Raw genomic sequence first — 72,089 nt, 5'->3', positions numbered from 1 at the left:
GCAAACTTGTGGCAGGCAGGACGCTGTTAAGTATTCATGAAACTAATTTGTGCCTCGAGATACCGAACTCAACAGTCATGCATTTATCATAGCTAATTGAACTCATTAAAAAAATAAGAGCAATCGTCACAGTATCATGTCTTGGGCGATTATTGATTTAATGTCGAGACACGGATTTTGCAACTATATGTTGCATGGCAAGGAGACTCAGAATGCAACTCTAGACAAATGCGTCTTTAGGTAATGTACTGCGATTCCACAAAGCACTTCCACCGCCAAGATGAAACGGACGCATCGGAAACCTCATTCCCCAAGCTAAGCAGCTTTCCGCTCCTTCTTCGTCGGAAACAAAACTGCCGTGACCATAGCCACGATCCTAGAAATAATGTAGAGAGGCGCGCAAAAGGACCTCATGGTGAACTGTGACTAATTAGCAACAAGAAATAGTTAATTGTGCGCACGGGCAGAATCAGTGCCTCTTTGAGGCACTGTCAGGCTGCATATAGAGTGTACTGAACTAGAATACTTCTAGTTGACTATATTGTCAAGCGAACATGCGTCTTGGACCTGTTCTCAGAGCTTTCGCAGGCCTTCTTTCAGGCTGCGTTTTCCCGCAACAATGTGTAGCGGGAAAAATGCCAAGAGACTGCTCTACAATACTCCAATAGACTCCACTGCGTCTTGCGAGGAATGATTCCTTGAGCATAATAACGCGGCTGAAGGCTCAAACATTCCGCAAAAAGGGGAAGCAAACTACTGCGTGAATTACGCGGCGAAAGAAAAACATACCCGCTTTTTTTAAATCAGAATTATAGGTGCAGAGGTATTTTTAGTTAGTTTTCTAACTGACGGCAAGTCCGATATGTCCTAGTTGACGTTTTTATTTATCAGCGTTAAGACACATATTAACACCAAATTATAGTGGGCAGCCAAACATCGCTTCCGCGTCTTTCCTCTGACAAGGAACTCGCCTTATATAGGTACTGCATGCAGTACTTTACTGTACACATGGCATAAGGACTCCGCCTGGCGATGCTTGCCATAGCAAGGGTTGTTCAACTGCAAGAGCAGGGAGTAATCCGTGCTGACAGTATGTCGCTCCAAACAGCCAAACACATACAGGCTCAGCTCCACAACCATGGCTAAGATTACTGCTATGATGCAGGGCGAGCGACGAGATAGCACGATCATGCGACTCACCGGGGTCATGTTGAACAGCTCGGTAGTTTCACGAACGCCGCTCGAGTGAGTCCAGCATATGGCGTGATACCTCCGGTGAAGCCGTGTCTGCCCAGAGCTCTAACATAGTCCACACGGACATACTTCGATTCACTCCACTGCACACACTGGACGTGGCAGTCAACTCAACGTGCACAAGGACTAATCCCATGCACACGCCGCACAACATACACAACACATTCGAACGCACGTGCACTCAAACACTGCTATGCTAAGTGCTAACATGACGTTGTGAGCAGAGTCATGTTAGTCTAACCCGCCTAGTAACGCTATTGAATATAACGGTACCCTCGTGCATCTCTTGCCATGATGATGATGATGATAATCTATCACGACGTACTCGCCATCTTCCGAATATCTCTGTCTTTTCTCAGTATTGGTCGTCTTTTGGAGTTAATACCACAGGTATTATTTTCTCACCATTTTAACCTTGCAGCACTACTACAACAGTAACTGCAATGATTATAATGTTGTACTACTACAACCTTTTTTCCACAATTAACTGTCGCTTCAACTAACGCCATATGTGGAAAAGGAAAAGATAATGCACGGACCTGCTACTGGGTTTGTACCTGAGCCACCTCCGCTGCCTAATAATAATAATTGGTTCACAGGAAAGGAAAGCCGCAATATCTGTCACATTTGGTTCTGCGCACACCTGTACCGCGCCGTAAGGGAAGGGGTGAAGGTGGGAGTTAAGGTGGAAAGAGAGAAAGGAGCTAGTATTGGAGAGCTACGGAGAAATTTCGACCTCCAGGGGATCTTTAACGTGCGCTGACATCGCACAGCACACGGACGCCTCCTCTTTTCGCCTCCACAGAAACGCAGCCGCCGCTGTCGGGTTCTACCCCGGGTACTCCGGCACAGTAGTCGGGCGTCTTACCACTGCACCACCCCGCGCGGACAGAAAGAAAATAGAGAAGAAACTAAAAAGAAGAGCACAGCACATGGATGCCTCCTCTTTTCGCCTCCACAGAAACGCAGCCGCCGCTGTCGGGTTCGACCCCGGGTACTCCGGCACAGTAGTCGGGCGTCTTACCACTGCACCACCCCGCGCGGACAGAAAGAAAATAGAGAAGAAACTAAAAAGAAGAGCACAGCACGCGGATGCCTCCTCTTTTCGCCTCCACAGAAACGCAGCCGCCGCTGTCGGGTTCTACCCCGGGTACTCCGGCACAGTAGTCGGGCGTCTTACCACTGCACCACCCCGCGCGGACAGAAAGAAAATAGAGAAGAAACTAAAAAGAAGAGCACAGCACACGGATGCCTCCTCTTTTCGCCTCCACAGAAACGCAGCCGCCGCTGTCGGGTTCGACCCTGGGTACTCCGGCACAGTAGTCGGGCGTCTTACCACTGCACCACCCCGCGCGGACAGAAAGAAAATAGAGAAGAAACTAAAAAGAAGAGCACAGCACACGGATGCCTCCTCTTTTCGCCTCCACAGAAACGCAGCCGCCGCTGTCGGGTTCGACCCCGGGTACTCCGGCACAGTAGTCGGGCGTCTTACCACTGCACCACCCCGCGCGGACAGAAAGAAAATAGAGAAGAAACTAAAAGAAGAGCACAGCACACGGATGCCTCCTCTTTTCGCCTCCACTGAAACGCAGCCGCCGCTGTCGGGTTCGACCCCGGGTACTCCGGCACAGTAGTCGGGCGTCTTACCACTGCACCACCCTGCGCGGACAGAAAGAAAATAGAGAAGAAACTAAAATGAAGAGCACAACACACGGATGCCTCCTCTTTTCGCCTCCACAGAAACGCAGCCGCCGCTGTCGGGTTCGACCCCGGGTACTCCGGCACAGTAGTCGGGCGTCTTACCAGTGCACCACCCCGTGCGGACAGAAAGAAAATAGAGAAGAAACTAAAAAGAAGGAGAGAAAGACACGGTGCAATGACGGCCTACAACAGTTAAAATTCGATGGCAGGCTAGCCCCCGCCGCAAGCGGCGTTGCCCTACCAGTCCCAGCCCTATAAGGTCGGCAACCGCCACCCATGCCTCTCAGAAAGGGAGATAAAAAAAAACTGATTAAACTGATTGATTTATAGGAAGGGAAAGGCGCGGTAACTGTCTCACTTGTTTTCTGTGGACACCTCAACCGCACCTTAAGGGAAGGGAGGAAGGTGGGAGTGAAAGTGCAAAGAGATCAAGAGGAGCCGTAGTGGAGGGCTACGGAGCAATTTCGACCACCTGGGGATCTTTAACCGGCGCTGACATCTCACAGCAGTTGAACAAGGGAGAGCAAGGTGATGGTAACAACTTTTATTGCCACGAAATGGAAGGAATTATTTCGGGCTGGGGCGAGTCTAGGGTGGCCTCCAGTCGGGAGCGACCTCTTGAGCTCGCGTGACGAGGGCCAGTTGCGTAGTTTTTCTCGGGCTGGCCAACAGCTTGTCCCATTCCTCCGCTGAGGGAGCTGGCAAGAGTGTCTTTGGAGGGGGATTGCTGGCGCATTCCCACAGTATATGGTCTTGAGTGGCCTGCGGCCCGTCACCGCAGTGCCGGCATGCAGGGTTGAATTCTCCGTTCGTAATTAATGATAGTTGGTAGGGGCTAAGAATGGCCTTTGTTTGTAGGCGTCTGAGTTTCGTGGCTTGCGCCTGGTCGAGGTCGGGGTGAGGGGCGGGGTACGTGCATCTTAGCTCGCGATAAAAGTTTGTTACCTCAAAAAAAAAATGATTTGTTTATAGGGAGGGAAAGGCACGGTAACTGTCTCACTTGTTTTCTGTGGACACCTCAACCACACCGTAAGGGAAGAGAGGAAGGTGGGAGTGATGTGGAAACAGAGAAAGAGGAGCCATAGTGGAGGGCTACGGAGTAATGCCGACCACCTGGGGATCTTTAACGTGCGCTGACATCGCACAGCACACGGACGCCTCTTCGTTTCGCCTCCATCGAAACGCAGCCCACAATAGTCGGGCGTCTTACCACTGCACCACCCCGGCGGGGCCGAAGGGAGAGACTGATTTATTTATAGGAAGGGAAAGGCGCGGTAACTGTCTCACTTCCCTATTGCAAAAACCAGCGTCTCCAGTGCGAAACCAGTAAGATTTTCGCGCTGGTTTTGCACTGGATCTGCTGGGCACGCTGGAGGTCTGCGATATTCACTGGAGCAGTAACGGGAAGACACTGGCTGCACTGGTGCGATGGGAGAAAAGCGCTGGGATTAGACTTTTGACGCTGGGTGTGTCGCTGGCATCCGCGATGCACTGGGAGAAGCGCTGTATGTGCGTTGGGCCGCACTGGTCCCAGTGCCCCAGTATAGACGGTGCGGCGTGCGGCGTCAGCCGGAGTAGCATCCCTCAGGGGCCAACAGGGCAACAGCGTACTTTCAATCGACCATCGGGGGGCATATGAAAAATATGGTTCAAGCAAGCGCTTTTTGCTGCGAAGTCGTTGCGCATTTGTAAGAAAACAAAGGCAGTATCTTTTTTCTAGAGTTTCCATGTTTCGATAGGTCGTTTCGAGCGTTTCGAGAGCGACAACGATCGCCGCGCCTCGATCTCATGACAGACTGACTACTAACGCACTACTAAAGCTGGAATTGAATAATGTGGGCTACCATGCATAACCAACTTCACAGCTGATCTTAAGGGCACTCTAACACAATGATTACTGCCAAAATGTTCAATGCGGGCTCTCAATCGCAGGCGAGCGTAGCCTGCACCACGGCCCAGTATAAACAGCAGAAAGAAAAACTAAAACGAGGAAGAGAGTAGTTTACCGAGCGATGGGTCCATGAGAGAAAAAGCAACAACATACAGCGCTTGTAATACATAATATTTGGCGTGTTTCTCAAGCTTTTGCGCTCCTTCTTACTCTGCGTATCAAGCAGCCGAGCCCTCGGTCATCGCAACGCTTCCCGCAGTGTTTACATACAAATAAGGTTTAGTTACACGCAATTAGGGTCATCGCTGCGGCGCTTGCCGGTATTAAAGCTTGGTCGCACGTTTTTCCTTGAAGGCTTCTGCTAAAGCTCCGTGTTCAGCGAAAATTACGCCCACGGTAGCAGAGCACCACCCAAGAGCCGGCGTTGGTAAATTTGCCAGCGATGTCCAACTACACATGTTAAAAATGATTCCAGTGCACAAAATAGCGCGCATAGGCACCCAGAACATTAGTTGCAAGTCGTGAGAGCAGACAGCAAGCTAAAATGGTCAAGAAGTTGCAATTGTTAGAACGGTAGCAATGGCCTGTAGACTGCAAAACATGAAGTCCCAACCTTATAAATGCGAGTCATGACATAAAATGCAAAAATGTTTAAAGGAACTCCAGTTCTCGGCGTGGCCGAGTGCTTAGCGTGCTGAGCTAGTAATTGGTATGTGCCGAGGGACTTAGTTCGAGGCACGCTTGGTGCACTAATTTTTTTTTCTTTTTTTTTACTTCTTTTTAGGTTTTTTTTATGTACCTAACTTGTTTCGTTACTTTTTACGTTTTAATTTTTATCCCACGCCTTTTTTTTCCGGGCGAACACTGCCGCCAGCGCGGAGCGTCCCAGTATGCCGCGTCCCAGTATGCCGCGTCCCAGTGCGCCCAGTTTCCAGCGTCATACTGGGACCATAATCAGGTATGGCGCTGGGGCGCTGGCTCCCAGTGGCACTGGTTTTTGCAATAGGGTTGTTTTCTGTGGACACCGCAACCGCGCCGTAAGGAAAGGAAGGAAGGAAGGCGGGAGTGAAAGTGGAAGGAGAGAAAGAGGAGCCGTAGTGGAAGGTTGCGGAGTAATTTCGACCACCTGCGGATCTTTGACGTGCGCTGACATCGCACAGCACACGGACGCCTCTTCGTTTCGCCTCCATCGAAACGCAGCCGCCGAGGTCGGGTTCGAACCCGGGTACTCCGGCACAGTAGTCGGGCGTCACCCCGGCTGGGCAACCATGTTCATGGCAGTATAGTTAAGAAGGAGGAGGAGGAATAGGAGAAAGGGGCTGTGTCGAGTGAGTGGAAACCAGCGTTCGTAAACCAACGGTGTTCGCTGACCGGCACTCCCACATTGGTGGTTTTAGCATAGATCGATGAAAAGGAAGAACGAAGAACGCTGTCGCGTTCCACTCTAAAAAAGCTTAAGCTTTCTACAGGGGTGTGTCGAGCGAGAGAGAGATAAATGGAGAGCAACCATGCCCATGACTATAGTGAACCTAATATTGTTCTAGTGGCGCGAACGGATAGGCGCAGGCGTGCTCTTTGGCGTATAAACCACGAGATAGCGCCACTGCAACTTCTAGCGGAGGCATTGCTGCTGCTTCAGACATTTGTGCGTGTTTCTCTGTGTTGTTGCCCCATTGTGGTGCATTTATGCTTCTTTAGTAAATGATCCTGCATACCGCTGGCTTTTGCTAGCTTGAGTGTAATTATCTAAGCATTTTGTTTCTTACCTCGGCTTTCTGAGTAGTTCAGCAGTGGTGAAAAATATCGTCGTTCTGTGTTGTCTGCTACCATCAAGGGGCGGTGCGAAATGCTTGATTTGTTGCTAAATGTCAGTTATCTACATGCACCTCTCAGGCTTAATTTGTTTATCTGCGGACCATTGGCTAGAACCCGTAGAAAATTCTGGAGAGCTCTGGCATATTCCAGACTGATGAATCACCGTCATCGCCGGGTGATGAGAAAGAGGGTGACGGCGACGCGGAAGGAGGCTTTTATCGAACTTTGTGAAAGCTTCCATGCGGCGCCGCGCGGGCTTGATAAAAAAATGTGCGCCAGAATAATTGTCACCCGTTAATAATTAGAAGGGATTATTAACGATGCGCCCTTAACGGAGCGTACACTCCCAGACACCCTTAGAGTGAGTGGGGGTAGCTGTTCCGGTCGCAAAGGAGATGCCATCGACCTGCGTGGCAAGCACAGCCGGAATTCTACTACCTTTTAGTGACAGAAGGGGGGTGGTCGTTTGGTGCCCAGCTGTCTCCAGTTCAAGCCAGAGTAAAGGTCGGAGTCAGAAGTAACAAACAAAACAAACTTTATACACAGCAAGAGACGATACAAAGGAACACACAAGAACACTAAAAATTTACAGACGAGAGGTTCACAGAAAAACAAACGCTAAGCCTACAACTACAGAGAGGCTAATAACACCGATGCTTTACAACACAGATCAAACACGAGAGAGTCACATAAACAATATATCTGGCGGGTACGGCGCGCGTCTGGTTTGAGACGCATGAAGACGACATCACATCCTGGGATATGTGCGAGGAGAAGCTTCGCGATCTATTCGGCAAGCCGATCGGACGCAAGCTCGGCGCACAAAAAGACATCGCATCCCGAGCTCAGTCTTCGACGGAATCATATTTGTCTTATATTCAAGATATTATAGCCTTATGCCTAAAAGTGGACAGTGCCATGTCCGAGTCAAAGTGGGCCACATATCAAAGGGAATTGCAAACGATGTTTACAATCTGCTGCTTTGCAAAGACTGTCCGATGGTCGACTCAGTCATCCATGTTTGTCGGCAGTTTGAGCAAGCAAAACACCGTCGCATCATCTCCCCACTTCTCTGGCTCTCTTCCGGAAAACTAACCAATGCAGCTCCTGGAGGTGATGCTACTTTGATGACCCGGGCCGAAAATCCTCTGCTGACCCTCGCTCATCGTCGCAACCTTCTAGACATCTGTGTTGTTGATGCCCCTGTTACTGCCCTCATTGACACTGGTGCCCAAAGTTCAGTCCTCAGCTCATCCTTTCGCCGCAGTCTCGAAAAGGTTGTCACACCCGCCGCTTCATCCGCAGTTCGTGTCGCCGATGGAAGCGTCGCTGCCGTCATGCGACTGTGCACTGCGCGCGTATTTCCGGTCGCACTACCCTTGTCCTCTTCGCTGTTATCTACCGCTGCCCTCACTACGTCATCCTCGGCATCGACTTTTTAACGGCCCATTCTGCCCTGATTGGTTGCTCAAGTGGCCTTCTTCGCTTAGACCTGCCCTACTGCTCCGGAAACACCAATGTCAAGCCCCGCCTCCGATCCGCCGAATTTGTTCGTTTACCGCTCGAAGCTGCTATGTATGTTCCACTGGCCCCGTTCCCCGCAGTTCCTGACGGCACATACGTCACTTCCCCAATTACCGATGTTGTTCTCCGTCGCAGCATCATACGCCCTCATACCGTTGTGACTGTCACTGATAACCGCACCTATCTTCCCGTCCTTATCTTCAACCGCTGTACCCAAGATTTACCTCATGGCATCGCACTCGCTGATCTGTTTCCTTTGGCGGACTGCGAAGTTGCTGCTCTACCGCCTCAGCATCTTTCGGAGCACCACATATCAGCTTCTTCCCATTCGAACCTCTTTTCAAGCATGATATCTGCGGATCTGCCAGATGACCAAGCCAGAGCTCTCTCCGACCTTTTGCTGTCGCACACTGATATATTTTATTTCAGGGACCGACCATTGGGCCAAAGATCCGTTGTGACCCATCGAATCAATACGGGTGACGCCAGCCCCATCCACAGACGGCCTTACCGTGTTTCCCTTACTGAGCGGCGTGATATACAGAACGAAGTTGAAAAGACGCTGGCGCAAAACATTATTGAGCGTTCCTGCAGTCCATGGGCTTCCCTTGTCGTATTGGTCAAAAAGAAAGACCGAAGTTGGAGATTTTGTGTCGACTATCGCCACCTTAATCAAATAACAAAGAAAGATGTTTACCCTCTTCCGCGAGTTGACTACGCGCTTGACTGCTTGCATGGTGCCAGCTATTTGTCTTCCATCGACATGTGTTCAGGCTACAGGCAAATTGCTGTCGACGAACGGGATCAAGAGAAAACCGCATTTGTCCTTCCGACGGACTCTATCATTTCAAGGTGATGCCATTTGGACTCTGTAGCGCTCCTGCGACATTCGAGCGCATGATGGACTCACTCCTCCGTGGCTTCAAGTGGACAACATGTTTATGCTACTTAGATGACGTCTTCATTTTCTCTTCCACGTTCGCAACCCACGTTGATCGACTTTCTACAGTCCTGGCCGTTTTTCGCCGCGCGAGTATTCAACTGAACGTCACAAAATGCAGCTTCGGTCGGCGCCAAATCATAGTCCTGGGTAATTTGGTTTATGCAAATGGTGTGCAGCCTGACCCTGACAAAGTTCGAGCCGTGCGCGAGTTCCCTACCCCGCGTAGCTCTAGTGACGTGCGAAGCTTGCTTGGCCTTTGCTTCTACTTCCGCCGCTTCATTCGGAACTTCGCAGACATCGCTCGCCGCTTACCTCTCTTCTGAAAAAAAACGTACCTTTTACATGGAGTTGTGACCAAGCCTATGCCTTCACGACGCTTATTTCCACCCTCACTACACCACCTGTTCTGGCGCACTTCGATCCTTCTGCCCCTACCGAACTGCGCACCGACGCTAGCGGCCATGGTATTGGTTCTATCCTTGCCCTGTCCCAGCATGGGTCCTCCCGCGTCATTGCTTGTGCCAGCCGCCTGCTTTGTCCTCTGAGCGCAATTATTCAATTACAGAGCGGGAATGCCTTGTACTTGTTTGGGCGCTGACCAAATTCCGCCCTTATTTGTTTGGGCGGTCCTTCTGTGTAGTGACAGACCATTATGCTTTTGTGTTGGCTGTCCTCACTTAAGGACCCCACTGGCTGTTTAGGTCGCTCGGCCCTGTGAATACAATAGTACGATTTTACTATAGTATATAAGTCCGGCCACTTACACCAAGACGCTGACTACTTGTCCCGCCATCCCGTAGATCCTCCCTATTTGTCCGACCATACTGCTGACGACTACAATTTCCCCATCTTGGACTTCATAAATATCGCCTCCAAACAGTGTCATGATTGTGCCCTGCAACCAATTATAGACCAGCTGCGCAACAACCCCGATTTTTCTGCCATCGTGTTTGTGCTCCATAACGAGACATTATACAGACGCAATATGTGTCCAGATGGCGCGGACCTTTTACAGCTTGTTCTGGCTCAACTGCGATCTACTGTCCTCGCCCAACTTCACGACGCCCATACAGCAGGACACTTGGGAGTATCACGCACGTATGGCCGTGTGCAACGCTGATTTTTCTGGCCTGGACTCTACCGCTCTGTCCATCGTTAGGTCGCCGCTTGTGAGCTATGTCAGCGCCGTAAGACACCCTTGCTTCAACCTAGTGGGCCCCTGCAACCAATCTCAGTGGCGACCCCAAGCAGCACGCCATCAATGGACCGCCAATGGTCCAATATTGGGATATATTGGTCCCAATATTGGTCAATATTGGCGTCTGATTGGGGCGCACAAAGAGCCAAGATATATGCCAACCAGTTTGATCGGCTCACCTATCAAAACCAGTATTGGCATACTACCTTGTTTACTGGCATTCAACGGCACTCAATGGCTACTCAATATCTTCCACCCAAGCTCACTCACTGGTTGTTATATCACGGCCATCCCGCCAAGCTCACTGGCCATCCAATATCTTGTATCCATGCTTATTCACTGGATATTCACAACTGGCATCCAGCCAGATTTATGGGCTACCCAATATTTCCAATCCAATCTTGCCCAGTGGTTTTGCATTATTGGCATCCAGCCAGAGCAATTGGCAATCCGGCTAGTTGCTTTTTCGTGCTATGACTAATAGCACCAGCAAAGCCATCCCCTACTTATGCAGTGCAGATATTTTTCATGCAGCTTTTTATTTAAATAAAGCATGCTGAGGATATCCATGCACAGAAAATAATACAGCTGAAAGGTTCACTGCATGGTGATTTATTAGGTGCGCACGTGTTACAGGGCATGGAAACATTTAGGCAGAACTCTTAGACTTCAGTGCTCCTCCTGTCTTTGCGTCCCTTGGCAAGGTGTTCTCAGATCCCAGGTTGGAGGAAGGCGCTGCGTTCATCGCAGCTTCTTTTGTGGTCGGTTGTACGGGCAGCAGCTCCATGCAGCCTTTAAAGATATGGACTTGAGCAGCGTGCATAACAATGTATTTCCTTTCGCAGATGGCACCTGGAAATAAAAGCAACATTCATAAATCCCATTAAGACAGAAAACATTTGGAAAGTGGAAGTGCAGCTAGACCGTGGAGTAAAATTGCAAAATAAAGCACTACCTGTTGGCCCTCAGGCAACTTTCTTGTCTGATTTACTCAGGTTGAAATAAGCTGCATGCTCAGTGACGCCGGCCATATTACATTGGTTACATTGGTTGCGACATCTGGCAGTGCACGGCTTCCCATGTGGATGTGTTGTTGACGCTGGAAACATAAAACAAAATGATATTTGCCGTTATCTATTCGTTAAACGGTAGTCAGTGCTTGCCCCCTTATACTTGTAGTGCCTTTGTGATCGAACACCTGTAGAAGAAAGACGTCGTCATAACTAGAAGCTTCAAATCAATAGCTTTCCTTTGAATAGATTGCCGCAAGAACTAAAAAGAAACTACAAAGGAAAAAACACATAAAATATGGCAGTCGCACTCCGACCGCGGCTGCTAAATTTAGTGTGCACCGCATCATTACTGCAAACAGAACGTTTTAAAAGTTGTCAAAGCTGCAGCCAAAACAACGTACGACACAGATGCTTTGGGGATTGTATGATACACTCGAACTGAAAAAATAACGAAATCCGTAACTTAGCATCACGTTTGTTGTGGGAACAAGTTTGTACGTGTGGTAAAGTATAAGAACTATGGTAGCAACTGTAAATAACCTATTTAGGGCGGCTATTTTATGACACTTTTACTACTCAGAATTAGCGCAAGAGAAACATCAAACACGTGAATAAGCTACGCGTCGTTTAGACCATTCCAATAGCGCATTCATAACGGCAAATTACAATATTAAATATTCGCTCGCAACTAAAAATCATGTCCCAGAAAGCTAGACTTAACTCTGAGTTTTGAATATAGTTTGTAAAAGAAACTGACCACTTCAGACACACAACACACGCGCGATGAAGTTGTAACCTAAAAATCACACAAAACACGCGTCATGTTTTACAGGACCACGTTTTTCTTTTGCAATGCAAATTGGCCACCTCTGCGCCGTAAATTTTGTCATTATGACCAGAGTTTATGCATACAAAATAGTGCGCTGAAAATACAGTTCAGAACTGACGGGCGTGGTGCGGTCGAAATAAATGACTTTCCGTTCTCGCAAGCATATCGGTTATTGACATGATGATCAAGGCTGACAACAGACTGCACCAAATAATGCAAAAAAAAAGTATCTTACCATACGGCTAGCGCAGATTTGCAGACCTCAGTTGCAACAATCCAAAATGAATGCTGCCACGCAAAGTACATCCCAGGGATGTGATGCTTTATACACCTGGTAAGAAAAAGTAGCGATCTTACAAGGAGACAAAGCAAGAAATAATCTCAGAGAGCTCAGTTATGAACAAACAACTTAAAATGCTGGTGGTACTCACAAATATCATCTTTCAGGCATGGCCATTAAAACGAATCGGAACTTTCACAAGGCTTGGTTTTCCGGTTCTGCTGTCCAAAGCTGAGGGAGCTCGAGCAGCTCGAGCGGGTGGGGATTGTGTGGCCGACCAGACGCCTCTGAATCAGCGGCTTGTGTCGAGTTTTGAGGAACGGTTGGAAGGGGGCAGAAGGTTGGTTGTGTTTTCTCTCCCTCTTTTTTTTTTTTTGCATGAGATCTGTCGAAAGAGTAGGCATAAAGCTCGAAAGGGGGTGAGAGAAATGAAAGAGGTCCCGCAGGACCACGTGAGCCCAGAAGGCTGCCGGCTAGGAAAGTTGGCGGGAAGGAAGGGAAGAGTGAGGGGGAGTAGAGTGGGGGGCATTGTGAGCAACGTCTGCCTAGCCGGGAGGAAAGAGAGGGCAGTGAAGGTCGCTGCCCCTCCGCGAAAGGCTACAAGACGGGAATTTGAAAGCGGTTTGGAGAATTGCTTTAGTCAGGGCCCTCGGGCGGAGAGGACACAAAAGGACGAGAGAATGGAAACCATATGTTCTTTGCGCCAAGCGTGTGAGGAGGAATGCGCAGAGTTTTGCCCTTGGCTTCGCTAAAACAACGAGGAGTGCGTTCGGAGCTCTTTGGTCGCCTCGACTGTTGGCTCGGTAACATTTTCAGTGGAATGATAATTTCGCTATATTTTTTTTTGTTAATGCAAAATACGTTTTACCTCATAGTTTCAAATAATAATCACATACGTAAAACAATCTTCAGTTTTCACGGAATCATCCTCGGTTCGAACAAATGTACATAATATTTTACTAAAGATGGCACACAGGTTCATGACGGAGTGCTCTTGAAACGTCATCACGCGCAACTGAGCGATGCAACAGCCCGTATACTTGCTGTATTCCTATTAAGGAAAAGAAAAGCGAAAACGACCATAACTACGAGTATTTCAAGGTTAAAAATTCCCATGTTATTCATTTTTATTTTTTTTCCAAACCAGGTGGACATTTAGAGCAAGAAAAAATCCGCGTAGAACTAAGCGTGGGCATATCAAGAAATACAAAATACTCGACGAGCTAAGATCTGAAGAACTAAATTTGCAGTAAAGAAAAAATAAAAAGAAAGCAAGGGTCAACATTGAAATTATATCTACGAACTTGAGACAAGGTTGTCCTCAGAAAGAAGCGCGGTATAATCATCTTTCAGCCCGCGGAAGCAGCGCTTGTGAAAGCAGCAGAATATTTCACAAAGGAACCCTAATTCTCAATCATGTGTTAAATTCTTCGAGAGTGGTGTTCTCTAAAAATGCCTCAAAATGCTATAGTAATGCACTCGCATTACTTTTAACATATATGAATTGCAATTAGCTGCCTGGTTGACATGATGGGATAGAATTATTTAGTTCTCTGAAGGGAAACGCCTTCGGTGCGGTGATTATATGGTTGGATAATAAGGCAATGAATGTTTGAAGAATAGTTTCTGAGCAATGCTTAGGAGAGCGCTGTCGAACGCTGTGGTCAAATGCATCATTATGAGCCATATATTACAGCTTTCGAACAAAAATAACTTCCGTAAAGAACATCGTTATTATGCAATTTCAATTTTGTTACCATATATGCTGGCGACACATGTGCGCGCATTCATTACACTGTAGGTAATTGTCTTAAATATTTTTTTTTTTCGTTTGCCTTGCCCCATGCAGTGCTGTTAATTTTTTTTATTATCTTTTACATGTACACTACTTTTTGGCAGTGTGCGATTTACGTCGCATTAGAATACGAACCATTCCAGGACAGTTCAGATTTGTTTTCTTGTCAAGTGAATTAGCTAGACATAACGTAGAATATATGTTGCTTGTATTTTTTCTTTGAGCTGAAATATTTTATGCGCTGCTGCACCGATGGCCAAAGTCGTTCAGTCTTTGTCTGTTGCTGAAGCCCACAGCAGAGCGCAAAAGAGTACAGTACAAATTTGTGTTTAGTAGATATTAGAACTCGAAGGCCCTGAAAGCAGCCCAACATATCTGTCTATAAGAACAGCTAGTACTGAGGCGTGGTATAGTCGGTGCTTATGCTGAATTCCGGAAACAGCTAGGGTAATGGCGAATCATGCAGTGCGTGTTTGATTGGCTAGCGCGATCGATCTCTCCCACCTCTGCTTAGCTTGAACATGTTGGGTTTCTTTCTATCACGTAAAAAAAAGGCGGAAATAATGATGCTACGCGTACGTGTTTCCAATCATGGACAAACGTTTACAGGATGTGGATTCACCGGATATAATTCGATCGTTTCTGCGTTTACTATCCAAACGTAACCCCTGGTGTTTGTTCAAGCGACACACGTTCTGTTGCGTTCTTTGCATTTGAGTACCTTGCGTTTCTTGACTGCGCGGGATTTTTTTCGCGGACACGCATCTATTAAACATTTGCTTGTCAGATCAGATGTGTGCTCGAGCGTGCGCGTATGCTTGTACTCGTATGCTTATAAATAGGCCCATGGAACGAAATCTCGTGCGCGAGAGTTGTGCGCGAGATATGTTCGAGATCTGTGCATGGATATATCTGTGCATCGGATCTGTGCATTGATGTGTCAATCACTTTCAATCATCCTGATTTGACGAGATCAGAAAAACAAATCGTCTCCACCGGGAATCGAATTCCTAGCCTAGTTAACGCTTTAACCAATTGCGCTAAACCCTGGATCGCGAAACTAGCACCATACGTAATTCTCATTGTCTACTGTGAGGATAGCGACGAGAATGACGCTGCAATGAGTGATGACAATGATGACAGAATCAATGGTAATGACGCTGAGTTGATAACGATAATGATACGTAATGCACCGTATGCAGTAGCATTAATCTCGCCTTCGCTAATTTCTGCAGTGTAGATTCCACGCGCTGTCAGAATTTTTTCAACACTTGGCTAAAGTTTGGAATACTATCTGTGTTAGCTACGTCCACGCGTGATCGACATCCGGGCTTCTAGTCTGCAGGAATTGTCTCGAAGATATTATATGCAGAATTTTACATAACAATTAATCGTGCCTAAAGTCGTAAATAAAAGAGTTCTCTACCAAAATTGTCAAGTATAATCGCAGGTCATCCACAACAATTAGCGAATCATGAAAAATGTATTCAGAAAAATATATTCTACATTTTCCGTGATGGGTACTTCTGTTCATTTTGTCTCGTCAGCTCAGTCAAACAATTTTAGGACAATCTATACATTAATCCCAATAAACATTATATATATGGTGGCCCAAGTTACGTATGGCATATGAATATCTTCTACAGTTGAACATAAACTGACGTCCGGGCCAGCGAAAAATTTAGTTGCGACGAAATTAGCCCCAAAAACTGTCATATTGAGATGCAAGCATTAGAAATGTCTCTGTCGGTCAGAGCTGCTTCTACTGTTTTTTTAGCGCCGCCGCGGCCTGAAATGTGCAAAGGTGGCCAGCCATCAAAGCTCGTTAGACAATATCGACCACTAGAAACCACGATATATACAATGTTGGGATGCCATCAAAGCTGATGGGACAATATTGACCAATCTATGTCAAGATATATGCAATGTTGACAAGCCATCCATATTGGCAGAACATTATTGCCCAACCTATGCCATTAGGGTGCAATGATGGCTAGCCATCACAGTCCATCGAACAATATTGAACAATATAATGCATATGTATACATTGTTGGCAGGCCGCCATGACAGGCGGGTCACTATTGACCAATATATGCCATGATTTATTTATTGCTGACAAGACAACCATAATGGCCGGACAATATTAACCTATTTATGCCATTATATGGGCAATGCTGGCCAGCCAACAGACCTCATTAGGGAATATTGACCGCTATAATCCAAGATATATACAATGTTAGGATGCCACCAAAGCTGGTGGGGCAATATTGACCAATGTATGCCAAGATATATTCAATGTTGAAGAGGCAACCATAATGGCCTGACAATATTAGCCATGCTATGCCATGATATGTGCAATGCTGGTCAGCCATCAAGGCTCATTAGACAATATTGACCACTAGAAACCAAGATATTACAATGTTAGGAAGCCGCCAAAGTTGGTTGGACATTATTGACCACTGTATGCCTAGATATATTCAATATTGAGAAGCCGTTGTTATTGACCGGACAATATTTACCAGGTTATACCATGGTTTGGAAGATATTGGCAAACAATTGCAGCTGGTTGGCCAATAATGACCAGGCTGCCTCATTGTGTATACAATAATGGCAAACTGTTCAATATGAATGGGCATTATTGACCGCTCTTAGCCGGTTGAATGCCAATAACGGATATGGGTGAAGTTCACTGGGCCAATAATGATTATGGTATAGCGTGGCTGCACATTATTGGTAGCTCAATGGCACCATTGGGCCACTTGTGGGCCAGTAATCCCCAATCAATCCCCATTATTGGGCCGATGAAATGTGCTGCCTGGGACTTCGCCGTTTTCTCGAGGGCACGGCCTCGATCTTCTTGTGCCTTTTCCGACGTCGACTTCTGGAAACAAATGGATTGCTGTGGCGACTGATTATACTACCCGATATGCTGTAACCAGGGCCATCCCCACCAGCTGCGCCTCCGACGTTGCCGACTTTCTTTTGCATGACGTAATCTTGATTCATGGCGCTCCGCGTCAGCTGCTCACAGATCGTGGACGCTGTTTCCTTTCTAAAGTGGTTCATTACCTTCTCCGCTCATGCGCTACTCGTCACCAATTCACCACGGCCTACCGTCAGCAAACGAATGGTCTTACTGAGCGCATTAATCGCACACTGACCGTCATGCTGCCAAAGTGGGGGCCCGTGGCTTTGTCAAGCTGTCAAACGGCAGCTTTTACCCCGGGCTCCCGCCATCATTGTACCAGGATGGCAAATAAATTGAATTGAATTGAATTGAATTGAATGCTATCTATGTATGTGTCCGATCACCATCGTGACTGGGACATCTCCTTACCTTTCGTCACGTTCGCCTATAGCTCCTCACGCCATGATACCGCCGGATACTCTCCCTTTTATCTACTTTTCGACCGTGACCCTTTACTCCCCTACGACACCTTGCTGCCTCTTGACGACTCTTCCTGTAGTTACGCTTCGGATGCCATCGCCCGCGCTGATGCCGCCCGCCATATTGCTAGAGACCGGCTTGGCGCGTCTCAGTGCTCACAAAAGCGTCGTTATTACCTTCATCACCGAGACGTCCACTACCCTCCTGGTTCCCTCGTACTTCTTTGGCACCCGGCTCGCCGTGTGGGGATGTGCGAAAAACTTCTGCCTCGTTACGTGGGTCCTTACTGCGTCCTGCGGCAAGTCAACGATGTGACCTATAAGATCGCCCCTCTACAGCCCAAGTATCCTTCCACAACCCCTCATCCAGAAATCATGCACGTTGCCCGTCTGAAACCATACCATTCAAGTTCTCCTGTGTAGGCAGCACCGGGATGGTGCTTCTTCCGCGCGGGGAATACTGTTACGGTGCACAATATCGAGATGACGACGACGCGCTGGTGTGGTGTTGTGAAGAAGACGACGCTCAGGCTAAGTTGGGTTCGTTCTGGTGGTGTGTGCTTCTGACAGTTAACTAGCGTTTACCGCTGTGTACTTTTCCCTTAACAATATCACTAGTTCACCCAGTCTTACTTAACTAGCATCGCGGGACACAGCACAGCACAGTCCACTTAAGGGGGGATGCTAGGCTACAGGTTCAACTTTTGAACGGCTGTACCAATTTTCATAAAATTTTCTGGAATGGCTTACCTCCCTCTTATTACAATGTATTCTATATTTCATTGCCCTAGCACGAATAGGTATTAACTTGTAGCTGCTATACTGAGCAAAGAAGTGTCAGCTTAGGAAAACTATCATTTCAAAAATAATGAATACATACTAATTTTTTGTGATTGAATATCTTCTAGATAGTTCATAGTTCATCGCGCAAGATAAAGAGAATTGCGGGCTTTTAATAGTATTTTTGTAAAAATTTCGCCATTTCGAAAACAAACTTCATTTTTTTCTGGTTCTCATTGTATGTCAGATTTCTCAATTTTTTTAATCTTGGATAATAATTAGTGATCTAATTAGGGCCTTATCTTTTTCCCGACAAAAATTTGTAGTCAAGAAACCACCTTGAAAGCCGCTTATAGCCAAATAGTTTGGAAATGATAGTTTTCCTAATGTTGTGTTTTCGCAAAAAGTGCTAACTTAGAAAGATGAGTTTAAACATTTCGGAACATGCTTAATTTTTGGACCAAAGTGCCCTGCCGAATACGTAGCGCTGCTCTTTGGCGAAAGCTTCGAGTCTCCTTCTCTTTCTTCGAGCTTTACAGCTGTCCAGCGCCCTTGTCTGTGCTCGTCAAACACTCTCCATTATTGCCTGCTGGAAGTACCTCTTAGCCTGGGTTCCAGCATTGAACCAGCATCGAACACAGCTAAAGCGGTTATAATAATAATAATTGGTTCCCAGGAAGGGAAAGGCGCAGTATCCGTCACACTTGTTTCTGTGGACACCTGAACCGCGCCCTAAGGGAATGAAAGAAGGTTGTAGTGAAAGTGGAAAGAGAGAAAGGGGAGCCGTAATGGAGTAATTTCGGAGTAATTTCGACCACCTGCGCTGACATCATACAGCACACGGACGCCTCTTCGTTTCGCCTCCATCGAAACGCAGCCGCCGCGGTCGGGTTAGAACCCGGATAACCTCGGCGGCTGCGTTTCGATGGCGGCGAAACGGAGGCGTCCGTGGGCTCTGCGAGGACATTAAAGATCCCCAGGTAGGGTTACCCCAGGTGGTCGAAATTACTCCGTAGCCCTCCACTACGGCTCCTCTTTCTCTCCACTTTCACTCCCACCTTTCACCCTTCCTTTACGACGCGGTTGAGGTGTCCACAGAACACAAGTGAGACAGTTACCGCGCCTTCCCCTTCCTATAAATAAATCAGAACCCGGGTACTCCGGCACAGTACTCGCGCGTCTACCACAGCACCCCCCCGCGGTTTGGTCAGCCAGGCTCCTTTCGGCGCAAAAACTGCCTCCAAAGGACCCGTGTCATGTTTCGATAAATTAAAGCTTCATTGCAGTGAACTAATATTCTAGTTCACTGTAGCTTCATTTTCGGATTTTCAGCCAATCCGTAGCTGCGCGGCCCAAAATATGCCGTTTTCGTTATTGTTCTTTTTTTATGTGCACTGTACTCTCAATAGCAGGCCATCTCTGGCTAAAAAGCACGAATAACAAACTTTCTAATGTGGGGATCCACTCCGCGTTCGGCCTTTGCCCGCTTTGCGGCCGTGCGTTTAAAACAGCGTTCATAGGCGCTTTCGGCAGTTTGCTTTGATGAATGCACCCCACCACCTCGTGGAAAAAATTCATTTTATTGTTTTTTACCGTGCTGATGACTACCAAACTTGGTGAGAAGTTTCTTTGATAAATGCGGAATTCAAAACAGCACACAATTTAAAAAAAAAACACCTTTTGTGTTTTGAAAATCGTGATTTTAGCCCCGCATCTTCCCTTAATTAGGGGATTCGGACCTGCTCAGTCAATCGAGCGGAACACTGGGCATACGACGAGCGTCTGCAAAATTACGAGGAAATCATCGACCATTATAAATTGGGACGTAGACGTACCCACGCCCGATGTTATACTAAATAACAGAGAAGCTGTCGCGTGGAGGCGGCTACAAACTAATACGTTCATGAACCCAGTCTGGGCGTTTCACGCGCTACCAGACCTTAGGGACAATGATCTGTGCAAACACTGTGGGGCGAGAGGGATCCTCGACCACATAATTTGAGAGTGCCCACAATCTCCAAGGATAGGACAAAATATTACAAGTAGAGAAGCCTGGGATACCCTGCTGCGAAGCGCGGACTCTGCGATCCAGCACCGCACCGTCCATCTGGCGGAAGAGGCGGCAAAAAGCCTTCTTCTTTTCTCTGCTGAAGCTGTTCAACCTGCTGCCAATTTTGGATTTGTTCATCAATTTCTTCAATGTCACGCTCCACCTTGCTCTCTTCAATATCCTCAGCCATGATTGCTTCGGACACCGTAGTTTCTTCGGCGATTTCCTTAATTTTTCCCACTCCTCTTCAATTGGGTCTTTGTATTCCACATTCCTTGCCTTTGCATCCAGGACAGGGTCATCAAAGAAGCCTTCTGGTATTGCCTTCGCAGGTGGTTGTTTCGCTGACACTTCTGGCTTCGGTGGCAAAGGTTTATCTGTGGCAGCTGCTTTCGGCTGTGCTGAAGAAGTTTTATCAAAGAAGTCCTTTGGAAGTGCATTCTCCGTAGAATTTGACTTCTGCACAGGTCCTCATCTGATGATTAGTCCTCTGTGAGAAGAGGACCCTTTGCCTTCTTGTGGGGTGGACTGAAATTTTCTGTTTGGCTTCGTCCTTTATCATTATGATCTTCAGCTGATGCATCGTTTCGGCGCTTGCTCAGAATGCTGCCATTCTGTCCCCGATTGGTTGCACTCTCTTTAAGGTCTTCCACATTTTCCTTATGAGCTTTTCCGAGAACATGAGTTGCCCATAATGTCTCGGTTTTAACGTGTACCATGCATACCGAACACATCAGGTGGCCTAAACTGTTATATTTGGCATATGGAGATGTGATTTTCTTCGATGACTGACTTAAAGCTTCTTTTCGCTCTCTCATCAAGCGTTTTAAATCATCTTTCTGGATCACTTTCTTCCGCGCACCGCGCGCTGCCATCTTGGTTGGATGGCAGAAAACTAGAAGGCCTTCCAGGTATGGTCTGGATAAAATTCCATTAGAATATGCTGTGGAAGTGAGGAATCGATTTCAAGAATTAGATCTAGAAGACAGACAGCCCGAAGAGATGTGGACTGATGTTCGTGATATAATACAAGAAGTTGCTACTAAGGTAGTTCCAAAGCAAAAGAAATGCAACAAAGCAAACTGGTTATCTGAAGAGGCTTTGCAAATAGCTGAGGAAAGGATGATGACAAAAGTTATGGGGGAAAGAGAAAGATAAAGGTACTCAATGCGGATTTTCAGAAAATAGCAAGGAGAGATAAGAATGCCTTCCTGAACATACAGTGCCAAGCAGTTGAGGATAACAGCCAATTAAGGAACACAAGAGCTCTGTATAAGACAATCAAAGATATCAAAGGAAGCTTCTGTGCTAAACTGGGCGTGATAAAGGACAAACGAAGCAAGGACCTCACTGAAGCCTCAGAGAAAAAGAACAGGTGGCAGGAATACACAGAAGAACTGTACAAGAAGCACCCGAATGTGCAAACCCAACATACGACGGTTGTGATTACTGGCCTCGAGCCGGGCATCCTGAAGAGTGAAGTTGAATGGGCCTTAGCCAGCCTTGCTAAGAACAAAGCTAGCGGAATTGATGGCATTCCAGCTGAGTTGCTTCAAAACCTCAACCATGACGCTGTTAACATTCTGCATACATTATGTCAGAAGATTTGGACAACCCTGCAGTGGCCACAGGATTGGAGGAGGTCAGTTTACATCCCCATTCCAAAGAAAGGCAGTGCCAAAGATTGTTCCAACTACCGCACGATCGCGCTTATTTCGCAAGCTAGCAAGGTGATGTTGAAGCTCCTCCAAGGTAGGCTGCAGCAGTATGTGGATCGGGAGTTTCCGGACGTGCAAGCTGGGTTTCGCAAGGGCAGAGGAACTAGAGACCAAATTGCTAACCTTCGCTGAATCATGGAAAAAGCAAGAGAGTTCCAGAAACCTATCTACTTCTGCTTTATCGATTATGCGAAAGCGTTTGACTGCGTAGATCACAGCAGATTGTGGCAAGCTCTCCAAGAGATGGGAGTTCCAATTCACCTCATCTTTTTCCTCCGGAACCTCTATGAAGGGCAAGAGGCCACAGTCAGAACTGGGCATGGTCTTACTGATTGATTTCCGATCGAGAAAGGAGTGAGGCAAGGCTGCATACTGTCGCCCTGCCTATTTAACCTATATGCAGAGTGCATCATGAGGAAGGCCGGTCTGGACGAGTCTTCAGCTGGAGTGAAGATTGCTCGAAAACGTATCAACAACCTTAGATATGCGGATGATACCACTTTAATGGCAGAAAGTGAAGTGGAACTCAAGAGACTTCTGATCCGCGTACAAGAAGAGAGTGAGATGTTTGGACTTAAACTGAACATTAAAAAGACAAAGATCATGGCGTCTTGCCCTATCAAGTCCTGGAGCATCAATGGACAAGAAGTGGAAGCCGTGACAGATTTTCAGTTCTTGGGCTCCAAGATTACCTCGGAAGGAGACTGCAGCCATGAAATTAGGAGACGCCTGCTTCTGGGAAAGAGAGCAATGGTTAGCCTTGACCGCCTAGTAAAGAGCAGAGACATTAGTCTGCCAACCAAGATCCGTATAACCCGTGCTATGGTCTTTCCAGTTGTGATGTATGGATGCGAGAGTTGGACTGTGAAAAAGGCTGACCGCCGAAGAATTGACGCGTTTGAATTGTGGTGCTGGCGAAGACTCTTGAGAGTTCCTTGGACTGCCAGAAGGTCAAATAAATCAATATTGTCGACCATAAACCCTGACTGCTCATTGGAGGGTCAAATTCTAAAGTTATAGCTCAGCTACATTTGTCATCTGATGAGAAGAGAGGAGTCGCTGGAGAAAGATTTGATGCTGGGAAAGGTTGAGGGTCGCCGGAGAAGGGGTAGGCAGCGAACGCGATGGTTAGATGGCATCCTCGAGGCAATGCAGATGAAGTTATGTGATGTTAGGAAGATAGTGAGAGACCGGAAAGCGTGGCGTGACATGGTCCATAGGGTCACGAAGAGTCGGACACGACTGAACGACTGAACTGAACTGAACTGACCTACCAGCCTCTAATCCGCGGGCGCACAACTCCCCGTATTCCCCGGCACGCGTGCCGGGGGCGGGGAAGAGGACGCCGATTTCCTATGGAAATAAACGTTGTACAACCAACCAACCCCTTTAACTACACACATTTCAGCATTGTCGTCTGTCAGCAGAAACGCTGATTTCTTCTTCCTCACAATACAGCCTGTCTTCTAAGACACTCAGCAGTACGCCACTCAGCAGGTATTCTTGACACGCTTTTTGCGCTGAAAATAAAAATAGCAGGTGTATATAGAGGCGAAAGTTTGCTTAGGACAACACTGCAGTTACAGTAGCTGTATTACTACGGCCACATAGTTTAACCCACGAGCACTTATGCAGCCCGGTCGCGAGGGCAGCCACTTCTCTGAAGAGGCAGAAGAAGAAGTGATTTCTCTGCTGAGCTTGGATTCACTGACTGCCAGCCAACCTCTCGCCAGTCTGCCCAGCTGCACCGAGGTCTTGATTTCTACCATTGACCGCTGAACTGGTGAGGAATGGAAGGTCCTTCCGGGACTCCACTAAGTGACATCTTGCAGTTTGTTCATTCCGCGTGGTTCTTCAGCTTTGGGTAGCTGCGTGACAATAGGCGAACATCTGAGCGCCTCGATGGTATTCGGAAATTCTATCTGCTCTCCAGCAGCCAACCACTTTGGTTTTACATGGAACCAATCCTATTTACAGTTGAATCTGAGCTTTCCTTAAATTATTCAAAACAATAAAAATTACGAAGAAGTCAGAACGGCACCAAAATATGATGTTATTTCTTACGGGAAGGCTGAAGGTCAGGCTTATTTCCAGTACGCGGGCTCAAATGCAGTATGAGGCAGCGTTACGTGTTTCAATTATGGGCTCACGTCCTTCTCATTTTCGTTCACGGACGGTAATGTGTGGTGCAAAAGGCTGGGAAAGTCGAACTCAGTCGGTGCGATCACGCAGGGAAAGTCATGCTCAGCAGTGGTTCGAAAGAAGAGGCTCCTCTGATTGAAGCCGCGGAGGTGCCCCAGGACCCCGGCACAGCGCCTCCCAACGACGGCACAGTGGCAACCTCCTCCCAGCCACCAGCACAACCGACGGCCACAAGTGTTGCCAGAAGGCGTCGTAAGGTGGGGAAACGGCAGAGGTATCTCTCACCCTTTTGGGGCCGGCCTGTGTGGAACCAGTACGCGCTCAAGGTGTCCCTCGGCACCGCGTGCACGCTTGCCTGCTGCTGGGCCGTTCCCTTTGCGATCAGGTACGGCGATTGAAACTTGTATTTTTCCCCTGATGTTGTTACTAATATATGCTTCAGAATACAGCGCCCACTGAATGTCCCGGACTGAGAGTACGACAACACATTTGTGTTGTCGCCGTACAAGTGCGGGGCATGTGAGAGACAGACGTGCGTTATTTCTCTCTTGGAGAACATTACGCCCCCCAGCATGAAATGCAAAAATATTTTTTCTCTTCGCAGTCTTCGCACATTTGTGCCCTGCCTATCTACTACACCATCGCTCTTCTGGGCCTTTTTCACTCAAATATTTCCAATACTCCTAAAATACCCGATGAAGCATAATCATTTACAGACTGTGCACTCTGATGCTCGCTTAATAGCGATGACAACCGCCCTGCTTTTCGACCGTGATGGTGAACCAGAGAATATCTGCTGACGAGACTTTTTTGTTGAATTCTTGCCTGTCACTAATAAGAATCAGTTAAAGTGTGTAAGCGAGGTAAAGGAAAATGATCGGTGGTAGCGACGAAAGTCGTATCTAATTAAAATACACCAGTTACGTTGTATAACAACTGCAGGTTTCTAAAGCTCACTTCTGAGGTAGTGCTGAAAACAATCCAAGCGCATTGGATATCTAGCTTCACAAGACAAAGTAGACGTACAGCTCTGCCTGCTACAATCCCAGCTCTGATTACTTGACAACTCCCGAATGTTGTACCCTTTTGATACACAAGCCTTACTAGCCCATTGCGAGAAAAGCCTTCGGCGTTGTGGGGATACACATAAATCCCATGTCCCATTATGACGGCCGCGCGTAATTGTCACGCGAGTTTATGCGCGCACTGCTAAGAAACATGGGACGAGGAGAGCACACCGGCCGCGCTTTACTGCCTCCCAGTCTCCCGCAGCGATGCCACCGCTAATTTTCTTTCTTCCCGGTGTAAACCGGAGACCTGTCCATTGACAAGACGAGCGCTCCTCTCGCGGCTCGTGTCTTTCGGCAGTTGATCGCGCGGTTGGACGGTTTAAACTTTCCGCCGAGGTGACCGTCGCCGTCACCGGAGTCGCCCGGTCATCGTACGCACTGACCGGGCCGCGAGCGGGAAGCCACGCGTGGGGAGCAGAACGTTCCTCTCTCATTTTCTCATGTACTTTCCGTTTTTGGTGGATTTTTATGTCCCCTCGCCCCCCGTAAGCCAGTGGGACATTCATTCGCTACGGCTGTTGTATTTGAGGGCTGCAATTTGCCGTGGAATCGAGCAAAATAAAGCCTGTTTGAGTACGTAGCTCAGTGTTTATCCCCTCTGGCCCGAACCCTCCGCAGGGCAGACTTCTCGCACCATGGATTGGGAGTTACTGCTCTATCAGGGCTGGCACGCTGGGGTTAGAAGGGGACTTCCGCGCAGAGCCCCAACCTTGCAGCGTTTTTCAAGAATAACCCCTATATTATTGGCGCCCGAACGTAGAGTCAGAGGTGCGACAAATCGAGTGTCTGTGTGTATCCGACTACCGACACTAGACTAGCCATTGTAGTCAGGAGGACTGACTTTCAGTCTCTTCTAATACTGCAGTGGTGATTGCACAGCGGCAACAAAGTAAAACCCCCATAACTGTTATTACCACAAGAGCTCAGTGGCTGACTCTAGCCACTGTGATCTTGTAATTTTTGCGGGAGCAGGAGGTCACACGACTCCACTGCTATACAAAAGGGCGACGAACGGACGCTGGTGTGATAGATATTCTCTAGTAGTGTTTTGAGTTTGCAATGCTCTAAAGGAGGACGGACCACATTTTAGAGTATGCACTTTTGCGCACGTACTTTGATGGCGTGAGCAATGACATTACTATCCGTTCTACTGCACCCGTTGGCCACTTCGTCGCAATATATCGCAGCAAGCAGCCTCAGAGAAGGGGCGGCGGACTACCCGGCTTCTCTGGGTGCAAGTGATAATTATTTGAATTGCATCTGTGAAGTGCGGAGCCTAGTCAGGCGAAGGGAGCTTGAAGACAGCGGGGGGGGGGGGGGGGGGGGGGGGTTGTCGACAAGTGTTCGACGGGTGCTTGGAGCCAAGCGGCGTGGTATGTGTGGTATGGTATAAGGGCATGCTGGTATTGCTGCTTGTGGGGGCACTCGAACACAGCTTGTATTGCTGTGAGCGCGTTGGATACGAGAAGGATACACATGTCTTTCGGGCTTGGTACCGACACGCTGGGACGAGCTATACCGCACGGCGTTTCCATCGCTGGACATGCCAGTGGCCCTAAGACATTGCCGCGAGAAGTGTCATTTCGCGGCCTAGGGATGTGCATGAGGTTGTCAAACGGGTAGAACTTGCTCTATACGTTAGCAACGCCACAGTTGGCGCGTCGGGTACAACGCCGACTGCGCGACAGAGTCGTTGTTGTGTTGTGGTGGCTGTAGGAAGAAGGAAAAGAAAATGCACGGGACTGCTACCGGCTCTGTAGCTGAGCCACCTCCGCTGCCTCGTGCAGATAGAAGAAAATAAAGAGAAGAAAGAAAAGGAAGAGGGAAGGAAATACGCGCGCCGCAACAACAGGCGTCGTCCACCACCAGCGGTGGCGTGTGCAATGACGGCCTAGAACAGATAAAAATTTGGCGCCAGGCTAGCCCCCGCCGCAAGCGGCGGTGACCCACCTGTACCAACCCCATCCTCGACAGAGTCGCAAGTGAAGATGGCAAAGGCTTGGCACAAAACGCACCGTAATCCGAGCACGCCTGAGCGGCCCGGGGAGTACATTGTTCTTGTTCACATGTATATATTCACTCTTTTGATTTTACAGGGCTGTTTTGAAAAATAAAATAACACTCCCCCTCCAGCAGGCAGCTGCAGCGAGAGGTCAGGCTTGGCATTAGAGCATCGCGAGCCTCGTTAAAACTTGCGCCCACGGCAGATGTAACTATATATGATCAACCCGCAGGGAGTAATTAGTCGTGCTTAATATCTACGGGATGCCTTGTCGATATTCAGTTAATTTTGTTTCATTGTACGAACTTAGCGTTGTGGGCCATGAGTGCAAAGCCACGCCAGGTGAGCCAAACGGTTCTCTCACCTCCTTCCGTGTGCTTTCCCATTCGGTTGTTTTATTGCACCCCTGTACGCGAGCGGGACGTTCGCTCGCGGCGGCGTTTGTATTTGAGTGCTATATTTTGCCGTGTACTTGGGCAGAATAAAGCCTGTTCGAGTACACTTCTCGTGTTTGTCCCCTCTGGCACGAACCAACCTCAATGACGATTTCTCGCATCGGGTATTTTGGGGGTCACAACTCTAACGGTTAGGGCTAGCATGCTGGGCTTGAGGGTGACTTCTGCGTGTAGCCCTCCCCCCCCCCCCCCCTCCCTGGTGCGTATTTCAAAAGCGACCCCATAGCGCCTGCAAAAAATGGTACAAACATTGTAGCACTGGAACGTGGTGTTATCCAAATGACAAGGCATTTTCAGGAAGTGAAAACGTGCGTAGAACACGTGAGATGTGATACAAATCCACTACGACCCTTCAATCCCTAGTTAGACAAGCTACATTATAAATAACGCAAGCACGTTGACACGAGTGGTTAAAGCAGCGCTTTATGTTTCTATTTCCCGCCTACTGAGACATAGTACATAATCGTGCCTCTTACGAGTATGTGTCTGTCAGGAGATTAGTTGTTAGAGGACATGACCTGGCACTTACTGGTGGGCTGGCGCTTGCAGTGGCGGAATTCATGACGCTAACTATATAATTTGGATGCCATCACCACACTGTTGACTATACTGCAACATATGAGAAAGTGTGTATTCTCATCAATTCCGAGATGTAACATTGTATATATTCATGATTCATACCTCGTGTAAGCTGTGCAACGTAGCACAACTCACCTCTTTACTAGTGGCGTGCTGTAAGGTGCACAGTATATGGTGTATTACGCGTATTCTTGTGTCATACAATGATACCTTTTTTGGCATTTTCACATATGAGCCATCTTTGATGTTGTTAGTCAGCGCCTGTGTCTTTGTCTCCCTTCCTTCGTGTTTCGTCCCGTTCCTTGCGCTGTTTTATTTCATTATGCAGTACCAACTAACCCGGCATCTTGCACTTCTGAACTTCATCTTTGATGTTTTTGGCAATTTTTTTTGCTCATCTTTTCCTAACTTCCTCCGAACCTATGGACCGCCTCTTAGCACTGTGAAACCAATCCGCGCAATGCGGTATAGGGAAAACCAAAACCCGGTTTTATTGCGTTTATAGGTAGTTTTGCGTGTGTAGTGAAGGATGATAGCGATCAATCGAAACGCTTCACGAACTAAAAACTAGTTCATACCACTTGAGTAAACTGCTGACATAAGTTTGGAGGCTCGAAAATTGGTGAATATTCAACCTGAAGGAATAATATGCAATTTTCATTCATGCAGCTACGACCGTGAGTATTTCAGCGCCGGCCGGCGTCTGAAAATGAAAGGACCTGAGACCGACTTGATATTTCATCACGCTTTGTTTTAAAAACTGGCCAGCCATCTGCAGTCTTCCGGTTATCCTTTGTGCAAACATTTATGATGAGTTTGTGTAGTGTTCAGCGACTACAGAAGCATTGCTTTGGTCTTTACTTCTTGCTTTGCTATTCAACTATTTATCAGCAAATTTTACCTCCGGCGCCCTCAATTAAAATATTTCCCTTAGTTTATTTTCAACAAAAATCCTCGCTACGTTTTTGGCATCAAGTATAAATACATCGAGCAAAGCATAAACATTCTGCATAAAATTTTAAGGGGTCTACAATGAAAAGTAAACAACGAATGGTTTCTTCATTACTGATATCAAGCTCGGATAGGCATCCATGTACAGCATGTCCGTTTTGGTAATGATTAAAACTAAGATAAGCATGGTTGGGACGTTAAACCCCACAAGCCAAACCAAGATCAGCATGGAACTGTTTCTCCTTCAGAGGCAGCAGGCGAAAAAGGTGGCTGTAAGAGCAAAGAGCCATTTCTCACATTCACTTCAATTCTCATTCCATGCTGTGGCTAGAAATTCCACACCCATGTTGAGAGCCCTTTGCAGTACGTTGTAGCTATAGTATTTGATACAAGGGCAAAAACCGCTGGGGGATATATACGTACACAAGCGTTGAAAGCTGTATCGACCATCTTCCATGTTGACGGCATCGAACGGTGTTTGTGCCCATAGTGCGAAATAAAAAGTAACAACATTGCTCAACTCACTATTATTCTGCAATCAAAGCTTATAATCGTTCGTTCAATGTACTCGCCTTTAAGAGAGTCATCCGCGAAGCACTTACGCATACGCTTTGGCTGCTGCCTGCTTGACTGCACAAGCTAGGCCGGCGTGACGGGCGGCAGTCCAGGAACTTTCAACTGACATGAAGGATTTCCTTCAAATGGGTAAATGCGTGTGCATATGCACAGCAATGAATAAAAAAAAAGCGACGTGTTGATCGCTCAGCTCAGTGAGTTAGCCAAGCTCTCTGGATTCTATTCTCGGCGAGCGTATCGCGCGTACGCCGAGTCGGTAGGGCATCGCACCTGTACCGTCAATCGACTGCCAACTCTCCAACACGTCAATTGCTTCTGAGACGCTTCCGCTGCATAAGTAATGAGTGCGCACCAGCAAACAAGTACCGCAGTTAAGAAAGTTTGCAACAGAAGCAGCCCGATTCGATTTCCTACGGCCGCCGCTAGAAATCTTGAAGGGGCACCAATGGAGGTGATACATCGGGCGTGCACTGCAGCTTGGAGCCTTGTTTGCGTAAGCATACAGCTGCGGCTACTGTTTACAAAACTCTTTTCAAAGCTCGAAACATAAAAAGCTCGAATAGGCATATACAGACGCCATGCAGAGTAGTGCCAGTTGTACACCTCGGGTGTTGATTTTGAATGTTCGTTTCCATCGGGTTCTATGTGACTGCAGTTACCTCGTCGGTTGCTGGCAGCCACACTGCATCGACTGGGTGGCCGACATGAGCAGCTCTCTGGACCTGAAGAGGCACCCCTGCGACGACTTCTACTCGTTTGTCTGCGGCAACGAGAACTTCTGGCCCGTGAGTGCGAAATTGTATAGCGTGCTAGAGCGTATAGATGGCTGTCGGCGCGTAGGGGTTCACAACTTCATAGTCTCCAAAGGCGCAGGAAAAGTTTCAAGTGATTTTTACAGTGCATCCACACTAAAACATTGTGGTTATTTTGTATACGGTTCTCTTCCAAAGACATAAAGGACCAAATTTTAGGTCATTTCCTTCACGACCCCCAGACAAGACTGAGGAAGCTACAACAGCACAGGTATGCAAGCAGCGCGTTTCATTGACTGAATTTCGGTCCGCCGTGTGCTTTCAATTATGAAAAGCTGCGAGCTGTGTGAAATCTTGCGACTTGTTTAGCAACTTTAAGCCACAAGGTTCCGGTAACGTATCTGTCAGGTTTTTGTTCTAACTCAGTTCGCTGCACAATGTTTCTTCCGACGCCTAATTGCTGAAACAAAACACGGCATGTAGTCTCAGAAAGTGGATCTGTTCGTTGAGACATATACAGGCTACATTCGACCAGATATGAAAACATGGTCGCGTGTGCGCAGTGTGCAGATTGAATTTAATGAAATAACGTGAGTAATAAAAAGAGGTAGCAGATTTGTGCTAGTCTAAAATATTTTATTCGGGAACCATGTTCTACGCGTTGTACATGTACAAGTCTACATGTGTTTTGCCTTCGCCAGGATAAATGCTTATTTTAACCACCTCATCTGAGGAACAGGCACTGAGACCCATGTTATTGTTTAATATACAATGGACACCTGATAAGGGAAGAACGTGAGCAGTAAGCAGCTGATCATGGACTGAAAACTCATTATACTAGACATAACAGCGGGTCTTGTCTGGTGCGTACAGGCACAGCCGATCTTAAAAAAAAAGCAGTCGTTCACTCCAATACAGGACAGCAGAATATCACTTTAACGAACGCCATTTAAACGGGTCGTTCAGCTGTACGAACTTTTTTAAACCCCACTGAAGTACCGTTGAACGTAATGCAAAAGCTTTTCAGTTTATTGAAATTAAGTTTTGCGCGCTTATCCCTTCTATGAATATTTTACGCGGCGCCGTCTTGCGCGTACCCTGTCATATTGAGCACTTCAAGTACAACACGCACTTTTTGTTGCGCAAATTCTTGCGCTAAGAGCCGTTCTTCATTGCCGCGTAATGAATAGCCGCCTTCATTTAGCTTTAAACTGAATTGGCTACCTAAATGTGCTGGTACCTAACCGAGGCCGCATCTGGTTTAGCCGGTTTAATTGACTACACAGGCATAGCCAGAGCTTTTGTTCTAGCCCTTCGTTCTGGATACAAGAAAGGCGTATACGTACTCGTGCTCGGTAACCAAAACAACGGCAAACTACTCTAGATGAAAAACGAGATGTTTGACATAGAATGGACTCCAGGTAGCGTCATGTGGAAATTGCGAAGGCATTTTGGATCCCAGTATCATCACTGTCTACAATTAAGAGCCAGTTCTAAGCAATCGTTGCCACATCCAGGAAGTGCGCAGCTCCGCCCCGCCCGCAAACGACTGTGCAGTGGATATTTCAGAAACGTCGACAATACTTATTTCAGCTCAGTGAACGTCCGCTTTAACAAACTTTTCACTTAGGTATCTTTAAGTTTGTTCAAGTGACGGTTCACTGTATACGGCCGTCATCAACAGCACACTATAAGTACGCACACGACTCCAGTATGAACGCACTCCCCGGTTGGTTATCGCATCCAGCACAGCCGCGCATCGGTGCAGGAGAACGGCGTATTGCGCACAGGGGCCTAGAGGCATGCATCATATCCTGTGCAGTCTTTGTCAAAAGTTTAGAGGCCATTAGGTTGCTTCTGACCCACAGCTTTTGAGTCATAGCGCGTTTCCTGTGTTTAAAATCTCCTCATGAATGTTTTGCGTCCTCTCCAATGAGAAGGACTCCACGAATGCTAAAGGTTCGCCATTAACGGCTTAGACGCAGACACCCTGGGCTCTATACATTTGACAAAAACTGTACTACAGGGGGAAAGCGCATCGAGTCTGCTTTTGCAGGGGAGCACGCCTAATCACGCATTGACCGCAACCGGGTAAGCCGTGACTGCTTTCCGTGAAAGCGCCCTTCACCTACAGCAGCGCGTTCTATAGCTTGTTCCGCGTGCGACAACTCAGTGGCCTGTATTTGTGCCCAGAACTCAGATAACTGCACACATTATTGCTAATTTCACAACTCTCGTTTGGTTCGTCGGCTTTAATATCTGGAATGGATTTACGCCTGAGAGGCGTCTTAACGGAAGGCTCTGGACTATTTCGACCCCCGACGATCCTTAATGCGTTAAATCACAGATGAAGCGATCGCCAATCTTTCACCTCCGACAAAGGTGAGTTACCTCGGCTGAGATAGAATTCGGGTCATCGGAATCAGTAGCCTGACACCCTCCATTCAACGAGACACAGCGAGGCATTGTCACACTTGTCTACACTTTGCCACTAATGCGTAAACCAAAACGCAGCTTTATTTTCTGAGCGTGCTGTTTAAAGCGCATGAGGGGATTTTTTTCAGAGCAGCAGCTCCTAAACCGTGTGCACAAGGATGACATCTGGCGTTTTTTTTTTTTTTAGTGTTTTGCACACAGGGGTCTCTTAAGCACCATAGCGCGAAAGACCGCGCAGGTGCTGCATCAAAGTTTACCAAAGAACCTGTAGAAACCTCCAACATATACAGGGAGTTCGAAAAGAAATCACGGTATACGTTTACCTCTTCATGCGCCAATCTTAGTATGTGTGTCATTACTTGCAGCAGTGAAGAAGCTGAACAATAGTGCAATACGCCAGAACCTGAGTGCGCCCGTCACTCGAAATTATAGCGCTAGAATCCCTGATGACGAGTAGATATTTCTTCCGTTACCGCGAAGCCCCTGTCAAGTTTGTCTTTCCCTGGAGCCTTTTTTCTCTCGGCTTTTCAAGATAGCAAGTTGTGGAGCATAGTGCAATAGGAGGCGACATGCTCAAACGACTGCAAGACGAGGCGTAAACTTCCAGTTTCGAGGTCCCAAATACCGGAGATTGCGATTAAGACGACTCCCCGCTCTGGCTCTCCGCGGGTTAAACGCTGCCTAGAACACGAGACTTGGTGTCAGAGACACTCTCATAGTGGACTCTGAAAACAGAATAGAAAATTTGAACCTTTCATGCGTGCTTCGGATAAACCTAAAGTATTAATGGGAGCTAGGCTCACATGCCAGATTTAAACACTCAGTTCTTTTATAAGCGACAAAGAGGCGAGCGTTAAAATGTCGTCTCACACCTCAACGTAATCACAATCTAAAAGGAAATAATGAGCTCAGTCATTTAAATGCAACTGCGTTAATTCATTTAGTAAAACGTAAAAGGCTCATTTCGTTTGTCGTTACAATTGCTGAGCAGATTAATAGAGGCCGACACGGGCCGTGTTGCTTAAACTGTTATCTTTTAACTTTCGGCGGTGAAACCTGATGAGAGGGTGAAACATAACTGAATAAGCTTCCATCACACTTGATTAACGAAAGTCACAATCAGCTAGAACGCTCTCATGGCTATATATTTTGCTTCGAACTGTGTGCTGTGTACTTTAATCATTTGACGCTTTACAGCATTGCTGCTGATTTCTCAGTTACACGCCGCATAAAATAATCTTGGCCCTTATGCTTATCACGCCATCCTGTTCTTTGCTGCGTTCCACAGACGCTTTCGCCCAAAAATGGCTTCATCAAGCTGACTATAAGTGTGTACGTGTCGTTCTTCAAAAAACTGCTGGTGACAGACTACAGTGACGAGCATGAACAGCTGGGCGCATCGCACAGGCGGTACATGCACCTTTTGCAGCGCTGTTTCCAGCAGGCATTCAGCAGACGTGACCATCTAGGCAAGTTTACTTTTTATTTTTCTGTGCGCGAGCAAGATAACCTTCTGTCAGATATGACGTCATGTACATTATGTCCTCAAGTTGTTCAACGACTACCTGGGTCCAATCGCGTAAATTATGCTATGCTTAGGCGATGTCATACATACACTCAAAAAAGTTGAGTATTCTCAGTCTAAATCTTCTGTAATCAAAGTTGATTTTTTTTTCTGGTTGGTTTTACTTTCTTCCTTGAAAGTTGAATTCATCGGTGATTGGTAGGCATAGCGTAATGACACGGGAAGTGTGCAGAGTGTGTCGGGGAACAAATTCGAGTAAATGACATTTTAGTAAAAATCGAGAAGAAATGGGTATGCGCAGTGCATGTTGTGCGAAGGGAGGATAATCGATGCTTTCCAATGGTAGAAAATTGGATTCAAAGGAAAGGAAAACTGGCGGTGGAGGCTTAGACGTTCGCAATGGTCAAGTGGATGCATATCGCACCGAACTGAGTTAATTGGAGTAATAAGGGAGAGGTTTTCGCCTTGCAGCGAGTATAGTCTAGTTGATGATGAAGACTAATTTGTGTTATTTCTAGCTGACTATATAATACAGCACTTCAGCGGTTTCTTAAGGGGCTGTTCTAAGGCACCGCCCTTATAAGCTCATATGATCTTACTGCCAAACACGACGAAATACGAAAGGGGGGGGGAGGGGAGGGGGCAGGCTACGTCAGTTGCAGCAGTAACTCTCGGGAGAGCAAGGCTGCTTTGCAGTTGCAGCAGTTTTATAAGGTGTGTGTTAGTGGGCGAATTCGGAATAGGTATTCTTACGAGCGGTTGACTGCGAGTGCTTTTTAACACTGCGGGACCGGCTAAGACGGATTAAATTTAAAGTCTCCTTTCGAGACGCTTGGCATATATACTTAGGGCCCGTCACTGTGGCTCAGTGATTACGCCGCTCGACGCTGATCCGAAAGACTTGGTTTCGATCCCTGCTGCAGCGGCTGCGTTCTAGCAGAGGTGAAACGCGTCACCAATGTGCTCTTCGATATCGGCGCCTGTTGAATAGCCCCGGGTGGTCTAAGTCATTTGTATTCCTCTACTATGGCATCCCATAATCAAACTATAGCCCGAGTTAGTTTTGAACGCTCAAACTATTAAAAAGAAACAAGAAAAGGGCATACCCAATGACATCACTTGTGATGAAATTAAGAATTTTTTCTTCTTACCGAGGAATCTATTTACACCCTAACAGGTTTCATCTTAGTGCTTGGCACAGCGAATCACAATGAACCTGCCTGAAAAGCACCTGCAAAGACCATTCGTTATTCTGTTTTTTTTTTATTATTTCATACTGTGGATTCCATCCGAGATAATAACAGGAAGGGTTGTGAGTATATGTACTCGGTCATGAATTAGTAATGTGATCTCACGTGTTTATTATATTTTTCTAGTTATTAACAACCTATTATCTATTTCAAGTACCCGAGGCGTTTACTTTGAAGCTCCCTTCAAAACATTTACGCTTCTTCATTACCTACAACGGACTGCTGTCTTGAATTGGAGACCCAGTCTTTAGCGTTGTTAGAGGCGCCGACGAGGCGAAATGAAAGACAATGAGCAGAATCGTATTTGATGCGATACTTGGTCAGGTTAAAAATAAGAAAAATAAATGCAATTCAGAGCATGATTGCTCTTCCGGACTTTTGCATTTCTATCCATAACTATTGCGAGGAAAGTTCCTATCGGTGCTGCCATAATTACAGGGTTGATTTATTCTAACCTAATTGTATGATGCGATAATAGCCTTTTCAAGAATTTTCGCGCTACGCTATACACAGACATACAAGAAAGCAGGAACCACGTACACAGGACAAGCGCGCACTGATCACTAATGGTTTATTCATAACAGGGTTACATTTAAAACAGTCCACACGCACACTTTGATACATTGAAATCTCGCAAACTCACTGTACAAGCACTTACACATCCCTATGCACCTACGCTCCTTTATTATCTTTATCTCATGATTTGTTAGCATGACTGATGGTGTGCTTACGCACTTGTCTTCTCCAGCTTCCCATATCAAAAATGCTTCTATTATTTCTCTTTCTTTTCTTTCTTTTGAACGGCCTAAGGTTGTGGTTCCTTGAAACTCTGGCTTGCATTTGTGTTTTGCGCAATGGGGTGCGAGGTTTCCAGGTTTATTGATTTTACCTAAAGTGTTCATTTAACCTCGTGTTCAAACACCTGCCTGTCTGGCCTATGTATCTCATTCCACATGATAAAGAAATATTATACACAATGCCACTATCACAATCAACAAATCTTTCTTTGTGCGCAATTTCGCATGTATTGACTCTGTCTTTCTGATCTTTAGTCATTTTATGGCACAGGCACAGTAGGTATGATGTTCACCTCGTGTTCACAGCTCCTAAAACGTTATTGAGCCTGTGCCATAAAATGACTAAAGATCAGAAAGACAGAGTCAAGACATGCGAAATAGCGAACAAAGAAAGATTTGTTGATTGTGATACTGGCAATACGTATAACATTCCCTTATCATGTGGAATGAGATACATAGGCCAGACAGGCAGGTGTTTGAACGCGAGGTTAAAGGAACACTGTAATGGTATAAGTAGAATAAATAAAACCCTGGAAACCTCGCACCCCATTGCGCAAAACACAAATGCAAGCCAGAAGTTGAAGGAACCACCATCTTAGGCCGTTCAAAAGAAAGAACAGAAAGAGAAATAATAGAAGTGTTCTTGATATGGGAAGTTGGAGAAGACAAGTGCATAAGTACGCCATCAGTCATGCTAAATAATGACGAGATAAAGATAATAGAGGAGCGTAGGGGAGTAGGGATGTGAGTGTGACACTGCCTGTTCAGTGAGTTTGCGAGATTTCTTGTATCAGAGTGTGCGTGTGGACTTTTATATATAACCCTGTCATGAATAAACATTAGTTGTCAGTGCGCGCTTGTCCTGTGTACGTGGTTCCTGCTTTCTTGTGTGCCTGTGTATAGCGTAGCGCGAAAATTCTTGAAATGGTAAACCAACTAGCCCCCATTGCTGCTTTGCTTTGTTTGTTTGATAACAGCCTGCTGCTTGGTGCGATTCCGCATTCCGAAATCTATACGTTGACGCCACGGTGGTTGACGCCTGGTGCGCACTGAGAAAGGCGCTTTGAAACGTATTACGGGGAGTCGCAGTCTGCCGTGGAAACGACATGTTTTAATTAGTTCCAGTGGCTGGCGCATGCTGGCGATTTTTTCCAACTTTTGAAATTGCAAGCTGCAGAAATGGCGACCTTTTTCTGCTGAACGGGTTGTCGCGTAATATAAAGATCTTGCTGATCACTGATCGCAAGGAATTTATCCGGATGAAAAAATGTCCTAGCATGAATAGTATTTCATATACGCTCACTGCTTTTTCCTATACTTTGCAATTTGGATAAAAGCAAGCGATTACTAGTTTTCGAATCTACGATGCATAATGCTGCCAAGAGATAGTAAGTGACGACTTCGATATACGCCGTGGTTTTCACGCAGACGTGGTCAGGAAGGTGATGGCCGAGCATGAGCTATCGTGGCCGCTCGAGGAGAATCCCAGCGGCTCGCTGCTGCAGCGGTTGGCAGAACTGAGCCTGTTGCGGGGCATTCACGTACTGTTCGCTATGCAACCGGGCGTGTACCTCAAGAGACCCGGCTACTACACGCTCCACCTGGGGATCGACCTGCAGCTTCTCGCGCAGTGGGCACTCATTCGCAAACTTCTCATCCAGGAGGGATCCCTGGGCGGCTTCTTCGTGCAGACTGCCAGCGTGCTCTCAGAGAGGTACAATCATTGCAGACCAACACATAAACCTGATAACCAGGCCTCCGGGGCTACGATTCTCGGCATTCGTATGACCTGCTCTTGGAATTCAAGCTGGTAACAATTCACGGTAGAATTGCACTCAGGTATACTACAAACTCGTACTCTTGCAGTACCTATAACACACACCTTCAGAAAGGATGCATTCAGGAATGTGATGCAGCCTGCTTGATGTGCAGTACTGCTTGATACGGCCATTAAAGGTGCCCATCATAGCTTCGATGCACCTTTTTTCTGGAGGGTGCGAGTTATAAACACGTAAATGATGTCACATCGTTTACAGTGTAGGCCAGCTGAACCTGTGTCTGAGAAGTTTTGCGTGCCGTCATAGTGCTTAGTAAGGTTGGAAACAGTCCTGAGGTGAATGCAGTATTAATTAGGAGTCATGTGTTTGCCACCCCGAACTTTTTGTATAATGCTAACGATAACATAAGTAGCATCAGCGACGAATACTTTGGCAGTAATGAAGTCGCATTTACCGCAACATGCACGTTGAGGGATATATGCCTTTGCTGGGTAACATGTTCATACTCACTAATGAAGTAGCATTTACCGTAGCATGCATGTTGAGGGATATATGCCTTTGCTGGGTAACATGTGCATACTCACTAATCAAGTAGCATTTATCGTAGCATGCACGTTGAGGGATATAAGCCTTTGCTGGGTAACATGTGCATACTCACTAATCAAGTAGCATTTACCGTAGCATGCACGTTGAGGGATATATGCCTTTGCTGGGTAACATGTGCATACTCACTAATGAAGTAGCATTTACCGTAGCATGCACGTTGAGGGATATATGCCTTTGCTGGGTAACATGTGCATACTCACTAATGAAGTAGCATTTACCGTAGCATGCACGTTGGGGGATATATGCCTTTGCTGGGTAACATGTGCATACTCAATAATGAAGTATCATTTACCGTAGCATGCATGTTGAGGGATATATGCATTTGCTGGGTAACATGTGCATACTCACTAATGAAGTAGCATTTACCATAGCATGCATGTTGAGGGATATATGCCTTTGCTGGGTAACATGTGCATACTCACTAATGAAGTAGCATTTACCGTAGCTTGCACGTTGAGGGATATATGCCTTTGCTGGGTAACATGTGCATACTCACTAATGAAGTAGCATTTACCATAGCATGCACGTTGAGCGATATATGCCTTTGCTGGGTAACATGTGCATACTCACTAATAAGTAGCATTTACCGTAGCATGCACGTTGAGGGATATATGCCTTTGCTGGGTAACATGTGCATACTCAATATTGAAGTAGCATTTACCGTAGCGTGCATGTTGAGGGATATATGCATTTGCTGGGTAACATGTGCATACTCACTAATGAAGTAGCATTTACCATAGCACGCACGTTGAGGGATATATGCCTTTGCTGGGTAACATGTGCATACTCACTAATGAAGTAGCATTTACCGTAGCGTGCACGTTGAGGGATATATGCCTTTGCTGGGTAACATGTGCATACTCACTAATGAAGTAGCATTTACCGTAGCATGCACGTTGAGGGATATATGCCTTTGCTGGGTAACATGTGCATACTCACTAATGAAGTAGCATTTGCCGTAGCATGCACGTTGAGGGATATATGCCTTTGCTGGGTAACATGTGCATACTCACTAATGAAGTAGCATTTACCGTAGCATGCACGTTAAGGGATATATGCCTTTGCTGGGTAACATGTGCATACTCTGACGTATACTACGGATTACTAATAGCCAAGTGATTTCATCAATAGAAGAGACTTTGTAGGAGGTTGTATATAAAGGAAGAAACAGTATACACTGTAGGGACCAACTATTCTAAGAAGAATGTAGGCAAGATGCAACCTGAGAGAGAAATGCACTATGGAAATACGCTGGGCTCAAGCTGTTCGCCAAATTTTTTAAGGAAGTAATTTACAAATATGTAATACCATTTCTCCCCCAGAAATTGACCGCTAATTGTCGTGGTTAGGTCAAATGCGATTATGATCCGTTACCGCTCAATTTCGATTGTATACCACATATGCACAATAAAATACAGTCGCAATCTTCACAAAAATCTGAAGAGCCATCCACATATATAAGAAGCCTGGCTTTAACCATACCGTGTAGCAACGTGCCTTCAGGCCTAGCGTTAGCGTGCATGAGTCGGGATCAAGGGTTCCGATAGGGTTGACTTTCACCCAAAGGTACTGGCCAAGCTGGCAGCTACTGCCAATTAGAAGATGACATGTGGCCTCTTGACTTCAGACAAACCGCCGTGCAGTCAGTGTCCCGCGATGTCACCTGCCAACCACCACCTGCCAGAAGTATACTCGTGTGGAGAATCAAAGAACAACCATTCAAATCAATGAGAATCCGCAGGGGAGCCTCAGACGGGAACTATTAACGCTTTTGACTTCATACCCTTAAAGGCGGGTCTTAAGTGTCTCGCATAACATCTAATGGAGCAAAGTTAAAAGCTGTTTCTCCAAAACATCCGGCATCGACGTCGTCATCATTGCATGTTACAACTCATCAGTAGGTGGGGGCCGGAAGGCGACATGGCCTTGCATTGCCGAGTCATCGGATTGTGTGGTGACGGGACCACATGATATGGTAGTAGCTGTCAACTCAATCTCCACCTTTCAGATTGGACAGTCAGATCAGAAACTAGCCTATTGGGACTCTTGGATCGCGGGTCAAACACACTACTCCTAGGAGACGCAGAAGTGTTAGAACGGATTTGTTACAGTGAGGCTTTGCATGTATGCAGGTTGTTTTCTGTATAAAATGACAGCTTACTGCTGTATGCAAATGTTGATTTGTGGTATAATAGAAGCAATAATTAACAATTAATGACTAACACAGTAGGAAAATGCCTGTACACACAGTAGGAAAGGCCATGTACACAACCAACGATCTGCAAAGGGAGCCCGGAAAAGGGAACCATTAACGCTGGCTTCTCATCTCTCAAAGGCGCAGCTCAAGTCTTCCCTCAATTTATTAACTCTACTTATGTGAAGAGAGAATCTCTTTAATGCATAAATTATTTGCCGTTCCAAATCCGGTGACTTGGTGCTCTGTGCAAAAAACGGAACTAAAGTGATAATGACTAGTGGATAGTTTTAGGGAACTGAAAAAAAGAATAAGATTAAATTAGACTTATGAGGTCATCAAATGCGGAGTGAGATAAATCATGAGGTATTCTAGAACGTAGTTAGAGGCGATGCGTAATGTCATGGGAATGGGCTATACGTGCTCTTCACAAACAATTTTGTAGTAGTAAGGAATTGGAAGCTTCAATTCTTTTCCCAGCAGTCTAATTTCGCACAGGTAGGAAATTAAAACGTTCACAGCACGGGTCTGCGGCCTGTGGCAAACTAAGGAATTTAGTAAATATTTGCTGTCATTACCTGTCATATTGCGTCCGTTCTTCGGCATGAGCTGACTGTTCAAATATAATATGCTGCACCGTTTCGACCGCGCCACAGTTGCCATAGTGGCTGTTCACGTGCCCAACGCGTTACCGTAAGCTGTTGTTCGTTGAGACGAAGTCGATTATAATTGTGTAGAACAGCGCGAAACGTTTTAACGGCGATTATAATCAGTTTACATAAAAATATAGTCCCAATGTAACTTGTACGAGACGAGAAAATAGCACAAAGGCACGATTCGCCAAACAACTTTGTTCCCATTCCAAACATATGCGCCCGTTTCTCCAACCCCATTTCCAATTAACTCTTTCCTATTAGAGGTCTTCCCGTCTCACGTCTGTGGGTAGCTGGAGTAGTTTTTCCTATTAGTTTACGCTCACTTCGCATGACCAAATGAACCTTGTCCTTGGGACCCATATATTTATGGCTTTTATTGACAATTCCTTGCCGTGCATTAGTGGTGCACAGAAGGAAATTTTGTCCCAGGTCTCAACAGACTGCAAAATACCTTCTACTGCTGTAGCCTTTGGGTGTTCCTTATGGTCCAGAAGTATAGCTCGCATAGCTCACTACTGAGGGCAGGTAGTCGAGTACCAACTTATCTAGTTTGTTTGTTTTTACGAACAAACTGCTTTTTTTTTCTGAAAGATATCAACAGGGAGCCTTCAGACAGTCCTCCCCGACTATACTTTGTCGCTCTCATGCAGTTCGTAATTCTTTGACATAAAGACAAATTAAGACACATCTGCCGCGATGGCGAGTAGTTAATGTGCAGGTCGCTATTACCCAAGCCGGTCATCATTTGTCATTGCATTCTGTGGATTTACCTTCAATGTTTCCCTCTCTTCGCTTAGGCCCATGCATCCAGGCATGGTCGAGGGTTTAGTGATGCTGGACAACATGGTGATGACGATAGCCATGGGCACTTCCTTCACTGAGCGGGGCAACTACACCGAAAAGTTTGTGCGCTTCGCCGACCTCAGCAATCACACCGGCGAGTTCTTCCCGGGACACGTCCTCATGGACGCCGTCAATCGCGTGCTGGAGCCCGACATCCAGCCCATGACCCTCGAGGACGAGATCGTGGTGACGCAGGGCCCTCACCTGCGGCTCCTAGGGCGGCTTCTGTGGGCACAGCGTGAATCAGTGACGCTGCGCGCCTACGCAGCCCTCATGCTCGCCCGTGCCCTGGGACCCGTTGCTTCGCCATCGCTCGCCGAAGCACACGCGCCAGGCACAGGAAGCTCCACGCTGGTAGGCACATGCGGCAAGCAGTTTTACTCCATGTCCTCAAAACAATTGTAGGGGCTTAAGCATGGCTTGAACTTAGTGATAGAACGACCACTGTGAGTGTTGCAGCAATAGCCTGTTTAACACCCGGTTTTCAATGCGCGGTTTTTCATATTAACTCGCAGCTTAGAAGAATTGTGACTGCAGCTTTCGCCTGAAAAGACACAACTCATAAGCATAGGTGGCAGAATACCACTAACACCAAAAAAAAAACAGATTACACTGCATATTGGAGAACATAACATCACGTCAGCAAACCGGCAGACATGTTGCACATGATTCGCCGGACTTCAAACAAATACGATGGAACCCGGCAAAAATCGTGCCAAACACTTTCTAGAGCGGTTGCTGTCGCCAGGATTCTGTATGGGGCTCCCATGTATGAGTTTTCTGTTTGCGACTTGAAAGACATTGAACATGTATACACAGGGACAGTCTTCGCACCATCACTGAGCTTTCTAAGCACGCGAGGAATAAAGAGCTGCTTGAGGTGGTCAGCATACCACCCACACGACACATTGTCAGAGAAGCAAAATTACGAATGCGATCCCGACTAGAAAACACGACGTAATGGAAGCAGATCATGGCATGGGACAACCGAATTTTCGGCACCTCCCACGGGAGTGAAGTGCCTGTCCCCAGGGCACTGGTGACAGGCCCTTCACCCCCGTGGGAGGCGCCGAAAATTGCATTAAGGCCACAATGACCTATTAGTGGGCGTAACGTCGTCGCTAGACACCTTTTACAACCGAGAACGCCCCTCACAAGACTGCCAAACACTGTATACATCTACACTGACGCTACAAAGAAATGAAAGGGTGAGCGTGGCATGAGTTTGTGTGTCAGCGCACCATCACAACAGGCAGCACACGTGCCAACAACCTTGAGGACCAATTTTACACACTGAGTAGCTTGCCATATGGAGAACCATGAACACCATTACGACAGCTGCAGCCACAAGAAATAATTTCAGTCGATATCGAAATTTAACCGACTCATACGCAGCGATTGCAGAGGTGACGGCACCAACTACAGAAAACGCAGCGGCCAACGACATCAGAAAGAGGCTGAACCGAATGCGGGAAGTTGGAAAAGCAATTCAAATTTATGAACGCCGGGACATACTGGAACGGATGAAAGAAATGCGGCCGCGCACGCGGCTGCTATGCAAGCGGGTGGGCTCTGCGTGCCTAACCCGATAGACTTAAATCTCCACCAAATAATGCACACTAAAGGCTTCTCTGGCAGAGCGATGATGCACTATGTACGCACCAAAATAAAGCACGACAGCACGCTTAGGTTATACAAAGCAACACCAACGCCGGTGTTTCACCGCACGAAAGGGGTCAGTCGACCACAAGATATACTTCTCAACAAAGTAACAACAAACACAGACTACACACAACATATGCTACTTGACAGTTATTTTTTCGGCAGACACAAAACACTCAAACACAAAATATGCACCCACTTTCAGGAACAGAGTACACCTGACCTAAAACATCTATATGGCAATACGCATCGTTTTCACGAGGAAGAAAACAAATATGCATATTCCAAACTACGACATACCCCCTCTAGCAGATTAGATTCTCTCAAGCACCGGAATACAACATTTCATCGCTACCAATGGCAGTGAGAGCGGCTTGCTTCGAGCAGTATGAGAGAGGTCGACTTACAGCGCGTAGATCAGCAACATGGCTAGCAACGACAAACAGCCTGAAGAACCGCGAAGAAGCTGCACTCCCATTCGTCCTAACTGCCTAATTACCCAAACAGCGGCCGAGAGCCATCGCTTCATTAAAATAAAGGCTTCATTCATTTACATTAGGTTTTGGAGAAGGAAGGAGCTTTATACTTTTGAGTTGACGCCGCGGAATTTTGGACACCTACATCTAACCAGGCCAAGACAACGTTTTAGTGTTTTTGTATGTTGTGCATTCTTTTATAAGAAAAGAAAGGCGCAGCATCTATCTTCGACCTTCAAACATCGCACAACCCAGGACTACCTCTCTGCTTTCTACTAATAATAATAGTAATAATAATAATAATAACAATAATAACAATAATAATTTGTTCACAGGCAAGGGAAGGCGCAGTATCTGTCACACTCGTTCTATGGACACCTGAACCGCTCCGTAAGACAAAGGGAGGAAGGTGAGAGTGAACTAGGAAAGAGAGAAAGGTGTGCCGATAGTAAAGGGCTCCAGTAATTTCGACCACCTGGAGATATTTAACATGCATGGTTAGTTTAGGTTTTTGAAAAGGAAGGTGCATTTCGGTGAACACCACAAAAGCGTGCACACCCACACCTAATTATGTCAAGGTCATTTGAAGGGCAGATAGCGTAATCATGGTTTCGCTTCCATTGTGAATTGGTTTATAAAAATGAAAAGCGCAGTATCAGTCAAGGTCACCTGAAGGTGAAAGCCGTGCATATCCAACGGCTCGAACCACCTGATGTAGTGAAACTTTCGTTTCGAAACTATAGGTTCCGTCTCAAAAATTCTTCAAAACACTCCGAAATGTAAGGTCAATCTCAATCAATCACGACGGCGCGCACTTCATGATTGTAGATTGTAGTTCCATATTTTCCTGTGCCGGTGGAGTTGACAGGAGAAAATGAATCACGATCATAGAGGGGTGGTGGTGGTAGAAACATTTTATTGCCATTGGAACAAATAGTGGGAGCGAAGACCCTGCATGGCACTTGGGAGCTCCCTTACTACATGGGAGACATCCTTATAAGGCAAAAGAAAATCCTTGAAGAGCAATCCTCCTCATAGCACTGGAAATTATCTTCCGTTGGTCTTGACTTTAGGTGCTCTTCATGAGAGACTCCCAATAGGACTCTGCTACGTTCGATTATGGGGGATGAGGAAAGGTGGGTCATGTAAGAAGGATGTGTAGGAAGTGTCCTGGTTTACCGCAGATGACAGTGTGTGTGTGTGTGTGTGTGTGTGTGTGTGTGTGTGTGTGTGTGTGTGTGTGTGTGTGTGTGTGTGTGTGTGTGTGTGTGTGTGTGTGTGTGTGTGTGTGTGTGTGTGTGTGTGTGTGTGTGTGTGTGTGTGTGTGTGTGTGTGTGTGTGTGTGTGTGTGTGTGTGTGTGTGTGTGTGTGTGTGTGTGTGTGTGTGTGTGTGTGTGTGTGTGTGTGTGTGTGTGTGTGTGCGTGCGTGCGTGCGTGTGCGTGTGCGTGTGCGTGTGTGTGTGTGTGTGTGTGACATAGTTACTACATCACACTGGAGTCATTTGATAAACTCACGTGATTCAGTATCATCAGCAGCAACAAATGCTAATGCTTTCTCATTTCTCCACTGAAGAAGACATCAGCGCCCTCGAAATTTTTCGGTGCATGCTGTGAAAGGCTGAAGACATATTTTACAGATGGAGCTGTTAATTACGTACCCAAAACACCGTGTCGAGCACTTGAACACTTTTTTTTTCGTCGAAGACGTCACATAGCCATTTCAGCGCTAAATACATGACGGGCCGTTTCTTGCCAATTGGAATTTCATCAGCTGACTAAACGATATCAACACTTCGAAATACCTCGCAATGCGCTTATTCTGTCGTGACATTTTCTGTGTGTGCGTTATTGCTTGTGTAATTAACCTTGCCTAACAATAGTGCATTCTGTTCAAGCTCCACAAGACCAAAGACAAGGCCGCTACGGTTGAACTGAAACGTCTTATCATTTGTCTTGAGTTTTTCCTGCTGCTTTTTCACTAGCCTCAGGCACTTCCCTGCTCTCCAGTGACGCTTACCGCTGAGACCCCTTCGCGCAGTGTAGCGAAAATCAAAGGAAGCAGGAGTAAGGTGGTGGTGGTGATGTAAAACGTTTATTGATTCAAAAGCCGTATCTTTGAAGATCCGACCCTTACAAATACTAGGTGGGGTCCCTACTACGGGACCCAGTCGGCCGCTGCCCGGGCGTGCTCAACCAAGGCCTTTTGAGCCTGCAGGTCATAGCAGCCGAGCAGGGTCGCCTCCCAGTTCTTACGAGTGGGATTGGGGTGAGGAGTGATAGCTGTGTTAGATATGCAAGCCCACACCATGTGCTAGATATCCGAAGACTTCTTAATAGTATGACACCACTCAGCGCTTCCGCACTTCCTTGACGTCGCTTGTCGCCTGGGCGCGAGTCTCGCGTTTAAGCAGCTGCTGTCGGCCGGCCGTGCTGACCTGCTGCCTGTGAAGGCCGTCGTATCCGGCATTCATAATAGCCTGGGAAGCTTGAAACTTTAAAGTAACGACAATGCAGCCTTAACACAGCACTTGCGTTTAACTCAGATTTTGGTGCTAAAAGCAGCCGCTTAGTTGCGCCCTCAACCAACAACGCGTTACATTGAAGTGCACTTTTTCGCAATGCAGGCTTTGTGCGCTCAGGTGCGGTGCACGTATGAAGCGAGTTAGGTGCGCTTCATGGCAAGACAGGTACGGTGCGCTTCAATCCTGTAGCAGAAGACACGAAACCCCGCCTTCAGTTACCTTTGCGCTTGCGCCAGTAGGGTCCGATGCGCGACCGCAATGGATGATCTGGCGCTCCGCGATGCCTTGATCTGCTGAGCAGTGTTCGTAGTCTAGTGAACCATTCTGTACGCTCTGTACAACACTGCAACATAACTCAGGTGCGGGCCGAGAAATTTGAAATTTGGTAGTGTACTAAGTGCGTGGTTTTAGTGGTCGCAGTTGTTTTTCGGAGAAGAGTTTCTTCATTTCTGCAAGGGAAAACGGGTTAGCATAGTCAATAGAATACCGTGCTCTGTGTAACAATGTTCTGACCTGTGCACGGCACACGATGCGCTGACGCACTTTTATCTTGCGCAGGCGGTTTTGCTGGCCTTGCATCATTGTTTCTCCATCGCCGTGCTGGAGCTCCCATACATCGCGGGAGACCTCTTCGTGCAATGGTTCTTTCCTGGAGGGCATATGGACGCTGCACAGGACTTGCTGGCGCGCCTCACGAATGCAACGCTCCAGGCATTTCTATCGCTGCACTGGATCGACGAGCCAACGCGCGCGAGGGCGCTCCGCCGGCTGGCTGACCTCGGGAAGATTGTAGGGCGCCCCGAGGACCTGTCAACGACACTGCAGCTGGACGCCTACCATTCTTACTTGCACGATGCACAAGAATACCAAAGCTACCCGGAGATGCTGCTGGCGGTGAAGCGCGCTGCAGCCGCAGCGCGTCTGCAGCTTCTCAATGCGTCGCAGCCTATCTCCAGCCCCGTGAAGCAAGACGTACCCATGGTCATTGTGAATGCCTTCTACGTTCCCATCTACCATTTTATAGTCATTCCTCCGGCGATCACATTCGCGCCCTTCTTCCAGGCTCAGGGAGTACCGGAGGCTCTTAATTACGGCAGCCTTGGCCATGTCATCGGGCACGAGATCACCCACAGCTTCGATGAGGAGTTGGGCCTCTACAACGAGCTTGGCGAGCATGAAGATTGGTGGTCGCCGCAGTCCCGCCAGAACTTCAACGACCGGCTCCGATGTCTCCGCCGGCTGTACAACGAGGTCTCTAACGACACGGGGATCCCATTCGGAAACACAGCCCTGGCGGAAAACTTCGCGGATTGTGGCGGAATGGCAAAAGCACTGCGGGCCTTCCGGAACCTCGGGCCGCAACCCGAGGCAAGCATTGGCGGACGCCAGTTCACCTCCGAGCAGTTATTCTTTGTGGCTAGTTGCTACAAGTGGTGCTTTCCCCTCTCGGAACGCACCAAACTCCGAAGAGGCGGTGACAAGGACGCCGTCGTCAAGTTTTATTCCCCAATGTACATGCGCTGTAACGTGCCGCTGATGAACGCGCCGGAGTTTGCGGAGGCGTTCGGTTGTGAGAACGGGACGTACATGAGCTCCTTCAGTCGTTGCGAAGTGCTTTGATATTTAGAGGCGGCTAAAGTACGACCTTAATTATACCGAAATTTCAAACGAGCGGAATGTTTTATTAGAATAACTTATCCAGCCATCGTGATATGTTTTGTGCTCTTTGTGAGGACTTTAATTTTCTTGATTAGTAGAATATCATCACTGTTATATCAGTTTTAATTTGAGCGTGATGAACAATTCTAACGACGTTACTGCCTGTTTTTGTTTTGTGACTTATTATGTATTACTTACAGATACTCCTATTTAATTTTGTCACGCGACGAGCTACGAAAAAGTTAGTGTGATGTTGAAGCCATGTTACAGTGTGATTCATTCATCCACACCTCTTTAGTGACTGTCACCAAAATGCCGCATATCAGCGGCATTAAGAACTCCGACGTGTTATTCTGTACTCTAAGCTGCCACGCTATTATACAGCACAGCTGTTACAATGAAAGTCGCCTATATCGGCGCTATATTGGCCCGTTTAAAGTACCTTCTGAGTGCCGCTGAGTGGAACTTTCGACGCTGCCTCTGCAATCTACATTTCGCTTAGTCTTCTAGGTGTCGCCAGTTACGATTATAAATGTGAGGCTGTGCAAGTAAAACAGCGAGGTTACATCACTTGTAAAAGTGATAGAACCTTGCTCCTTGCATCCTGAGGCAAGGCACTGTAGATATACCACACAAACATTTACATTTTCGTAGGTTGAATCGTCTCAGCTCCTCACGTTGACGTTCTCCGTTGACCGGTTCAGTAGGCAGCGGTTAATATGGCTAGGGTAGTTTATAGTGAAAATAGAAAATCAACAAAACTTCTGTCTCAAAGCCCTCAGCCATAAAAGTTATGCCTTTAAATTACGCGTCTCATCCCTAAAAATTAGGATTTGCAAATGGGAGTACTAATCATCCTCACTTTACACAACTTGAGAACGTAAATGTTGTCATAACTACTTCAATACGGCAGGGATTCACACCTTCATGACTGAGTGTTACCTTGGCAATGATAGTGTGATTCGGAGACTTGTTAATATTAAAAATATTAATTGGCTACCGGTGTGTACGCCCATCTAAGGACTACGTCACATTAACTTTCATCCCCCTTCGCCCTGTTCGATGCGCCACAGTCTTTCATTTACGTCTACATTCATAACCGCACTTGAGCTTCTTACTATTTATTTGCACTTGCTTTCGATACTTCAGCGTCGGCACATGTACGATGCTGTACCAACGTGGCTGCTCCAGCCCCATTTCCTCTCGCAGTTTGGTACGTGTGGAGCGTTTTACCGCTGCTGCTTTCACGCTGTCAGGAATCTGTATCTCCCATCTGTCACTCTTGGAATCCATTCCTGTTTGGCTAAATTATGATTTGGATGGTTAGTACTTCTGATAATTTCCGAAGTTTCTCTGTTCCCCAACAAACTGCAAAATAAGATGCAGCCGGCTCACCAAAGTTAGACATGATACACATAATTCATTTACATAGTTACTAGTCGGGATCCAGATCGAGGATCAGGATCGAAGATCGAGATGAGTATCAAGATGCTTGAAGACTTTCCAGAGGTTCATTTTAGGGCTTCCTAATTACGAGGGAAAACTTAGCTGTTTTCTAATCAACCAGTCACACCCATTGATGAAAGCCCGCCCACGATAAGGCGGTGCCTTTACACTCTCGCCGGTTCTCCCACCACGCGGCTGGTCGATTGATGTATCATCACTCTTTGGACTTCGGAGCCGACGAAAGTGATCATGCTCCTCCGCTGTCAGCCCGCTGTCAAAGTGAACTTGAGCGTTAAAACGGCCGCGTCTCGGCAGACAGTCGATTTATGGGCCTCCAGCCCCGCGGTCCTGTCGCCCCACTTTTTACGCAGTCGCCGTTTTCCAAGGCAGCGGTCCGCGAGCAGTGTCTCCTCGATCGGGTGGCGGTAGTTTCGTTGCCGCAAAAGGGGCGCCGGCCGCTTCCTGACCACAAGAAGGCGGTGTCTGTACCTCAGAGAAACGGGCCGTCGTTCGGGAACACGTGCGCGCGATGAAAACACTTCTCCGAACGGGATGCCAGCGAGTAAACACACACTCTCTGTTCTGCGGTAACAGGCCGCTTTTCCCATAACTCAGTCGGTTTGGCGCCAACCGTCCAAATTCCTGACCTGTCGAGCCTAACAGGCTGGCTGCGCATCTCCATATTATCGTGCTCCACTCGTACCGCTCAGTACCGCTCAGCCCCGCTGAACCATCAAGGGAGCTCGCACATAACCCGTTGAACGGATGAGAGTCACTGTCCTGCGCGCACCGCTCCGACAAGCTCCCCTCAGCTGACGTTCCTCCTCGCCATCATTCAATGCGTCTCCTGTCTATCGATTAACAAGTTACTCCGCTAGTGTACCCATGCCGCTCAACATCTTCTCAATTCCAAATACACTGGGCTTTGAAAAAATCAACGGTGATTTAGCTTTGGTTAAACCGAGTGAGAAGCGTTAGCTCCACGACGGTTTGGGCTGGCAAAGTCTTATTTTCTGTTCGTCGAGCATTTGTTTATTTTTTGCCAGGCTTAAAAATCCTTAAGCTACGGCTTCTCACTCGGTGCAACAATTCACGCACTTTCTGTACACCCTCCTGGCGATTCGCAATGCTGTGCACTAAATACCAAATACACTGATTTAATACAGGCTATATGCGCCATTCGTACGGTTCGCATTCCTGAAGAACTGCAACATGATCTACACGGAGCTCTTACTAAGCTACGTCTTCACACTGTCACGCTGAGGTGGATTCCTGACAACGTTGGAATCCCAGGCAATGAGGTAGTGCCTCACCTCGCCAGCGAACTTCAGCCCCAGCCGTCTGGGATTCTCTGGCATTATCCCCCCACGTAAGACGCTACTCTTCACTCAAAAGAGAAATCAAATTTCACTATGACAACATTAGGGAAACTCTTCGTACACTTCCTCTTCCTGATTAGTTCCTCTCTACTACGCAAGTGCGCATTATTCGACGCATACAACTAAATACTCCTTAATACATTCCTTACTCCTGCCCGATGGTCTCTATACCGCATCAGACATTCCCCCGTAAGCCCGAATTGTTCTGACCATAATGCAAACTTAGAACACTGCATGTTTTCCTCCCCTGTTGCAATTCAGTCACCTCACTTTCCACACACCCCTCCTCCAACGTGGCGGGCTTGGTTAGACTCTTAACAGCTGAAAGACCAGTTGGCCTTCGTTACCCTGGCCCAGAACATTCTCGGCGCTTTATAGTGCGTTACAATTGATTCCTCCTCCTCCTGTCCAGATCGTCAGACGAGGCTAAGCGCCTGCTTTATCTCATTCGGTGACACGTGTTCAGCACCGGACTCCACGGCTCTGACTGCTAGGCATCTCAGCAGCTGCTATTTATGCTCGTCCGAATGCTTGACGTTACGGCCTAGCACGTGAACGCCACATGTAGACTGTGTCACGCGCGACGGCACTACTTGCGTGATGTAGTCTGTTTATGAGGCCGTGATGTCGCGGCCTAGCACGTGAACACCGCACGTCGACTAATTCCTAGGCGCACCGCCGCTGCTTCACTCATGTACTCGGCGTAGAATGGCGTGATGTTACGCCCTATCACTTAAATACCGCGTTTCGGCTCCCTAGCGATCCGTGTCGGTTACGTGACCAGATTTTAGCTGACGTTGATGTGACCTTGACGTGACATTGACTTCTCCAGTTTGCCCTTTACTTGACCTTTGACCTATGCAATGACTGGACCATTGGTCCGACCATTCATCATATAGTGGTTTTGCTTGACCTTGGCTGAGCCTTGAAGGTCACGAACAGTGCCCGCTGCAAGGAGCCGTGTTAGCCCAGGCAGGGGGGGGGCGCCGTTGCACCCGCGCCGGAACGCTGCCAGAGAAAGCAGTCCAGACACCGAGCTCCCAAGCGACGAAATGAACCCCGTTTATTCTCGCACTCCGCTTTTATACACTTGCGCCACAGATACACTAGCGCCACTATCGCAGTCGCAGCTGCCAGCCAAGCCAAGCCAAACCAAAACAGATGATAACAGCACATCCCCCTTTTCAAGCACTATTAACTTTACATGCATACACTTCAAAACAACATTGGAACACACCCAAGAAAACACGACAGAACACAGTCACTCCAGCATCAGTCGTCCACGCCCAGCCTTATGGGTTTGCGAACAACTCTTCCAAATCTGGTCGTAGTTACAATTCTCGCTTGAGAATTGCCACCGTCAGTCTCCGTCTGAGTTAGAGGCACCAAAGCTTCCGGAGCTTCGTCAAATTGGTTGTCTACTCCAGTTACCAATCCGGCCCTGCTGTGCTGTTCCTGACTATCCGGAAATTCGTAGTTCCCGCTATCTACCCGGCCTTTTGGGAGACGGTTAAGCATTCTCCTGTTTCGACGGACTTCAACCCCGTTTTCCGTTTGAACACGGTATGAACGCGGCTGTGGTGCTGCTCCGAGCACTGTACCTTTGGTACATAGAGATCAGTCACCCACACCACATCACCTGCTTCCAGCTTTGGGAGATTTTTAGACCGGTGACGTCGGTCGAAGTGGCGGCTTTGCTCCTTTCTGACTTTACGGTCCTTGGCTGCCGCTTCTTGCAGACAGCATTGTCCCGGATTGCGGTGCGAAGGCAGCATTGGGACTCTCGTCCTAAGCCTTCTACCCATCAGTATCTCCGCTGGGCTGACATTCAGAACACCAGGTGTGGCCCTATAAGCCAGCAAGGCTAAGTAAGGGTCGTCCGATTTTAGAATGAGATTCTTAACCGTCTTTACCATACGTTCGACTTCCCCGTTTCCCTGGGGGTGCCTCGGACTCGAGGTGACATGACGGAAGCCATACAGTTTTGCAAATTTCTCGAACTCGGCACTGACAAATTGGGGACCATTGTCGGTCACCACACACTCGGGAATGCCATGTCTCGCAAAAATGCTTTTTATTCGGCTTATCACGGTAGCAGACTTTGTTGACGGAAGAATGGCAATCTCTGGGTATCGCGAAAGATAGTCTACTACGACAAGATATTGCCGTCCCTGAATTTGAAACAGATCGACCCCTACTCTCTCCCAAGGAAAAGAGAGCGTTGGCGATGCAATCATCGGTTCGATCTGTTCTGGCGCATGCCTCGCGCAAACGCTGCACTGTTTCACGAATGACGCTATCTCAGTGCTAAGTCCCGGCCACCAGACAGAACCTTTAGCCACACTGCGGCATCGCGAGATGCCTTGGTGACCGTCATGCAGTTTGCTTAGCGCTTCCTTGCGAAGGGTCTGAGGAATGATAGGCCTCATACCTTTGAGCAGAAACCCGATCACCAAAGTAATGCATGCACGTTCCTGCCAGTATGGCAGAAGATAACAGGAAACATTTTGTTTCCTGGGCCACCCTTTTTTGCACACTGTGCGCAAGCTTCGACACACTTCGTCTTTTGCTTGACCTTCTTTTACTCTTTTCAAGAAATCGTCGCCTGTTTCTAAACCCAGTAAACAAGCTTTCGAGTAAGCGGTTACCTCTGAGACAGTTAAACAGCTTTCCACTTTCGTACGAGCTAACGGCGAACGTGAAAGAGTATCAGCAGTGGTTAGCGATTTGCCTGGTACATATAATACAGAAAAACTGTATCGCATCAGGCGCAGACGAAAACGTTGAATTCTTGGGGGCATAGCGTCGATTGCCATGTGACCCAACAGCGACACCAAGGGCTTGTGGTCAGTTTCAAAAACAACTTCCAGACCACGTATATACTCATCAAACCTTTCCGCTGCCCACGTCAACGCCAGCGCCTCCTTTTCGATCTGGGAGTACCGTTGCTCGGTTTTGGTGAGCGAACGAGAAGCGAATGCAACTGGTCTACGTTGCCCGTCTTTTTGCTTTTGAAACAAAACTGCTCCCAGACCAAAAGACGATGCGTCAGCTGAAAGAGTGGTTTGTAGCGAAGCGTCGTACAAAGCCATGCATTGCGCTGAACAAATGAGCTCTTTGAGTTCTTGGAACGCTTTTTCCTGATTCCTGTCCCAGACCCAGTCCCTATCCTTGTGCAAAAGAACACGCATGGGAGCAGTCACTTGGGCTAAATGTGGCAGGAAGCGGCCCAAATGATTCGCCATGCCCAAAATGCTTCTAAGCTCAGTAACGGTTCTGGGTGCTCTCAAATCTTTTATAGCACTGACCTTCGCTGGATCAGGATGAATACCTTCCTCATTCAAAATGTGACCCAAAAAACGCACTTGCCTAACCCCGAATAAGCATTTCTCTTTGTTTAATGTCACATTTGCCCTTGCTAGGCGTGTGATCACGTTACTTAAACGCTCATCGTGTTGAGCTTTGCTTTCGCCAAACACTAGGACATCGTCCATGAGATTAACGACCCCCGGCAGGCCACCTAGTATCTCAGACATTCTCTTTTGGAAGTATTCCGGAGCGGAGGTAATTCCAAAGGGTAGTCGCGTGAAACAGTATCTACCGAAGGGTGTTAAGAACGTGGTTAGCTCTTCCGAGTCTTTACTGAGTCGCACCTGGTGGAAGCCTGAGTTGGCATCGAGCTTTGAAAACCATTTCGCTCCCGACAGTGACCCTAGAGCTTGATCCACAGTTGGTAACGTAAATCGCTCTCGAACTACGCATTTGTTCAATTTAGTGAGGTCTACGCAAACTCTCAGGTCTCCTGAGGGCTTCACTACCGGAACTATTCCGGCGCACCATTCGGTGGGCCCATCCACTTTCCTGATTATGCCTAAACGCTCCATTTTATCTATTTCGCGCTTCAGGGACTCCCTCAGGGGAATTGGTACCCTGCGTGGAGCGCTTATGGCATGCGGGATAGCGCCAGCTTGTAGCCTGATGGTGTACTGCCCTGGCATCGTACCTAGACCGCGGAACATTTCTGGAAAACGCGTCTCGTACTGCAGGTTTCCCGACTCGACCGCGTCTGCAAATTTCACGATACCTAAGACCTCAAGTGCAGGTAATCCTAGAAGGGCGTCGCGTAACGGACTGACAACGTAGCATGTTTGATACACAGTTTTCTCTTTCCATGCGATCTCTGCTACGAATTTGCCTAGTACGTTAAGCTTACTGCCTCCTGCACCTTGCAAGATTTCATCGGTTTTTACCAGTCGGGACGGTAATCCCGGAAACGTTGATGGTAATACTGACACTTCAGCACCTGAGTCAACCTTTGCAAAAATGGGCACAGAATTAATGCGCACCTGAACAAATCGCGCTTTTCTGCATGCATCTATTGATCCCGCGAAAGTCTCTCCAGTTTCCTGGTTGACCGCTGAGACGCGTAGCTCTCCAGTTTCCTGGTTGACCGCTGAGACGCGTACCTTTCGTTGAGCGGAAGCCGTTGCTTTCTTCAAGCAGGCCTTTGCGAAATGTCCCTTCTTGCCACAGTGAAGACACTTGGCAGCTCTGGCTGGGCACATTGTCCTGGGGTGGGCGTCGCCACTGCAGAAAGGACACCGCACTTCCGGCGTTCGTTGCCCATGCTGCCGCACCTCCGGCGTTCGTTGCCCATGCAGACGTCCCTTGTGCCTCTGTTGAACCACCGCGTCCACATTGGGGTCCTGGTCACGAATTTCCGATGACTGATGGCTGTGTTGTCGTCGTACAGTACTTTGCTGCTGTTGGACGCTTTCCTTTAAGCGAGCCTTCGACAGCGCCGAAGCCAGCGTGAGCTGAGAATCCATTTGCAAAGCTTCCGAGAGCTTTGCGTCGCGGAGCCCGACAACCAGTCTGTCTCGGATCAATCGTTCTTTTAGTTCACCGTAGTCGCAACGCTCCGCCAAGCCGTGTAGCGCAGTGACGAACTGGTCTACCGACTCTCCTGGCATTTGTACGCGTCTGTGAAAACAGGCGCTTTCGTACACGATGTTCCTCTCTTTTACAAAGTGCCCGTCGAACTTTTTCTTTATGGTTTCATAGTTCTTGGCGTCTTCGTCAGATAGTGAAAACGTCTTGAATATGTCACGAGCTTGCCTCCCTATTGTGTACAACAGCGTTCGTACCTGAGCCTCCCTGGAGCATTCGTTGAGTCCTGTTGCATATCGGAAGTCGTCGAAATGTTCGATCCACGCCGGCCACTCTGACGTGCGGTCAAAGTCCAGCGGTGGCGGTTGCTGCAGTCCATGCAGCCGTATTGAAGGCGTCTTCGACATCGTGGATGGAAGGTGCCTGGCTCAGTGGGAAGATTCTTGACCATCTGACAACATGTCGTAGACGGCCACTTCTGACACCATGTCGTGTTAGCCCAGGCAGGGGGGGGCGCCGTTGCACCCGCGCCGGAACGCCGCCAGAGAAAGCAGTCCAGACACCGAGCTCCCAAGCGACGAAATGAACCCCCGTTTATTCTCGCACTCCGCTTTTATACACTTGCGCCACACTTGCGCCACAGATACACTAGCGCCACTATCGCAGTCGCAGCTGCCAGCCAAGCCAAGCCAAACCAAAACAGATGATAACAGCACACAGTGCCCGCTGCAAAGAGCCCGAGACCTCTAGTAGGGCAGCTACCAGTTCGAAAAATTGGTGGCGACTCAACTCGGTTGAGGCTGTATATGCGTAACGAAAGCTACTAAACGAGGTGAGTCCTACTCTAATTTTCTCGTCGCCAATGCGCTGGCTGGAAATCGTGTGCTGAGATCGGTGATTCGACGCGTCTTTTTGGCGTATTCCGAATCTTCTCACTCCATTTGACCGGCTTCTCCTTCTCTCTCTTCCTCCTTCTGTCTTCTCGACTTCCGAATAATCTTTCTCCATTCTACCGGCTTCTCCTTCTTCTCGTCATTCTTCTCTCCCTTCCCTCCTTGTTCTCTTGTGTGGCTCGGAGCAAATAGCTGAAATGGTTACAGCACTTGCGCAGTAGTACCTAGCGACGCTTACCCGAAATACACCGCGTAATAGCCTAGTGTCACTTCCGCTACATTAAGCGACTGCAGCCCCTCCTCTGGGGTGTGTAGGTGGTCTAGGTCCTACAATCATCGCTTATATATAAATTACCTTCAATACATGCAAAGTATCGAGTTAACACGTATTTTCGTTACACTTTCTCCCTCTTTCATTCGTTTCTAAAACCCAATAGACTGAGTGAACGGCGAGTATATATTTCTAGTAACATTTACCTTCCATTTTGTGAGTCTAGAAAGCCACTGGTTGTTTACGTCTCCTTATTTTCAATCCAAAGAAACCTGCCAACTTATTGTACTTTACCCCTGAAGGGCCCTTGCACGCTTTTGCAGGGCCTTAGGCCGGTAATACCGACTTTGCAACTTGATATATTTGTTTTGGAGCTTGTGAACTTGATGCATTCCCTTAAACAGAGTGGAAACACTCGCTACGTTAGATACGTATGCATATTGAGAGAAAATGGCACGTTAAGCGAATGGTGTTGGATTAATTTTGACAAAGTCGACTTAGTCATGTCGCATATCGTCATACATGTCATCTGAAATAATCGACTTATCTAGGAACACACGAACACAAATAATGGAGCACACGGAAAAGACATCTCTATTTTAGCAAATATACGCTTTTACTGCGGTTGGACACCGAACTGCTGAATACTTAATAATGTTGAAATCCAAAACATTTCTTATAATAGCGCTGCCTTCCTACATGCATAGATTGTGCTAGTGTATAGCGATGGACGAAAGTTTCCATTGATGTGTATTTGCGGAAAAGAAATTTTTTCTCGGTTGCCCCGGTATCACGTCGCCTGGTATATTTTGTACCACGCGGAACAAGCATGTCTCCTCATACTATGTTAGCCTTCTTTGCCAAACTTTGCAGGAATAATTCTTCCACGTATCCTCAGCCCGGAAGCTTTTGCCCCCAGCTGCGTACGTGTGCAATTGCACAATGACACTAGGTAGCCTTCGCTGAAATGTATTTTATAACCACTAATAATGCATAATTAATCAAATAGCCCTGAACATTCATTATTTTGTCAAAGAATTGCATTTATTTGGCTACGCGGGAATTTAACTGCAATATGTGCGCCAAAACATTTTCCGCATGAGCACGGACACTTCATATTTCCGGATTCACTGGAATTTCCTGGAGCCGTTAGAGCTGCAGGACAAAGCAACGTTTCATTTACAATAGCGATCAGTGACCAAAATCAGGAGATGTTTTAACTAGACACTTTCGTAGTCATATTCAAAACTGTACTACCTTGGAGAACTGTAGCAGTAGAAACAAGGTAGATTCGCAAGTTACTGGTCGTAGAGGAGAAAATTCGGCTGAACTATTATACGTAATAATATCGTATTGAGCGCGCTACTTCGACTGCTATCAAGTGTGCAATGGGGTAGAGAGCGTTTCTATTGCTGCTGGACATATATGAAGCTGTTCGGAAGGGCGCAACTATTAGGTTTTAAATCCTTGATTCCTGGGGGCGTGTGCATGTTTGCTTTGGCGTATTGGGGACGGTAAACCGCCATACGGTTACCAGGCTCTGAGAAAAGCTGTTTTAGAGAAGTCCAAAGCCTTCAGCCACCAGAGCTTCTCTAGCTTACACTGTTATTGAGTAGTACGAAGAGACATGGCCTCTCGCCTCTATTTTGACTATAACGGTTTCTCTTCTTCATGGGTGCGTGCATGCACGTGTATGCTTGTGCGTGTGCGTGTGTTACGGCACAAGCCGTAGCTAGCTGTTGACAAGACTAAAGCAATACTTATTTGAACACAGGCGTCAATAGCTGTAATGGCCGCTTTTATTTCATCACGTTGTTGTTTCCTTACTAATGCACTGCACACGCCGGTTGTCTTCTGCAACACTTCAGCTGTGGTGGTGAGCCACGCACTCCTTGTAGGCATTCTTGACAGATTCCGCCTGCTCGGGCTGAAAGAAAGAAGATGCGATGACATCAAAATCATCCGCGGCAATTGCCTTCTCTGGATTCTCATGCGCATATTAAGAGCGAGCGTTCACACATAGTATTTCAGCCTCCGCGCATATATTGGTCGCGCCCGCTATAACTCAGTTCATTAGCTTTTCTTTATTTAGGTCATTAATGGCCTTGTCACATTATTGGAAGCCAAGCTTGTGATATGCTGCACATAAACTCCACATTTGCGAGGGAAAAATATATGCTGAAGAATACAGCCAGAAGAATCGAAAATCAAGCACAGACTTTTGCGGAGTTCTGTCTTAAAAGTACGGCTAAGTACGTTGCCTCATCTCAAACACGGGTATTTGTTGGGAATGTTCAATGTCCTAAAAGGGTTCTAGCTGTGAGAACGGTGGTTGCTATTTCTGAATAACGCAATGGGTGGTAACGCTCGAAGAATGAATATTTCATACCACTCGTCACTGTCTGAGGGGACAAAGTTGCTGAAAGGAGTAGTCCTGAAGGAAGTGTTCGTAGTGACATACATATTACGCAAACGAACTGCCAACGCTATCAGAGAAAACACAGGGGAGTGTTTCGATTTCTTTATTTCATGGTGCTGCTCAAAGAGAAATTATCAGTGTAAATATATATCGTCGACAGACATCTGATTACAAAGTACAAAAACAAAACAGGTACGATAGCCACAGGTATATGAATGTGCAATCTCCTTAAGTTCTGCACTGTGCTCTTAAAACCCTGCAAACGCTCGGCTATCCATTGGTCTTACTTTCACGGATTTTTATGCGGCGCTTAATTTATATTTGTCATTGTTTGCTAGAGCCAGATCCCAACGGTTAGGACGCCTCAGCCTTTCAAATCTCCTGGTAGTTACGTGCAAATGCATATAGCTGTCGAGAGGGAACGTTTTTGTGAAGAGGTTATTGCGGATTTCTATCGCAACTGATACTACTCTTGCCAACAAAATAAATAAATGGTGCAGCAAATGTGTCCCAGCTTCAGTCAGAATGTCGTGTTACGGATTATAAATGCGTAAACATATTGCTACCGAATGCTTGCATGTTTGTAACTGTTGAGGTGTACAGTCTTTTTCAGAAGGTTAAAGCCCAGGCTGTTCAGCTTCAGAGCCACATGGTTTGGCTCGTAATGCCCTCCCAGACGTCCAAATGTGCTTAAGGTAAGATTTGTTGTCTCACACTCTCCAACCAGAAAGACTTCCACGAATGCTAAATGAGCACCACATCACTACTTAAAGCCAGACCCCCTAGCCTCTAAGTTTTTGTCAAAGACTGTCGCATTCTGTGATAGTGAGGAAAGAAGGTTTTGCTCTATAGAAGCTGGTCAGTACTAATTTTCGATTATGCAATGCACGGATGACATCTCTAAAGAAATATTCAAACTTCGACCTACTTCTCCAGCGCTTTGTTATTTTTCTTTAAGGCATGGCTACCACTGGTCGTGCAGTGATGGAAGAATTAGGAGGTTTATTGGCAGTATTAAAAATACATTCTTTTCTGCTTAATTTCAAACCTGACTATATAGTTATGTTCAAACGTTACGGCGTCGTTCTCTTTTTCATTTCGGCTGCATATAGTTCCATGGCAGAGCTTTTAATTGTTCAGATAGCGTTATCATGCACGGGGATGAAAGAAGACAAAAGTATACGCTCGGAGCGAGGAATCTCGAGGAAACAAAACTAAGATGCAAAAATATACTCACGGAGAGAAATGCCTTCACCATCGCGCTCTGGAAAGGAAAGAAAATATTTAATTTTGCGGTTTTCGAGTGACTTTGTAGTTTGTTTGTTTTTTCAGTAAATGTGCGATGTTGAGAATAATATTATGCTGCCATTTCTAAAGTGACCATGTTTTTCGTAAGGAAGATATAGTCTGACGTTTTCTGGATTACTGACAAAAGCCTTGGCTACGCTAAATATTTTATGCGGATTCCTAACCAAAAATTGAACATACTACTATACTTCTACTACGGAAAGAGAAATCAAATCAAGATTTATTTTCCGCCATGCTTTTTTGCAAATTTTTTGATAGAGAGCGTGTCACTCAGTGTGAAACGTACGACATTTCAGTGATAGTTCTAAAACTTTTTTTCAAAATGCCGCTTCGGTGCAACCGCATTCCGTACACACGAACAAGAATATGCTGCTTTCCACCAAAGGAGGATCCTGCCGCCGTGCAAAGAGCCACGTGTAATCAGTTAGTGTGGTATTGAAAACGCCTAATACTACACAATCTGAGACAAAATGCGCTTAGAAGCTGCACGCATATTTATATTACACGTAAGAAAGTATTGGCAGTCAGCACCGTCTGACTGACAGCGTCTATTAGAGACCGCAGCTTTCCAAACCAAACTAAACGCTTCCTTAATATTCGGACTTCTTGAGGAATAAGGAGTAAATTTTCGACCAAGAATTCAGCAACAAAATACTCAGAGTCAATGATTACCTAACATTATAAAAACTGTGCACTCACAAAGTCGATGTCGGCCTCACACTGCTTCTTCACAAGCTCGCCCACGTTGCCACCTTGGCTCTGGATGACTTGTCTTGCCTTTCCTGTGAGCTGTGAGGGAAATCACAATCAATGAAATCAGCTTAACTAGCTGAATTAAGGAGCCAGAAATATAAGTGTTTCCTCAGCGACTGTTAACAACGGTCAGCTCTGGGGTCACAAATACACCAATGATGAAAATATCAGGCATGTTCTCAAAGAGCGGAGCCACGCCAGCCGTGCGGTACAATTTTCGCCCCTGCGGTGAATTCACTGTGCTAATATTTTTACTCGCAACTCCAGAGTGCATAAGAAATGTATCTACCTTATTTGTAACAGATTTATACATTATTGAGAAAGCAGGGCCACACAGCATATGTTCTATTTTATTGACGCTGCACGAGTGTTTTCGCTTAGGCATGGAATATTGCATGAAGCAGAGAGACAGCGATTCATTTACAAGCTAGTATATTTCTGTGCCCCTCCGTCCAAAGAAACATGATTCAAATACGTCCCTGACATGCGACTTCTTTTGCTGTGCTGATCCTTGTCGCTCCACAAGATGCAGCAGAAGAAAGAGAACAACCTTAGCTTGTTCACTTATTGCTTTACCTATCTTATCGATGTTGGCAACTCCACTGGCACCTTTTTCCTTGGTGAATACTATACGTAGATTCCTGTTGATGGCATTCCTGAGCATTTAGCTTTTTAGATGCGCTGTCATGCATCATATGTGAGTTAAGGTTATTTATCATGTCGGACAGTGCTGAAAGTTATTTTCAATGTGTAGGCTCATCGATTTTTATCTATCGGCACTTCTTAACAAAGGTTTTCATCTGATGAGAACCTTTTTAGTGAGCTGTCTAGCTTCGTTTCCATCTACTCGTATACTGGATGCCCTGCATGGTACGCCATATGGTTTAGAGAAAGATAAATGCGCTGCTTAGGTTTATGAGGACGAGGACTGAATTAAAAGACGACGCAAACGTTAAGCGCTTAAACGTTTGTGTCGTCTTTTACCTCTGCTCTCTTTAACCCAAGCAGCGTATGTATATTTGTTAAAATGTTCCAACTAGCGCACTTACAAGCACTACTTAATTTGTAAGACTCTCGGTGTTCTCAACAATACGGTTTGTTTTGTTTTTCGCTTGTAGCTACCTAGTGGCTGACGTTTTCGTTACCAGTTCCCTTTGATGTCTCTGCAAGTCCTTTCGTACCTTACCATCCAGCGTATCCACATTTAACCCGTCGAAAGCCTTCATATCCTGCGCAGTGCCATTATGCATGTTAGTGTTTGGCACGTTTCATTTTTACACTGGCGATTAAGACTCTGCCATTTGCATTTCAAGCTCCCATTTTCTCAGAAAAAGATGTTAATGCCTTCGTTGCTTCATCCCAAATAGTAATAATTAGTTTTCGCAGCTATTCCTCGTAGTCAACCACTGCCTGAAGGGGACAGCTACTTTTTTCTTTGCCTGTCTTGGGAATGAAGGCGACCATAGGTTCAGTGCACCGCGCTTTTTATTTACTCGTTGCAGATTCCACTTAGATATTTCGCCCATGTCTTCGAGATGCCGCTATGTAGATGTTAAGGCACATGGAGGCCAACAATCTTCATGCCTTATAAGGCGCAATTACGATACCTGTCGCCAAATTTTTAATGTAAAGTTTCTCTATGTCGCAAGTCATATCCTTATTGAACAAGAATCGCACACCTGGATCCAGCTGATCAGCTAAACAACAATAATATTCGATGTCTCATTTTTATATTATCAGGCGCTTCATAAAAATATAAATGGCGGTCGGCCGGTAACCTGCCTCTGCAGAAATGCTGGGAAAAGCAAATGCATTGCAAAAATTTGAAGCCATTTTTCCGAACATTGATAAAAAGCTCAATCATTCGGCGTCCATGCTTCAGTTCCGGACGTCCGAATGCAGAAGACAGAGACGAAGGAATTGACGAGTACCTCTGGGTCAACTTTATCGGCCATGCATTTCGCCACTGCCGTGATCTGGTCGCTGCTCATGGCTGAAAAGCGGTAAAAAAGGTTGCATTTCTTGCGTGATCACATTGCGTTATATGTGAACTGCACTGCGTTCAGAATAATCTTTGTATTTCTACGACATATAGCTCTCGAAGTGTGTGCACTGCTGTCAGAAAAATGACTATGTACAAGTTGGTTCAAAAGTAAACTGAGCACAATGCCGCTATCTAAACCTCTTCAGACTTTCCCTAATTAAAACTGGTAGCTGTGATACATGCAGCCTGTTACTGAAGACTAGTGCGGTTTTATAAAGAAAACATTATACATGTTTATGCCTGCTAAAGAAAGCGTAGATACAATCAGGACGAAAAGGATATGCTCCGCCTACTCAAGTTAGCACCTAAAGTTCAAGCCAAGGCTGAAAGAAGAGGCCGCAGGGCCACATGGAGATTCAGCAAAAGCAGAGTGATGATGCTCAATTATTGTTTCCTTTGTTTGATATGTCTGACAAACCTTGGTATATGAATCTGAACATATATATGGCATATGAACAATACACCAACCTCTTCGCAGCTTCATAAAACGATGCATGTCTCGTCGGCTTACATGTTCGAAAATGGCCATAAAGCAACACATGATCTCTTAGACTACATGCGTATCCTTTAAATATGGGAGCAATAAAACATGACTAATTTTTTTCTTACTATTTGATAGATGATCTGAGCTAGCAGTTTTAGCTGAGAATAAAAGCAGCTGGGACCAGATGTCTGCCGTTTTTGTTACTTCAGAAATCATTTAGGCTTAGTAATTTTTTGATAAGGCTGAAAATAATCTTCTTTGCGAGTCTGTTCACAACTGCCTAAGGATTAGTGCCTAAGTGACACTGCTGCGGAAAGCGGCACAAATTTGCAAATCACCCTCTCATTTTTATTCGTAGATGTGACAACTGACACTGCCGTATTATTCTTATTGCCGTGCATCAATGAAAAGGGCAGCTGAGTAGAATCAGGGTATAAGTTATTAAAAAGTTTAAATTCTCACTTTGCCCCGTCCTGTGGTTAAAGTCATGTAGTAAGTAGTACATGGTGTGGACGGCGACACCCTTGAGAAATCGGCGCATTACTCCCACTCAAAATGAACGCATGCGATCTCGGCTCCAAGGAGATGTACAGAACAATTTCAAGCCTATTAAGATTCTGTTCCATGGCCCACAATATTGTGCGCAGTGTTGCTGCCGCGAAAGTGTGCAGACAGCCAACAAAAGTTTTTGGGGTTTCTGGTCTTGATAGCATTTTTGTTCGTTTTAGTTCTGTTCGTCTTTACAGCAGGTAAGTAACTAAGGATAACGTAATTAGAGACAGTGTTGCTGCTTCCTTGCTAAGCCATGTAGAAGGTAAATGCTGTTTAAGTAGGCTCGTACCGTGTGCGTGAATACGAGGTATTTAATATGACTCAAGGCCAGCTCGAATGGAGATCTTTCAATTGTCCGGGTTTGCTAAGCGAATAGGTCTGGGTGCCAGAAGGGCAGAGTGCGACGCTGTGCTTCGCACTCTGCCCTTCTCACACCCAGACCTATTGGTATAGCAAACCTGTGCTTCGCAAGACGTCTTACGTAGCTCCTAGCTTTTAGTATATTTTATTTTACGGTTCTTAAGTTTCCGCCTCTGGGAGTGTCAGAACTGCTGAGTGCGCCAACGCTGCTAGCGTTTCTGCTGAACTTTCTTCGTTGATACGGCGTTCTGATTTTGGTTCGGAGCTATTCTTCGGTACGTTAAGCATGTGCTTGAAAACTGGAAAGCTAGAGTAGAGCTTTAGAACAAGCAATAAAAATATTACATTTAGTTCAGTCCCCAGATAGCATCTAAACTAGCCTATTGTGCTAATATCTAGCCTGGTGCTAACATGTTTCTACCTTGTTTACCCGGGGTGACAACATTCTTAAGTATTGTATTCGATAACCAGCGGTGACAACCGAATATTTCCTCTAATTAGTAATGGCAGGTTTGTTGAACAGCATATATTTTAAAATGATGGCAAGCAGAACTTTGTGCGCCTTGAACCGCTTTGTTGTTCACAAACCTTCACAAAACAATGTTAAGTTCTCATCATTACGAACCGATCCGTTAAACACTAAGAACCGTTGTAGTGGATCGGCCGGTTGTGCCATCTAAAACTCTTATTATCATGAATCCTTAGTTAAAACTCACAAGGAGCTAAGTAACAAATACTGTTTGGCCCTGCGCACGTCACATACTGTTCCGCTCTCTTCTCGATAAAAAAAAATAACCTGAATGTCATAAAAAAGCCAGCATCCTTTCCTACCACCGCCCAGTACTGTTGAGGCAAGAAACAGGCCTGACATATATGTGACCACCCATTGTCGTCATTGTGTGGCTGCACATTTCACAGCACATATTTACCCCTTTCCAAGTAAATTTCATCAGCTCATGAGGCGACTAAAAGTTCTGTTATCTCCATTGAAGCAATATGTTGGAATGATAAAAATTCAGCGAAAAATTCGTGAGGTTTGATTTAATTCTGAAGTTTCCAAGCTCTTTAAGGACACACAAAGACGTTTTTGTCTAAACATGACTTTCTTTTTTGGTGCGTAATTTTTATTTTTAAATCATGCTTTACCTTCGTCTACTGAAAGGAAACTGCACTTTAAGCTTTAAAAAATCCCGTTCTCATTTTTATAGAAGGCTCCTTTCGCACCTTCAGTAAAGTTACAGTAATCTGAATATCTCGTCAATCCAACCGCGTAACTAGACACAGAACTCTTGAACAGTTCAATTCTCTTTGGCTGTCGGTGGAAGGTCGGAGTCCTGATCAAACTTTAGTTTTTTGATGAACAAAAAAACTACCAGCTAAAATATAACTTGTGCCGGTATATTCTAAGATAGATGGGGTCATTTAAGTTCTCTTACCGCACAGTTCATGACCACCCTTGACGACGAAGGCTCCTGCCACGACCAGTGCGCAGACGAACAGCACCTTCATTTCGGATGGGCTTAAAATCCCCGAGTAAGCAACGAGAGAGAAAGACAAGCGCTCCAAGAACGAGCTTGAATGAAGAACCCTGCGCTCATGCCCGCTATATATGGGCACATTTTCTTTCCTGGTGTCCTTGGCCAGAACGAGAAATGTCAAGCAAACTCGCTTGCTTGAGTGTCGCAATATTTCGCTATATTGGCTGTCCGTGCCTGCTCAGCTTTTTCCGCCCACTAGGACCGCAAATAATTTACACAAAAACAAAAAAAAACGGATTAACGTGAGCAGGAAACGCTGTCGTGACAATGATACGCACCACGCCTTTGAATCATCAGCCGCCTTCGCTTTGCCTACGTCGTTTTGCCTTTATTTTTTCACGATCTTGTGACGCGCTTCTGCCACGATGTCACTCGTACTAAGAAGACCTCCAGCACGTGTGCGTTGAGTATTGCACCTTCCCCGCCCCTTCCTCACTTCGCCGGTTACGGACAGCCTCGTGCTCGCCATTTCGCGGTCGCCAAGGGCACCGGCCACCCCTTCTGACCACCCTTCCGGGCTCCCTAAGCTGCAATGCATCTTCTCTAATGACGATTTTTTTCCGGATAAGTTACAAGGGACACAAGCGAATAGGCCAGAGAGAGAAACAAGGTAATCAACCAGAACACATGGTACCAAGGTCCCTCAAAAGATTCACTTGAGAGCTCTGCGATCTTGGTGGCGAGGATGTCACAAACTAAAAACATCCGGAACAAAAGAGACAACAAACAAGCAAAGGATGAAAAACAAAAGTTAATGCTCTACCTTAATCTAGGTAAATGTCAAATCTAGGCGTATTTTGCTCATTCGATATTGTTTTCATAGTTGATTACAGTTTTGTTCGGTGCCATCGATGTACTGCAAAACACAAAATGTTGAGTCAGTCCCCAATCATTACAGGCTACATCGGCGTAGCCGCAAGGTCGAATTGAACCAAATACTTGAATATTTATACTTGAACCAAATGAGCACTAGAAACATCAGTGATCAAACCAAGGTTTCTACGCCGCTGTCCGATCAAATAATTGGGCTTTTTATTTTTTGCGACGTGCTATTTATAGATGTGAAAGCGCCTACTCCACTCTTCTAGCTCAGATGTAACTAAAGTATATCGGTCGTAACTTCGTGGTTTATTGCGTAGGGCTACAGCTCCCGCCTCTCGTTCAAAAAGACCATGGCTCGAATCTTGTTGCCACGCAATATTTAACGGGCTAAAAAAAAAAAAACAGATAGACATTCATACTCACGCCTAGGGCCAGGATTAGATTATACATGGTTCAAGTGAAACAGGCTCCCTGTTCTCAGGGGTCCCTGAGAGTTGCAAAAAGAGTGCAGGCGGATTTTGAGATTTGGTTCTAAAATTAGTCAAATCATCTTTTTCTTGATTGATTAACATTAGAGCCTATGCATTCCAATACCTAACGCTACAAAACCTCTTCGTTGCATCGTACCCTTAATCCCAAAGCCGGCCTTATAGTTCGATAGTCAAAGTACAAAACTTTCTACTCACCCAAATAAACGAAATCTCCCAAATGGATTTATTTGGTTCTAACAGGTCTCACATAGCTTCAGCTCTTACTCAACTGGTACTAACTAGTTCCAGATGCGGCTGGAAGCCAGCGAGTCCCAATTTGGTGGTCAAGTGAAATCAACGGGCTCTAGCGGCCTTTAAGTTGGGAGTCAGCTCGTACCAGCTGGCAAACCAACTGACCTTTATTGTTACTGTTTTTGAGGTCCGTTCTGTGTTTTCTAGGTATACGAACATATAAGCAGTGAAAGCAATCACAAGAGCAATCAATTATTAGTTACGGATAATGACTGTTCATAGCTTACAGCCGCCTATGCAATTTGCCGCTGCTGTGAGTGGAGACGGAGAATCTCATGCTGGTCAACGTTGAAGGCCTCATCAAGAAACTCTCCAACCATAAAGGTTTTAAAACGCTTATAGAAACGCATATATCTTTCTTCACTTGCTTAAAAGGGGAATTAGAAAAGCAGACATGTCATAGTAATAAACGCTCCATTTAAAAGTCGAATTCCTGTGAAATATTTCAGTCTTTACTTTCTTCTTTGCGCAGAAGTGTAATGTTTCTGTAAAAAAAAAAAATTAGAAGGATACGTAAGCGTCGCCTTGACACTATACTCGACAACGCGCCTTCAGAGTTCACCTTATTTTAAAGCAAGATGCATGCACGTGAAGGGGCAACCGAAAGGGAATCCATTAATTAACGTGGTTTCATTATGCACTTAGAGGCGGGACTTAGGCATCAGCCCTATTTCTCCAGATAACCGTTCACGGCGGCGCCGGCTTCTCGGCAGAATGAGCTGCATACGCTACCTAGTAAAATATAAATTTATTCCCTAAATTGAAATCAGAAAACTTATGTGAGACGTGTAAAAGTGCTTCCTTCTATTGTGCGCCAGCGCCACCACTGTAACGAACGGCGCTAGCGTCGACCTAGGGGAGCAAGTGGGATCACGTGATTCCTCTTACTGCTGCTGGAGCAGACACTCGATTGAAACTGTGCGTTTTAAACGATGATAGTCGCGTTTTTTCTGTGGTTTGCTCGATAACGATTGCCCGCATTGCACGTTTTGATCTTGCATCGCTGCTGAGGTTGCCGAAATTTATTTAAGCTGTTGCCACGGTCCGTTATTGCTTTGTATGCGGACGTACGCGACATAACACAGCAGAAGCTCCCATTGCTGTCCGCTCACGGAATCTTTCTTATCCGAAATTTGAATGGGAAAAGAAGCGAGTGGTCCTTCTCAAAATGTGTACAGCAGACAGTTCAGCCAGCAAGGTTTCGTCCATGGAGTTCGCGCTAAACAGTTGGTTGAGTAGCGTCTGAAGTAACGGCACGGGCGTTTTAATTGGCGCTTATCAATTGTGAAGCTAACGAAGACTTATTGCTGGCAAGATGGAAAAGATGCTACCTTCACCGGGCAGTACGCTTTTAGAACAAGGAAGGATCGTGCGGAAGGCAAGTCTCATTCTTCTGAATGGAGGCGTTGACACGGAAGTTTCACTGAAGGGAACTAAACATCGATCCTGCAGCGGTACACATGATATGCATGAGTTGTCTCAGGCAGCGCCTGCAGTGCAGATGTAGTTTCAAATGTAGTAGTACGTGAATAAATTTGGAATAGAGCATTACATACTGTGATATGCTGCGGTATGCGTCAGCAAAGCAATTCTGCGCGGATAAAACCAACTTTTGCGCCCGAACCATGATTGCAAATGACGGTATAGTCAGTGCGCAAGAGCTCGCTGCGTGGGAAGCACTTCTTCACAGTTGCTATAAAAATTAAACTACGTCTTCTCCACACTCTTAACTTGTCTGTTCTACTATGTTCAAGGGAGCAGGTGAACGGCACCGCTTCCGCCGGCGCATTTTGAAGGCGCTCAGCATCTGTCAGGCGCCTGGCAGATCTGCTTCATCTACCAAAGAATTCTTATAATTGAGATTCACTGGCAGCTTGCTTCTGACAGGTTGAATGGAAGCTTCAGTTCCTTCCATAATGCAACAACAACGTTGGCCGGTCTGCGTCCTCCGCCAAGTAAACTTATCGGCCGGCCCCACGCTTCGGCAGCCTGCTGACTCGATGAAGTGCTGTCCTGCTGAATGAGCGGGCCTATTACCCAAAATTAAGGTTTAACAGCCCAATATTAATTTAAACAGTGCGAACACGAAAACACAGGACAAGATAAAAGGAAGCCATAGTACAAGCGCTGACTCACAACTATGCTTAAGCCTTTACTCCAAGGCCCAGATAAAAGAAAATATCAGTCAGAGTCAGCGCTTGAACTGTGGCTTCCTTTTATCTTGTCCTGTGTCGTCTTGTTCGCGCTGTTTAAATTAATAATGGACGTTTATCAACTCGCCCAGCAATGTATCTTGGTATACAGGCCAAACCTTAAGTGTAAATAAATAAATATATAAATGCAGCATTAGCGGCGCAACTAAGCTCTACAGGAAACCATCGCCCAGCAACAGTTCAACGCGCATTATCCCACTTAGTGCGCAACGCGGGGCTACCAAGAGGTGGCGCCTCTGTTTGTCCTCACGCCCAATTTTAAAGGTGTACATTATGTGAAAAATGCATATATACTGTCTTTTTAAATGCTGGTAATCTCTATAAGATGTAAATGTATATCCCTAATTATTTGGCGTGTTAAAACAAATTTTTTGCTAGCTCAGAAACAATGTCAGTTTGCACAGGCGCCACCATTTCGAAAAGAATTAGATCCTATTACAACTGGGGCTCGCGTGGCTCATCCCACCGCTGACGCCAGTTCTTACATGCGGCGCGCGGCCCCTCGGTAGCGTCGGCCTGGCGGCTCCATGGCTCGGCGGACGGCATCAACGGCCCCAGCAAAGACGAGGCGTCTTCTAACGAAACAATCTTTACTACAACATCATGAAGAAACGGGCAGAGAAGCTGACCCGGAGAGAATACAGACACTCTCACACAGCTGGTGTCTAGCGTCGTGTCAGCGGCGCGTCAAAGTAGTCTCTGTCTCGGAGGAGTCTGCCGCTGCTTTTTATAGGCTTGCCAGTTCACAGGGAAAGGGAAAGAGCATTGCATGTTCAGAGACGGCGATGACTCAATCGCAGGTGACGCGACACATCTCCTCCACCTC

At 46.6% G+C, this 72,089-nt stretch overlaps 2 protein-coding genes and 1 pseudogene across 3 annotated transcripts; 1 reads left to right on the top strand and 2 right to left on the bottom strand.

The window, feature by feature from the left end:
- Positions 1 to 17,914: 17,914 nt before the first annotated feature.
- LOC146200351 (zinc finger protein 830-like) lies at positions 17,915 to 21,340 on the bottom strand (annotated as a pseudogene).
- Positions 21,341 to 24,418: 3,078 nt separating this feature from the next.
- Positions 24,419 to 49,070, top strand: LOC146200350 (neprilysin-21-like). Its single transcript, XM_084592333.1, has 6 exons — positions 24,419 to 24,705; positions 30,609 to 30,738; positions 34,430 to 34,610; positions 38,142 to 38,427; positions 42,745 to 43,144; positions 48,009 to 49,070. The coding sequence occupies exons 1-6, from the start codon at positions 24,419 to 24,421 to the stop codon at positions 49,068 to 49,070; spliced, it is 2,346 nt and encodes a 781-aa protein (XP_084448459.1).
- Positions 49,071 to 59,770: 10,700 nt separating this feature from the next.
- Positions 59,771 to 67,467, bottom strand: LOC146200349 (uncharacterized). Of its 2 annotated transcripts, none has more exons than XM_084592928.1 (5): positions 67,345 to 67,467; positions 64,400 to 64,461; positions 62,415 to 62,504; positions 61,645 to 61,671; positions 59,771 to 59,915 (listed from the first exon to the last, which is right to left on the bottom strand). In XM_084592928.1, the coding sequence occupies exons 1-5, from the start codon at positions 67,415 to 67,417 to the stop codon at positions 59,853 to 59,855; spliced, it is 315 nt and encodes a 104-aa protein (XP_084449054.1). In that variant the 5' UTR covers positions 67,418 to 67,467; the 3' UTR covers positions 59,771 to 59,852. The 2 variants fall into 2 exon arrangements, with proteins under 2 accessions (XP_084449054.1, XP_084449055.1); XM_084592929.1 differs by lacking the exon at positions 67,345 to 67,467 and adding an exon at positions 64,981 to 65,048.
- Between the last annotated feature and the right edge of the window lie 4,622 nt (positions 67,468 to 72,089).

The sequence above is a fragment of the Amblyomma maculatum genome, chromosome 2, assembly GCF_055883805.1.
Source record: "Amblyomma maculatum isolate TAMU_Amacu chromosome 2, ASM5588380v1, whole genome shotgun sequence".
In the NCBI taxonomy this organism is placed as follows: Eukaryota; Metazoa; Arthropoda; class Arachnida; order Ixodida; family Ixodidae; genus Amblyomma; species Amblyomma maculatum.
This window is presented reverse-complemented; position numbering and strand designations above follow the sequence as displayed.

Excerpts from the sequence above, each read along its gene's own strand:
- LOC146200349 (XM_084592928.1), bottom strand. The coding sequence starts at position 67,417 with ATGAAGGTGCTGTTCGTCTGCGCACTGGTCGTGGCAGGAGCCTTCGTC. Across the intron at positions 64,462-67,344 it reads GGGTGGTCATGAACTGTGCG|CCATGAGCAGCGACCAGATC; the intron begins GTAAGAGAACTT and ends ACCGCTTTTCAG. Across the intron at positions 62,505-64,399 it reads CCGATAAAGTTGACCCAGAG|CTCACAGGAAAGGCAAGACA; the intron begins GTACTCGTCAAT and ends TTTCCCTCACAG.
- LOC146200350 (XM_084592333.1), top strand. The coding sequence starts at position 24,419 with ATGCTCAGCAGTGGTTCGAAAGAAGAGGCTCCTCTGATTGAAGCCGCG. Across the intron at positions 30,739-34,429 it reads GCAACGAGAACTTCTGGCCC|ACGCTTTCGCCCAAAAATGG; the intron begins GTGAGTGCGAAA and ends TGCGTTCCACAG. Across the intron at positions 43,145-48,008 it reads GCACAGGAAGCTCCACGCTG|GCGGTTTTGCTGGCCTTGCA; the intron begins GTAGGCACATGC and ends TATCTTGCGCAG.